Raw genomic sequence first — 61,122 nt, forward strand, 5'->3', positions numbered from 1 at the left:
CCTACATACCTACCTTCAGCAACTGGTGCACAAGGACACACAGGTCCTACTGCACACTTCCTCCCTTCTCCTGATTTACAGCCATTCAGGTAGTAATCTACCTCCTTGTTTTTGCTTCCAAAATGAATAACTTCACATTTATCCAAATTATACTGCATCTGCCATTGATTTTGCCTACTCACCCAACCAGTCCAGATCATGCTGAAACATCTCTACACCTTTGTCACAGTTCACCCTCCCACCCAACTTCATATCATTTGCAAACTTTTGAGATGTTACATTTTGTTTCCTCATCCAAATCATTTTGTGAATAGCTGGGGGCTAGTACCGATCCCTGTGGCATGCCACTGGTTACTGCCTGCCAATTTAAAAAGGACCCATTAATTCCTATTCTGTTTCTTTTCTACCAACCAATTTTCTGCCAATCTCAATACACTTCCCCTAATCTCATGTGGGACTTTGTCAAATGCTTTCTGGAAGTCCAAATATACCACATCGACTGGCTTCCCCTTGTCATCTCTTACAAGGATGTTGCCAGCATTGGAGGGTTTGAGCTATAAGAAGAGGTCGAATAAGCTCTGGCTTTTTCCCTGGAGTGTCAGAGGCTGAGGGGTGACCTTTATAGTGGCAGCTAGACAGGATATTGAAGGGGGAGTTTGGTCCAGTTGCCTTTATCGAACAGTGCACTGAGCATAGGACTTGGAATGTCATGTTGCAGCTGTGCAGGACATTGGTTAGGCCACTTCTGGACTAGTATGCTCAATTCTGGCCTTTCTGCAATAGGAAAGATGTGGAACTTGAAAGCGTTCAGAAAAAAAATTGCAAAGGTGTCATCAGGGTTGGCAAGTTTGAGCTGTAGGGAGAGGCTGAATTGACAGGCTATTCTCCCTGAAGTATTGAAGGCTGAGGGGTAACATTAGAGGTTTATAAAATCATGAGGGGCATAGAGTGAATAGCCAGTGTTTTTCCCAGGATAGGACAATCCAAAACAAGAGAATGTAGGTTTAACTGGGAGAAGAATGGTCCCTTTTAAATCCAAGAGGTAACTTGAGAGGTTGGTGCTTCCATGGAACGAGCTGCCAGAGGAGGTGGTGGAGGTAAGTACAATCCAACATTTTAAAAGGCACCTCAATGGATACATGATTGGAAAGGCTTAGAGGGATTTGGGCTAAATGCTGGCAAATGGGACTAGGATTAGGATATCTGGTCAGTGTGGATGAATTAGGCCACAGGATCTGTTTCCATGCTGTATGACAATAAGTCGTACCCCAATTAGGAAAAGCTTAATTGTAATTTTTTATCTGCTTTTTTAAAATCCATACTTTGTTCACTGCATTGATAAAATGCTAATTTTGAAAGGCATAGAGTCAGAGTGAGATGTACAGCACAGAAACAGACCCTTCGGTCCAACTCGTCCATGCCGACCAAATATCCCAACCCAGTCTAGTCCCACCAACAATACCTGGCCCATATCCCTCCAAACCCTTCCTATTCATATACCAGCTCATTCCATACCCGTACCACCCTGTGTGAAAAAGTTTCCCGTTAGGGGTGTCTCATATCTTTCCCCTCTCGCCCTAAACCTATGCCCTCTAGTTCTGGACTCCCCCACCCCAGGGAAAAGACTTTGTCTATTTATCATATCCATGCCCCTCATGATTTTATAAACCTCCGTAAAAACACCCCTCGGCCTCTGACGCTCCAGGGAAAACAGCACTAGCCTATTCAACTTCCACGGTGGCACAGTGGTTAGCACTGCTGCCTCACAGCGCCAGAGACCTGGGTTCAATTCCCGCCTCATGCGACTGACTGTGTGGAGTTTGCACGTTCTCCCCGTGTCTGCGTGGGTTTCCTCCGGGTGCTCCGGTTTCCTCCCACAAGTCACAAAGATGTGCAGGTCAGGTGAATTGGCCATGCTAAATTGCCCGTAGTGTTAGGTAAGGGGTAAATGTAGGGGTATGGGTGGGTTACGCTTCGGCGGGTCGGTGTGGACTTGTTGGGCCGAAGGGCCCGTTTCCACAATGTAATGTAATCTAATCAATTAATATAAAATGATTGATTTGTATACAATATGGTGATACAGTAAATTTGCCTTCAAAATACTAATCAAATATTCTACTAGAAGGGAGGAACAATTTCAAAACTCAATCTGGAGTGTTTTACAGCAATTAGCATCTCCTTGTGTATGATTTTTGACCTGTATTAATTATATTGTTTCCTATTCTTTAGACATACCTGTGTTTCCAACCATCACTGCCACTGTGACATTTCAGGAATTCCGATATGACGGGTTTAACGACTCTATCTTCAATATTCCGAGTGACTATACTGAAGACCCCAGCCGGTTCCCTGAACTTTGATTTGACTGCTTGTTATTGTGGGACTAAAGAAAATGTTGGGTGCTGTGTACTCTGATTTTAATCCATCCAGGAAATTGATTTCGTTCTTCCTTTGGTGATACAAAGGTATCATTTGGAGAAACTCTGGAACATTCCTAAGTGGAAGAACGGAAAGTCTTGCAGAAATAGACGATACAGCATTTCTTTGATTTGGAAAAATCCCTTTATTAAATTCCTGACCTTCAGTTTGAAATGTTCTCTTTGCAAAATCATCCATTTAAAACTTTAACCTTTTCATGGAAGTGTATATACATTATATCAATGATTAAACAATTTGGTTGCTTTAAAAAAAAAAGGCATTTTGCTGTAATTCACCTACAAGTAATTGGCTAAATGAGAAGACAAAGTATCAGTATGCATACCAATTAAAGACTAAAAAAAGCCAAATTGCCTCAATTTTTTTTCTAGGATTGGTATGCTTTTACTATTTTGATATTTATTTGTACCCCTATTTTTGGGTACTAATTCAATGTCTTAATATTTAAAAAAAACCACTATTTTATTAATGCTACATTTAGTTTTACAAGTGTTGGCAAAAAGAGAAGCTAGGTTCCAAAAGAGTAACCTACAGAGTGCAGGATGTAACATTTATTATTTTGACACTCTGGTGGTTCAGAATGGTAAAAGTTAGTGTTCTGCAGTTTCAAGTTGAGTTGAATCTTGTTTTAATTAGCATTACATGATTCTAAAAGGGAAGTATTGGCTTTTGAAATTAATTGAAAAATTATTGTATAAACATTGTGCGTACACAAGCAAGGTTTCAAAGTGGTAATATTCATCTGGGATATTAGAAATATTCCATTGCTTCAACTGGAATTGCATGGAACTTCCAGTAAAGACTTTGAGATTTGTTTGGCTGTAGTGTAGTACTGAATTGTTTAGCCAAGGCTGAGTTCACTTCCTCTTTGGGTGAGAAGACAGGTGACCAAAAATGGTTAATCAGTCTTGTTGAATACAATAATGATTCCCCACTTTTTCCATATGAAGAGATTTTTTTTCATTGTGTCAAGAAAAAAAGCTAGGCTGTGGTTGATGCAAAACTGTCACTCAGAATTCATAATCTACACAGTGAGTATTTTTTGTACAAAAGCTTTTAAAAGAAACTAATATAATACTCCCAAAAATAATTGGAATTCTGTTCATTGAAGCACCAGCATTTTGGTGAACAGAATTGTTCCAATTTAATTAATGCATTGTATATAATCCCACAAATAAGTTTTCCTTAAAAAAAAAAATCCTACTTCTTTTTAATGCTTGTATAACCATGTTTAAAGTCAAAGTAGGACTATCCAAGTGAGAACTGTCTGAAGGCTACCTCACTCGTGGAACAGAGTAATGTGCTCTCAACCAGAGTCACATGACACTTCTTTCTTGTAACTGATTTATCATCTTGCTTGTGACTGGTGATTTTGTAAGGTTTGCAATTCCTTTCAAGTCTTAGACATCACTGGTTAAGTGTGAGAAGTTTTAACCTTTTGAAGATTGTATGAAATTAACATTTCACAAGTTATTCAAATCTTTCCTCTAAGCTAACAAAAATGGAAGCATGAAGAAATGAATAGGGATGTAATGATATGAAAGTGTTAAATTGGATAATTAGTTTTAAAAGAACATGTATCTTATAAATGTATCAATATCTTGTGGTATTGGTATAATGAAAGACTAGCGCTAAGTTGTTTACCAAATGTGCTTTGTACAAATAAATATAGTTCAAAACTCTGCGCATTTGTGCTTGCTTTCTTTACATTGTTTTTAGGAATTTTATAAAAACTGAAAAATTTAGCATAAAATTGGTAACCTTTGTTACTATGAAAGACTTCAAATTATTCAGTTATGATTTCATTTTGATTGTGATTTTCATTTAAGTCAAATTGTATTTTCCTATTTGTATTTACCATTAAAAATAATATAATTAGATTTGCTTGTTGCTTTTTTTCTTGATTTTAAAGTAATTTGCATGTATGTTGCGAACAAGTATTGGTGGTTTGATCTCATTTGTATCTGTAATTGGTCTTACTCTAATTTATCCTCCTTGGCCATCTTACTGTAGAAAGACATTGAGTAAATGACATCTTCACCAGTGAAAAAGACAGTATAAAATCATCTGAAGAACAGTCACTGATCCAAAACGTGAATTAATTTCTCGCAACAGATACTGCCTGGCCTGAGTTTTTCCAGCAATTTTTAATTTTATTTCTGATTTCCAGCATCTGTAGCTAAATCATCATTTGACTAATCAAGTGCATCAGTTTGCAGACCCCCCCCAAATCTGTTTTGCTCCTTGAAATGGATCATTTACGTGTTACCTGGTGAAGATCCGGTATGTGATGGGGGGACGGTGTTGGATCTTATTTCCCAAGAAGGACTTGAGTTGTGGAGTAGTGTCAGGTAATCTTTATTGCAGCTTTATTTTCAGTGCAACTTCTAGAACAGTAAAGTGCACACTGTTTAGGAATATCATTAACCTATACAGTTTTAACTGAATGCACAAAACATCCACCCCCAATGTATTTCCTGTTATTTCCCAGACTCTATGTCCCTGTAATGACATGGGGATAGCTTTCACTGTCTGAAACTGGTTTGCTCTTATAGTTTTTATTTAAATCTTTTTCCTCTAAGGCTTTCAGTGATCAGTGAATCCATAACTTCAGAATCTATATCTATGATTATCTGATGAATCTTAACTAAAACTGTTAGTGTTGTAACAGTTAAATAATTTGAGATTCCCTAATTAAGAGACTTGTGTAAACAACTGCAGCTGCACATGATCTGGAGAAAGGTATAGGTGATCTGATTAGCAAGTTTGCAGATGACACTAAGATTGGTGGAGTAGCAGATAGTGAAGGAGACTGTCCAAATGCAGCAGAATTTCGAGAGATGACAGATTGAGTTCAATCCAGGCAAATGCATTTTGGAAGATCCAATTCAAGAGTGAACTATATGGTAAATGGAAAAGCTCTGGTGAAAATTGATGTACAGAGAGGTCTGGATGTTCAGGTCCATTGCACCCTGAAAGTGGCAATGCAGGTCGATAGTCAAGAAGGCAATGCTTTACTTTATCGGACAGGGTTGGCAGGTCATTGTATAAGATTTTGGTTTGGCCACATTTGGAATACTGCGTACAGTTTTGGTCACATTATCTAAAGGATGTGGATGCTTTGGAGAGGGTGCAGAGGAGGTTCACCAGGATGTTGCCTGGTATAGAGGGTGCTAGCTGTGAAGAGGAGTTGAATAAATTAGGATTATTTCATTAGAAAGACTGAGGTTGAGGGGTGAACCGGACTAAGGTCTACAAAATCGTGAGCGGTATAGACGAGATGGATAGCCAGATGCTTTTTCCCCAGAGTGGGGGATTCAATTATTAGGAGTCACGAGTTCAAGATGAGAGGGGAAATGTTTTTAAGGGAGATGTGTGGGAGTTCTTAACACAGAGGGTGGTGGGTGCCTGGAACATGTTGCCAGTGGAGATGGTAGAGGCAGGCACACTAGTGTCATTTAAGATGTATCGAGACAAATACATGAATGGGGAGGGAGCAGAGGGATACAGTTCCTTAGAAAATAGGCAACAGGTTTAGATAGAGGACCTAGATTGGTGCAGGCTTTGGAGGGTCAAAGGGTCTGTTCCTGTGCTGTATTGTTCTTTTTCACCAAATCCAAAATTATCTGTTCTCTAGTGGGCTCTACCTCAAGCTGTTCCAAATAAAATCTCATTGGAATAAAATTTGTGGAATACCTGAGATCTGCTGAAAAAAGATTTTTTTTCCCAGTCCACCTGCATACTGAAGCCCCCCCCATGATTAGTGTCTTAATGCCTCTCTTACATGGCTTTTCTACCTCCTGATTTTTCTTTTCTGCTCCATATCCTAATTACTAGGAGGCCTGTAGATAACTACCATCAGGGTCGTCTTTTTCCTTTGCGGTTCCTCGACTCCAGCCAAATATTCTAAACCTTCCAACTGTATATCACTTCCTATCAATTTAGTTTCATTTCTTACTAACAAGGAAACCACAATCATCCTGCCCATCTTCCTGTCCTTCCAAAAGGATACATGTCCTATTGAATGTTTAGTTCTTAGCCCTGATTTCATTGTAGCCACATGTGACTACCTACAATGTTATACCTCAATTTCAATCTGCACTATAAGCTCATTTACATTAATGCATATACTGTATGAAATTAGTCCTGCAATTTCACACTATGCTCCCCCCCCCCCCCCCCCCTGTCATCAGTGTCCCCTTCAGCTGTGCCTGAAGTTAGGGTAGAGAGTACGGAAAGGGTCTGGAAACTTTAACCTCTACTGAGCCTGACCACCCTCTTCCCAAACCAGGCATTACTCCTGAGATTTTTTTAAACTGCTTTTAAATTTAGGGGACATAGGTAGTTGGAGGCTAAGATGAAACTCTTTCCCACTTCCTTCCTATATTGTTGGGCCATGAAAACTGGAGCTTCCCCCTCCCACTTGTTCTTCGACAGCACACTGAGGTATTCTAACCTCTGGCTAGCAGAGAGGCAACACAGCCTTTGGGACTCTTGATCATGACCACAAAGATGTCTATTCCTCTAACTACACTATCCCTGTTTGCAATTACGTTACTCCTTTCTCTGCACCTTTTGAATAGCTTCCTGTTTTGCGTGCTATGAGCATGTTGCTCATCCTACCTGTAGCCTCCATTCTCATCCATATATAGTAAGAACTTCAAACCTGTCAGACCTTGACCTTGTGTAAGGATCCTTCAGCGCTACCTCTTGGATCATCTACCTGCCTTGCTGCGGGTCACATTCTCCTGTCTCTGATTGCTCATCAAATAATAGTGGAAATATTGTCCATCAAAATCTGCAACTTCTTGGTATGACATGTCAATCCATCGTGTTTTATGGAAGTGCTAACTAACCCTGGTTCAAATTGTAGTGTAGAAGAGAGTGCTAGTATCAGTACCATCCTCTGATAACAAAGCCTAACACATTTGTACAAAAGACATGAAAATGTTGCAAATATTTTTAGTATTGAGATGCCAATGTTGGCTAATTCAGTGATATCTAAAGGGACTGGATGCAGCAAAGGCTATAAGTGCGAACATTCTGGCTGTAGTACTGACGATTTATCCAAGATGTGTTTTTTTTAAAAAGATTAGATTATCTACAGTGTGGAAACAGGACATGTGGCCTAACAAGGTAAAAACAATGACTGCAGATGCTGGAAACCAGATTCTGGATCAATGGTGCTGGAAGAGCACAGCAGTTCAGGCAGCATCCGAGGAGCTTCAGCAAAATCGATGTTTCGGGCAAAAGCCCTTCATCAGGAATAAAAGCCTGATGAAGGGCTTTTGCCCGAAACGTCGATTTTGCTGAAGCTCCTCGGATGCTGCCTGAACTGCTGTGCTCTTCCAGCACCATTGATCCAGAATGTGGCCTAACAAGTCCACACTGACTTTCCGAAGAGTAACCCACCCAGACCCATTTTCCTCTGCCCATGTTGTTAGATGTATTAGTCACTATTTATCTTTGGATTGTGGGAGGAGACTAGAGCACCTGACATGAGAATGTGCAAGCTCCACACATTAAATATCTAACAGTTATTCAATAACGTCAAAAATTGTTCAGGTATCTGGTGTCAGCAAATACAGGTTAAATCCAATTTAGCCAGTTACCATCCCTATCGTTCTACATTTTAATGTTAGCAATGATTTGAAAGTGTCGAAGGTGCTAAGGCGCAATGCTTATTCAGCAACACTCTGCTTGCAGGTCTCCCAAAAGAAACACTGAATAATCAGATTGAAAACAACTTCCCTCCTACAAGACTTTAACTGAACCTCGGGTATGAACCAGAGAGAGTTGGGTATGTTCAAGAGTCTTTGTGTCAATGGTTGCTGCTTCTCCTCCATCAGACACCCCCAGTACTGAACCTAACAGAGACGTGCACATCGCCCCCAGTCCTGGGCTTTTCCCTGTTCCGCCCGTTTCCGGGACCCCATCGCTTTCCTCCTTCACGAGCCACTTCCGCTCGAACGCAAGTAAATGCACATGCGCACACTTAAACGGCGCAGTGGGCATGCGCTGGTGTCAGCAAACGCAGCCTTTTGAATCAACAGGCAGTTGAGAGGTCAGTCTTTCTCCAGAACCTCCTTAGCTCTGGGCTACAAAGGAAAAGTGTCTAGTCTGTTACATAAAAAACATACATCCATGAGTAAAACTATTATTTCATCAAAATAGTGAATCAGAAGTTAAAGTTCAGAACAACAATCAGAATAGATTTGGCTTAAAAGTTGCAATCATTAACAGAAATTGGAGCCTTCTATCCAGGATTGGATGAAACGAAACAAGCCAAAAATATGACCAGAAGTGCATAAAATTTGACAAAAGTCCAAACCAGCTTAAATAAACAGATTGGAAGCCAAAAGGCAAAAACCCGAATAGCAAAAACAAATTGTAAAACAAAACAAATGACCGGAATAGAACTTTCTAACCTCTAAGCCAGAACAGGATTCTATTAGTTTTAAAATAGTGATGGAAAATGATCGACCAGATCTCAAAGTTGCAGTTCTAAATTGGAGGAAGGGTAATTTTGATGGTATTTGGCAAGAACTTTCAAAAGCTGATTGGGGGTAGACGTTCACAGGTAAAGGGATGGCTGGAAAGTGGGAAACCTTCTGAAATGAGATAATGAGAATCCAGAGAAAGTATATTCCTGTTAGGGTGAAAGGAAAGGCTGGTAGGTGTAAGGAATGCTGAATGACTAAAGAAATTGAGGGTTTGGTTAAGAAGGAAGCATATGTCAAAGATTGAATGAATCCTTAGAAGAGTATGAAGGCAGTAGGAGTATACTTAAGAGGAAAATCAGGAGGCAAAAAGGGGACATGAGATAGCTTTGGCAAGTAAGGTTAAGGATAATCCAAAGGGTTTTTACAAATACATAAAGGCCAAAAGGGTAACGAGGGAGCAAATTGGGTCCCTCAAAGATCAGCAGGGTGGCCTTTGTGTGGAGCCGCAGGAGATGGGGGAAGATACTAAACAAGCATTTTGCATCAGTGTTTACCGTTGAGAAGGACATGGAAGATATAGAATGTGGGGAAATAAATGGTGACATCTTGAAAAATGTCCATATTACAGAGGAGGAAGTGCTGGATGTGTGGAATGCATAAAGGTGGATAAATCCTCAGAACCTGATCAGGTGTACTCTTGAACTCTGTGGGAAGCTAGGCAAGTGATTGCTGGGTCCCTTGCCAAGATATTTATATCATTGATAGTTACAGGTGAGGTGCCAGAAGACTGGAAGTTGGCTAATGTGGTACCATTATTTAAGAAAGGTAGTAAAGACAAGCCAGGGAACTATAGACCAGTGAGCCTGACATCAGTGGTGGGCAAGTTGTTGGACAGGATTTACACATATTTGAAAAGGCAAAGATTGATTAGAGAAAGTCAACATGGCTTTGTGCGTGGGAAGTCATGTCTCACAAACTTGATTGGGTTTTTTTGAAAAGGTAACAAAGAGGATTGATGAGGGCAGAGCAGTGGATGTGATCTATATGGACTTCAGTAAGGCGTTCTACAAGGTACCCCATGGGAAACTGGTTAGCAAGGTTAGACCTTACGGAATACAGGGAGAGCAAGCCATTTGGATACAGAACTGGCGTGAAGGTAGAAGACATAGGGTGGTGGATGAGGGTTGTTTTTCAGACTGGAGGCCTGTGACTAGTGGTGTATCACAAGGATCGGTGCTGGGTCCACTACTTTTCGTCATTTATATAAGTGATTTGGATATGAACATAGGAGGTGTAGTTAGTAAGTTTGCACATGACATCAAAATTGTAGGTATAGTGGACAGTGAAGAAGGTTACCTCAGATTACAATGGGATCTTGATCAGATGGGCCAATGGGCTGAGAAGTGGCAGATGGAGTTTAATTTAGGTAAATGCGAGGTGCTGCATTTTGGAAAAGCAAATCAGACCAGGACTTATATACTTAATGGTAAGGTCCTAGGGAGTGTTGCTGAACAAAGAGACCTTGGAGTGCAGGTTCATAGCTGCTTGAAAGTAGAGACGCAGATAGGATAGTGAAGGCGGCATTTGGAATGCTTTCCTTTATTGGCAAAAGCATTGGAGTACTGGAGTTGGGAGGTCATGTTGCAGCTTTACAAGATGTTAGTTGGACCATTTTTGGAATATTGCGTGCAATTCTGGTCTCCTTGTTGTGATTTTGTTCGCCGAGCTGGGAATTTGTGTTGTAGACGTTTCGTCCCCTGTCTAGGTGACATCCTCAGTGCTTGGGAGCCTCCTGTGAAGCGCTTCTGTGTTGTTTCCTCCGGCATTTATAGTGGTTTGTCTCTGCCGCTTCCGGTTGTCTGTTCCAGCTGTCCGCTGCAGTGGCCGGTTTATTGGGTCCAGGTCGGTGTTTGTTGATAGAATCTGTGGATGAGTGCCATGCCTCTAGGAATTCCCTGGCTGTTCTCTGTTTGGCTTGTCCTATAATAGTAGTGTTGTCCCAGTCGAACTCATGTTGCCTGTCATCTGCGTGTGTGGCTACTAAGGATAGCTGGTCGTGTCGTTTCGTGGCTAGTTGGTGTTCATGGATACGGATCGTTAGCTGTCTTCCTTTTTGTCCTATGTAGTGTTTTGTGCAGTCCTTGCATGGGATTTTGTATACTACTTTGGTTTTGCTCATGCTAGGTATCAGGTCCTTTTGTCCTGGTGAGTTGTTGTCTGAGCGTGGCTGTTGGTTTGTGTGCTGTTATGAGTCCTAGTGGTCGCAGTAGTCTGGCTGTCAGTTCAGGAATGTTCTTGATGTATGGTAACGTGGCTAGTCCTTTTGGTTGTGGCATGTCCTCATTCCGTTGTCTTTCCCTTAGGCATCTGTTGATGAAATTGCGGGGGTATCCGTTTTTGGCGAATACATTGTAGAGGTGTTCTTTTTCCCCTTTTTGCAGTTCTGGTATCCTGCAGTGTATTGTGGCCCTTTTGAACAGTGTCTTGCTGCAACTTGTTTTGTGTGATGGGGTGGTTGCTTTCGCAGTTCAGGACTTGGTCTGTGTGCGTGGCTTTCCTGTATACCTTTGTGGTGAATTCTCCATTCGGTGTTCTCACAAACTTCGAATTCTGGTCTCCTTCCTATCGGAAGGATGTTGTGAAATTTGAATGGGTTCAGAAAAGATGTACAAGGATGTTGCCAGGGTTGGAAGACTTGAGCTATAGGGAAAAGCTGAATAGGCTGGGGATGTTTTCCCTCGAGCATCGAAGGCTGAGGTTTATAAAATCATGAGGGGCATTGGATAGGATAAATAGACAAAGTATTTTCCCTGGGCTGGACAGTCCAGAACTAGAGGGCATAGGTTTAGGGTGAGAGGGGAAAGATATAAAAGGGATGTAAGGGGTATTTCTCCTCGGCTTCTCTTAGTTCCTGGGTGCTGCAGTGTGCTGGGGCCTGTTTAAATAATGTCCTGATGATGCAGCTCCATTTGTGGGTGTTGGGGTGATTGCTCTTATGGTTGAGTAGCTGATCAGTGTGTGTGGCTTTCCTGTAAACGCTGGTCTGCAGTTCTCCATTGGCTTTCTGTTCTACTGTGACATCCAAGAAGGGGTGTCTGTTGTTCTCTTCCTCTTTGATGAACTTCATACCAGTGAGAATGTGTGTGTGTTTGGGGTTTCTTTTAGTTTGTTGTGTTTCACGATGACATCCACATAGTGGACTCACAACTTCATCTGGATCATGGAAAGGGCTGTTCATTCTAACCTCTGGATAACTGTTTCTGCTACAAGTCCTGATACTGGTGATCCCATAGGTTTCCTGTTGACTTGTTTATGTATTTTGTCGTTGAAGATAAGTGGGTTGTGAGGCACAATGTTCTTCATTATAGAAAAGTACAAAAAAAACTTCCCTCTACATTCCTCCGCATTTTGTACAATAGCCTACTGTGGGGAACCTTATCGAACACCTTGCTGAAATCCATATACACCACATCAACCGGTTTACTCTCATCTACCTATTTGGTCACCTTCTCAAAGAACTCAATATGGTTTGTGAGGCACGACCTACCCTTCACAAAACCGTGCTGACTATCCCTAATCAAATTATTCTTTTCGAGATGATTATAAATCCTATCTCTTATAACCTTTTCCAACACTTTACCAACAACTGAAGTAAGGCTCACTGGTCTATAATTACCAGGGTTGTCTCGACTCCCCTTCTTGAACAGGGGAACCACATTTGCTATCCTCCAGTCTTCTGGCACTATTCCTGTAGACAATGACAATTTAAAGATCGATTCCAAAGGCTCGGCAATCTCCTCCCTGGCTTCCCAGAGGATCCTAGGATAAATCCCATCCGGCCCAGGGGACTTATCTATTTTCAGACTCTGCAGGATTTCTAATACCTCTTCCTTGTGAACATCAATCCCACCTAGTCTGGTAGCCTGTATCTCAGTATTCTCCTCGACAACATTGTCGTTTTCTAGTGTGAATACTGTCGAAAAATATTCATTTAGTGCTTCCCCAGGACAGAGAGAGAGAAAGAGGACAGAGAGAGAGAAAGAGGACAATCCAAAGTGAATCCTTTCACATGAATTTGTCTGAAGATCAGAGCGGAATGTGTGATCAGCTGCTCCATCACAACTTTGTGTCAATTGACCTTCCCTCGAGCGAGCTAAATTTTCACTGAGGGGCCAGCTACCAAATACTCTTTGCATTAAAGAAGCTAGTCATTTAACACTCTTGACATTTTCCAATCTCAACTTAACCACTGGTGAACATCGTAAACATATTATGTTTTCCATGTTGGTTTGATCAATTAACTCATTGAGACTTGCTCGTGTCCCTCTGAAAAGAGCCTTACCTCTTGCTTTTAATGAACTGCTTTAATGAGTTGTTAATCACATTTATGTCATCCAATTAACTGTATACTTACACAGCATAATTCCATGGCGATCACAAATTCAATTGATCTGTATCACATAACTCTGTCTTAAAGAAAAGTTCAGCTTTTTTAGAGGCACTATGACGTTCAGTCCCTTACGAGGTTGAGCTAGAAATCAGTGCAGGAGGCTATATTGCCCAACTAGAAGCACAAGGTATTTCCAGTGCAAAAATGTAAAACTATTCAAACAGTACTGCAAATCTAAACCATACAAATGTAGAAGGTAAAACATTTCTTTGAAAACCAGACTATAAGACAGAAAAGTGCAAATTAAGAAATAAATGTGTGTATAAATTTCCTAGCTGAAATAAAGGATCAAGAACAAGTTTAATTACTTTCGAAGTTAAAGGATTGGAAACAGAGTTCAAATTTGACATTAGCACAAGCGCTAGTTCTCGATGGCCCTTTGGAATGGCTCAAAACTTTAGATAGCTAGCCATCAATAACTAAATTACAATGTCCAGGTGTCACAGATCTTCCAGTGCAAGATCAGATACCTATCATGCTTCGCCAGAATAGGGAGAAAAAAACAATGAACAAGACTCTCCACATTTTGTGCTATCAAAGTACACTTTACTGACCAGAAATACATATACATAGCTACAACTTCAGAACAAAACATCTCGCAGCAAGGTAATGGGACAGCATTCCAAAAGAATTCCCACAGCTCTTTTAGGAGTATGATTGAAACAATATAATATCCATGCTTAAGCCAAAGTGCTAAACCAATATGTCAATATAATCCCAGAAGGATGCCATACCCATTGATAGAGAAGGTAAGAGGGACTAAATAGAATGTTACATATAGGATCATATCACCCAACACTGAGCCAATTAGTCAGTGTTCAGGGCTCGTGATGGTTCCAAGCAAATTGATTCATGCAGGCTCTTAAAGTTTGGAGGGAAATCCATCCTATGACCTCAGGAGATACTAGCTTGGCAAAACTTGTCAATAGCATCTTCCTTCTCAAGCTTGGCACTAATAGTGGGTTTTGAGCAATCCCCTTGACCAGGTTCAGGCTGTTAAAAAGCTTTATTAAATCTTTCAGGCTGTCCTGTTTTGACTGTCTTGCCTTCAGCATCTCATCAGCTTTTGAAATATTCCAGTGGAACATATCAAACATTCTTGAAGAGGAGAAAGGAGTAATTTATGTGACATATATATCCATGGCACTGCCAGACAGCAGCATGACCACAGAATCTGTGAAATTCTGAAAGCCTTACAGAAAGCATAAGGAACAATCTGTACCAGAGAGAGATACACTCTCACAGTTGAGCATGTGTCAGATGGTAAATGAAAGGAATTTTGCAGAATCCTGAGTAAAACTACAGTCACTCTTCAGTATAAGAAATCTTATCTGTTATACAGCAAGCCACAAATTACCTGAAGAAACATTAAATAGAATTCAAAAGTAGAAATCCAAACATTCTCCTCTCTCGATTTGCAAAATCCCAAAGTCAAATTCAGTTATTTGCTTGCCATCTTTTATCTTGCAAGTCCCATATCAATTACACATCAGACAAACGCTGATCACTTTTTCCTATGACATCACCTATGTCTCCTGCTTCCTCACCCCAACCCTGTCTGAATTGAATTAGCTTTGTCATGTGTACTCAAATGAATACAGTGAAAAGTTACTAAGTCACCACTTACAGCATCATCTTAGGTACAAAGGTACAATCCTTCATTATAGAATAGAGAAATGAAGAAAAAAGTTAGATTACAGCTATAACCACAGAGCCAAAAAACAAGTTAAAAAGACAAATGTCAGTTTGTTCAAGGGCTCTCAGCAGACCAATGGAGGGGGCCTCCACATGCCCTGACCACTGGCTACTGCCGCATACCGCACTAGGCCTCTGGTGTCCCTGTAGCGGGCTACCGACTGCCATCTTTGCTTTAAGGTTGCAAGTCAGAGACCAGGAGAAGGGAGGAAAAGAGGTACAAAAAAAAGAAAAAGAGCGGACAGAGCAGATGAGCTCAGGCTGCAGCATCCCACTTTGCCACTTATCTCCGTCAGTACCTGTTCACAGAAGGAAATAATCCTCCAATTCAGTTACAAATGCACTTTCAAAATCACAACAGTCTAATCTTTAGCTCTCCATTTATATTTCTACAGTTGATTTGCTCAACTGACTGTCCTCATCACATACGATGTCCAAGTATCCAAAAGAACTATTATTCTCTAAACTTGGCCATTACCCAGTTCAGTACTTCCCTCCCTTAAGTCCAACAGGCAGTCTTGAATAGCTATGCTGGACAATTGATTTAAGCATCTGCTGACAGATCTGGCTAATGCAGTTAAAACACGATTGTGTTCTAATCTAATCTGCTGAAACTGCTCACTATTTCAGCATTTTTGGCTGAGGGGTGCTTGAAGGAATTCCAAAGTCACTTGCAGTTACTTCTACTAAAAATAACCAACCTTCCACCAACTAATCTGTAACCACTAGAGTATCATTGTGAAGCCACACTAGAACAAGCACAGGCATACGTAAGACTAAGGAAATGTGCAAGGGTGATTGTTATATGCAATATTCAATGGCTAGTCCTCCTGGAAAGAAAATTTAATGTTTTAATTGAATGGACAGACTCCCTTAAAGATAAAGTCATCATAGTCCTACCAGACCGTGGAGCTGCTCTCTCAGATTACTGGTGGTGGTTTAACTTGAGGTCACCAGACCAGAGGCAAAGGGTAAAGATTGAGGCAAGTCCTTCTTGCTAATCTCAACCATCACAGGACAGAGGACATCAAACCTAAAGATGTCATAAATATCTTTAGATCTAGCCTGGAAGATATCCGATGTGAAGTTCATTATTGGTCACGTTCATAGTCATTATCCAGGCTGTAGCACATGGCAGATTTCAGTAATAACATACTTACTGAAATGCTGGTATTGCACATATTTTCCTCACTCATGTGCAACACTGGGCAGAGATTGCCTTCTGCTGAGCGCTCATCTTTCCTCTCCCCCCACACCCCCCCTCCCCCCAACAACCTACCTTCTTCCACAAGTTTGCCATACTGTGCATATCCTCTGTTCATTCCCTTAGCTAAGTGGATTATGCATTCAGCTTTGAGAGTTTAAGAGAAGGTATTTTGCTGGCATATAATAATGTCACTAGACTAGTAGTAATGCTGGGTACAAGTTTAAATGGTGAAACTCAAAACTAATAAATGTTGAAAAGCTCACTAATTGTGATCTGTCAATTGTCATCTGGTTCAATAACGGCCTTTAGGGAAGGAAATTTGCCATTCTTACCTGGTTTGGCCTACATGTGACTCCAGACACAGTAATATGATTAACTCTGAACTGCCCTCTGGGCAATAAATGCAGGCCTATCCAATGTAATCCACGATGCAAGAACACACAAAGCTGTCATGCTCACTGATAATGGCTTCCAGAACAACTTGACCCAAAAATGTGCAACTATAAATCCAATTTGTCTCTCAACATGCAGCAAACAAGACCCAATTTTAGAATACTAAACGATACTTGATCATGTTAATAAAACACAAAAGCTCACTTGATTTGCACAGTAATTAGACATTAGAAAGGATGTTGAGCTTAGCTTTTTTGGTAACGGTTGATGCAAATTAGTTGAAATTTAGTATTAGTGGTATTGAGACAGAATTCACAAAGGGGACAGATTAAATGTCAATGGCACTTGAAAATATTGAGCTTTTTCTTTCACTTAAAAGTATGAAATTGCATCCTCCCAGACACCCAAGGTGTTATGGTGGACATGGATATGTTTCTGTAGAGAGAAGAGATTAGGATAAGATGACACAGGTAGGGTTAAAAAAGTCAAATTTGTTGGATGTGATGGCTTTCCCATTTCTTTAGATAGGCACATTCCTGTGAAGGCAAGCCCAAAACAGGTGGTTTCTTTTATACTAGCGGGAAAGAAAGAACTGGGAGTGGTTCTCAAATTTACAAGAAATTTGTCATATTTAGTATGGATTCCCAAACGTAGGTCAGGTTGTTTTCAAACTTGAAAGAAATTTTCTTACAACTTTGAATATTCTCTACTGCTTCACCACATAAAAATCAAGACTTTACAGAAAATATTGTCAGTTTTCCTGTCAATTATCTAATGACTTGTGTAAATATATGGCTTACTTGTAAACATATGGTTGGCTGCCACTGTAAATAGACTCGACATTCAGAAGCCTTTGGGGATGCTCCGTTCCAAAACAAGGATGCACTGTTTCACGCGCCGGAGGCGTGCAGGGAGGTCACGTGGTCCTCCATTTCGCGGGCAAAACAGGGTCGAGTGGTCCTCTGTTGCAAAACAAGGTCACGTGGTACTTCGTTTCGCGCGCAAAACAAGGTCATGTGGGGTCGAACATCCGGGAACGCAAGGAGGCGGAGAATGGAGTCAGATCAACAACCAATCAGAAGATAATCCCACCTCGGTGATTGCATGATGTTTTTTATTATATAAAAAGATTGGGACAGGGACAAGTGTGTGGATTTTTTCTGAACTGACACACTGTATAGTTTGTCAGGGACAGAAAGGTCTAGACCCAGAGCTCTGTATGCTTTATCCACTTACTGCTAAAATAAACTTAAAGTGTGAGACCGAGTATCTTCTCCTATTGCTTCATTTAAAGAACACGCAGGATTTGGCTCACACATAAAAGTAAGTTAGTAGATTGAGTCAAAGTCCGACAATTGGTGACCCCGACGTGATGAAGCCGGAGAAGTGACGGAAATGAGAGAAAAATAGAAACAACAGACAACTGACGTTTGATGACAACAACAAGCGGCGCCACATATAAAAAAAAGGTGAGCAGACGCCTGTTTATATCGAAGTTCTGCAATTGGAAATACTAAATTGATTGTTGTCATTATACTGCAAGTGTCCTAGTAAGAGTAAGTGGATAAAGTATTGATTACAGTACGTACAGGTTTAAAGTCCCTTGGGGTTAGAGTCCCCATAAAAGCAACAAAGTACAGTACGTACAGGTTTAAAGTCCCTTGGGGTTAGAGTCCCCATAAAAGCAACAAGGTACGTAAGTGTGAGGAGGTTTAAAGTCCCTTGAGCAGGATTTCATAAAAGCAACGCTCACAAATGGAGGTGTATGATTGATGTGTTGTATGTTTTAAAACTTATATTGGGGAATGTACGGAGGGTGGCAGAAAAGACAGTAGTGTTTTGAAGTAAGGGACGCTGCTTTCTCAGCGAGAGAGTTGGCAGTGGGAATCTAACGGTAACAGCGACACTGCTGATAAATCTCGCTGAAAGGGTCAGTTGCTCGGGTGTACTCTATACAAACTGACTGGCCACCGGAGTTGTCTCTGATTGGGTTAGTTGTGCAGTTATATTACATCCAAACCAATTGACTGCTAGGCGGGATGATTAAAATAAAAATACGTAAGATGAAAGGGGAATTTGATAAAGAGTGTGAGGAATACGGAGGATGTTCTTTTGACTTAATATTATCCGTAAAACAGCAGTGGGCTAAAGCCAGAATTCAGTTAGTTAGTGGGGTTGTGAAGGATAAACAAAAACAATGATGGAGAAATATGATAAGATTTGGGACGAATTACAACAGGGCAAAGTCCCTAAAGATGAGGAGAGGGAGAAATTGTCACCGTTTTTAGGAAAAGCAGAAGAAACAAGCTAAATTAGAAGTTGAAGAGCACATGAAGGGAAAGAAAGGGTCACTATTAGTTAGAAGAAAGTGGACAAAAGAAGGTGAGGAGAGAGAGGAGGATTTATCTGCATAATATGACGTTAGCCTGTATGGCAGTAGAAACATTACAAAAGAGGGTGGGTGGTTACCTCTGAACCAAATCTGGCGAAGGAGATAGAAAAGCCACAACCATCCGCGTCATTATATCCTAAATTGCCTGGGGTACAATCACCGCCCCCATATCCTGTAACACAAATGCCACTCATGGATGTGCAAGTAGGAACAAGAGAGTACGAAGCAGTAAAAGAGAGACTTGCACAGCAGTAGAAGAAAGCATCAGAAAGGTAAAAAACTAACACTAGAAGCTGCACAGAGAGTGAAAGAAGCGGAGGAGGCAAGCAGGGTGATAATGACACACAGCAGAAACAAAGAACAGCCGAAACAAGGGAGACATTCATTATTGGAAGAGCCAGATGCTCACTCGACACCCTATAGTGTTGAGGGCGAAAGGAAGGGAAGATTACATAATTCAGGTCAGTTATTAGATGACGGGTTCTCAGACAGAAGAAGGAGAGATTTGAGGGAACAATGACATAGAGACAAATTGGATGGGGGGGAATCTGAAAACAGTACAGATATTGAGGATGCAGAATCCCTGGCAGAGGATGACCCACACACCTACCCCATCACTTTGAAAGGCTCACTCACAATGCATGCTGAACATGGCCCTCCAATGCAGCCCCTAATTGAACCACGTTACAGCCTGCGTCCCAGAGATACATTACGACAGCCCGTATAGTATCAGCACCATCAAATGCCATTAATTTACAGAGGCTCTTATTTGGGGGATGTTTATCAGCCCTTCACATTTACTGATATGAACTGCATCCTGGATAAAATCCCCCCACCCAGGGAGAGAGGTGGGCCTTGGATGACTAAATTTTGCCAATATACACTAGGGTACAAGTTAGCTATGGGCGATTGGAGAGCGTTGCTGGGCAAGCAATTGAATATGTGGGAAATACAGCAGATTGAAGCGTCTGCGGGGACCACTTTACTACCTGATTCAGAACCGTTTGTCCCGCATGCCACCTGTGTGGGTAGGGCAATGAGGGATAGATTTCCGATTCCACCGGGAGCGATGCACTCACTCACCTTCACAATGAAGGAGGGTGAGGATATGCCTGCCTTTTTGGCTAGGTGTAAGGGCATGTGGACAGATACTGCGGGGAGCCATCCAGGGTCAGGTCAGCTACAGACCACGTTATTTAGGAATGCCGTTATGGCAGGGATGCCTAAGGAAGTAAAAGAGGCAATGGAGAGTAATCCTGATATCCCAGGTTGTTCTACAGAACAGTAGGAGAAACACTTGACACACCACATGAAGCGTTACAGAACGAAACAGGATGAAGATAAACAGAGCAACTAGTCAGCTCAAGTGCAGATGCTAAAGTTACAGCTCGATGAGGCTAGAAGGAAGGCTAATGATACAAAGAAGGCCTCCCAAAAGACGACTAATCAGATGGTTCAGCGACTGTCGCCACAAAACATCCTGCCCAGTCTGGACCCAACACCTGATGGGATGCCTCCCTACTCCCAATATGGGGGCAAGCCTATAGGTGCTTCAGGAGGAATGCGTGGTAGAGGGAGGGGCCGCGGAGCACCAAGAGGTCAGCCACCCAACACCTGTTTTGAATGCGGCCAGCCCGGGCATTGGAAACGGAATTGTCCCTTGCTGTGGGGACCCCAAGTAGGGCAGGGATGGATCCGAGCACAGTATGTCCGCTCAAGTCAGCCTCCTTTTCAACAGGCTGCTCAGCCTTCCCAAGCCCCAAATATAGCTGCAGCCCCGGTGCAAGGACAGTACCCCCAGACTATGCCGGAAGGGTAGGGGTACGAATATTGACGGGGCCCGAGAATCCAGGGGCATGTGGGGTTGGCAGACCCCGATATGCAAATGAGGGTAATGGACAAGAATCTGTCTTTTTTGGTTGACACTGGTGCAAGATTTTCTACCATCACTTGTGATATACCTCGGTCAAATATGTCATCCTCCAGCGTCCAGTTAGTAGGGTTCTCGGGCAAACCAGAAAATCTGCCTTTGACATCGCCACTGATCACATCAGTGGCCGGACAGACCTTTCGTCACCGGTATATTTCATCACCTTCATGCCCTATGAATCTGATGGGTCGTGACTTGCTGGTGACATGTGGGGTCTCAGTCCTGTGCGGACTAGACGGGCTGGTAGTGACCTTTTCAAATGGCCATTCTGTCAACTGTTCTATGACAATGATTCACTCTGGATCCCAAATGATGCTATCACTGGACACATCACCAATGGCAGAGGGCAGATATATACTGGGGACTCCTCGAACCTGAAAATAGGCAGAACAACGGTATACAGTCTTTATACAGCCAATGGCGACCCTGGGTTCAGATGCTGCATCCCTATGCTCCTCCTGCTGATCCCCTTCACGTTACCCTGTATTATGATCGAGATGATAATGACATCTATCAGCATGTATTCTATCAGCATTTAGAAGGGACTCAATGGGATATTTCCTCAAGTTGTATTCTGATCGGGAAAAGAAGGTGTGGCGGGTGTTGTTGAACTGACTGCAGAACAGTTGGAATGGTATGAGATGTCTGAAGAAGCTATACCTTATCTCACATTGGCCGTGCATGCTAAATATCAGGCCAAGGACCTGGGACCTATGTCCAAACATTTAATGGCGCTAACTGATTAGGTTTGGACTCAGCTACCCGGTTTACAATATTCACCATCAGAGGAAGTCTACCGAATTATGTACAGGACAACTGACAAGGTACTGCTGGAACATAGGCAGATTGAAAGGTTTCATTGTAGAGAGAAAACAGACCATCCACAGGCTGCAGCGATGCTTGACGCTCTACCTGATACCTTGTGGTCAGCAGGTTCAACGGACGTTGGTCATTGCAAACACGTCACACCAATCACGTTCGATTTAATTGACTACACTCCAATTTGGCAGAGACAATATTTACACAAACCAGAGGCTGAAGCCGGCATTGCTGACACAATTGAAGGACTGTTAGCATCAGGGGTGCTAGAACCCTCCCGGTCAGCCTGGAACACTCCTATCTTACCTGTAGAGAAGCAGAATACAGGTAAATATCAGATGGCGCATGATCTTAGACGGATTAATAGCGTCGTTTCTACTCCAACAGTTCCAAACCCCTACACTGCGATTTCTGTGCTGACCCCTGACCATAAGTGGTTCTCGTGCATTGATCTGGCCAACGCGTTCTTCTGTTTGCCCTTAGCTGATCATTTGAGGGACATTTTTTCGTTCACCTATAAAGGCCAACAACTACGCTATACAAGGGTCCCTCAAGGATTTATTTTGTCGCCGGGGTTGTTTAATCAGATACTGAAACAGCAGCTGCAGGACATGTCACTCCCAAAGGGGGTGACATTGATCCAGTATGTGGATGACATTCTTTTGGCGGCACACGACCATGTTTCTTGTCTGGAAGCCACAAAGACGTTGCTGCTTCACCTGTATGAAGTTGGTTTCAAAGTCTCACGGGCTAAATTGCAATGCTGCAGACAAACTGTGTCTTTTTTAGGTAGAGTGATTTCTGCTAAGGGAACAGGTCTCTCTCCGTCGCATAGATCTTCCATTCTGCATCATGCCAAACCGATCACTGTAAAGGACATGCTCTCCTTTCTTGGGTTGGCAGGATATAGTAGACAATTCGTTGCATCATATGGGGAGCTTACTTTCCCTCTCAGAGCCATGGTTAATGAACAAGGCATGAGAAATTTGTCGGCCCATTTGCAGTGGACCACGGAAGCAGACGAAAGTTTCATTTCTCAAACAGGCCCTAACGCTGGCTGCTGATTTAGCGGTCCCAGACTACAAAGAGCCATTCTTCCTCGATATTTCTGAAAGATTACACACAGTAAATGGTGTTCTTTTTCAGAAAAAAGGGGGAGGCAGGCAGGTGCTGATGTATGTAAGTGTTACCCTTGACCCAATAGAGGACAAACACCCGCCATGTACAAGACATGCAGCAGGGGTAGCAAAAATTCTCCAAAAGGTAGCACATATAGTCATGGGCCATTCACTAACGGTACTGACGACACATAGTATAGTGGCCTATGTCAACTCAACAGCCTTTACAATGACGTCACTGCGGCAGACCAGGTTAGAAAAAATCCTAAATGCACTACATATAACTTTTACACATGAAGGAATTAACATGGCTGACAATATGGGAGAAGGAGAGCTTGTGTGAGGAAAGGATACAGAGAGACGTCAAAGTTAGGGCAGACTTACAGGCAATTCCACTAGTACACCCAGAAGAAGTGCTGTTCACAGATGGTTGCTGTTACAGACATCCAACAGAAGGACTTAAAGCAGCCTATGCAGTGATGCGACAGACAAGTGAGGGATTTGAGGAAGTGTTGACAGGAAAAGTGACAGGTAAAGAATCAGCTCAGTTGGCTGAACTACAGGCAATGATTGCTGCGTTAGAACGGTCAGAGGGAAAACGAGTTAATATATATACACCAACTCTGCATATGTGGTAGGGGCTATACAGGTAGAACTCAGTCAATGGATTAGGGCAGGATTCTTAACAGCAGCGAAAATCCCAATTAAACATGAAAAAGATATGAAAAGATTAGCGGAGGCCCGAATGAAACCTGCAGAAGTGGCGGTGGTCAAGTGTAGAGGACATGATAAAGCAGATACAGTAGTAGCGAAGGGCAATCAGGAAGCCGACTTAGCAGCAAAGAAAGCAGCAGGGTATACAGCACAGTATATAATGATGCAAACAGAGAGAACAGTGTATGACCAGCTGCCTGCCTGTGATGCAAATGTGTTAATCAAAGAGCAGCAGAAAGCCTCTCCTCATGAACTGACAGTTTGGAGAGAGAGAGGGGCCACACAGTCAGAAGGGATTTGGAGGTCACCGGACGGTAGACCAGTCCTCCCCCAGGTTTGATAGCTTCCATGCTCCAGAAAGCTCACGGGTTGACACATTGTGGAAAAACACAGATACAGAGGTATCTGACACATTGGTGGCATCCGTTCTTGCCAGCAATGATTGAAAATTATATCAGGGAATGTAGAACGTGTACAGAATACAATGTGAGACCAACAGTGAAACCACACGAGGGAAAATTCCCTCTCCCAAGAATGCCAGGTCAGGAAATAGTGATCGACTACACTGACATGATAGAGAGAGTAAACGGATACCGGTACCTTTTGGTAGCAGTGGATGCACACACTGGTTGGTCAGAAGCGATACCTGCTAAAAAGGAAGACGCAAAAACAGTGATCAAATTCTTGATAAACCAATACATTCCAATGCATGGGTTTCCAAAGAGAGTCAGGTCAGATAATGGCACACATTTCAAGAACAAAGACCTGCAAGAAGTTGAAGCAGCTTTAGGACTGAAACATGCGTTTGGAACTGTGTATCATCCTCAGTCACAGGGTAAAGTTGAAAGATTGAATCAGTCCATAAAAGGGAAAATAGGAAAAGTATGTGCCCAAACAAAGTTAAGTTGGGTGGAGGCCCTACCCTTAGCTTTACTGTCCATTAGAAGTTCAGTAAACTCCATCACAGGATTTACCCCGTACGAGCTTACAACAGGGCAGCAATTCCCGGGACCGGGAGCCGGACTACAGATCTTAGAGGGAGGGGAAGCCTCCCTAAGTTACAAACCTTACTATGACCAACTAACAGCTTTGGTGTCAGCTTTCTCCAAACAGGTTGGATCGGAAAAGGGAGCCTTACAGAGCCAGCCGCCATCTACCACGGATTGGGTCCTGTTGAAAGTGATCAAACGGAAATGGTCGGAGCAAAGGTGGACAGGACCTTATAAGGTTGTGGAGAGGACATCTCATGCTGTCAGACTACAGGGGAAAGGCGAAAGCTGGTACCATTGGAGCCAATGTGCAGCTACGGAACCGCCAACGAGAACTCTAGAACAAATAAGAACAGAAAAAGAGTAAAAGGGTTTTACACTTTTGCCTCTTGCAGGAAGAGGATTCTGAAAAAAAGGGGAGAGATTCTCCAGGTCTCTAAGGAAGGGCTTTTCTGGAGAGCAGAAGTGAACACGGGATCGGAACATAAAAAGAATTTATTTAAAATATATAGGCAGGTGGTATGTTTATCTTTGTAAGAAGCCCACATTACCCTCACCTGTGGGGGTTGGGAGTTTTTGCTATTCTTTTATGTATAAGTGTTATGTCGCTGTTAATAGGGGTATTAACCACGAGGGACAAACACACAGACGAGGGAGACAGTCCCAGGCGCAAAAGAGCAATAGGGCAAGGGGTGGACAAATGTTTAAGGGAGGCGGGGAGCCAGGTACACATCAGACATGATAAAAGCTATGGTATAACATACCAGTTTGACTTATGCGAAGTAATTGACTGTGGCCACAATCCAGGAAGCTGAGGGGGTATGATGTATACCTTTGCGTGCATACCAATTACTATAGATGGTGCCCGACGTGGCATCATGTATTAAGATGGACTGGGGCAAGATGGACGCCCAAGAAGTCGCCATCCTCGGATAATAGATGGAAGGCTCGAGACCATGTGAGCCTCACTAGGGGGCAACTTGATCATTCCTCAGAGATGAAAAATCCACTTTTGTTAACCCTGACAGGATTCACCATTAGCCCTGGTCCCGAAGAAGTACGGAAGCACTGCGAAATCCATGATAACAGCTTTTACTTTGTAATAGGTGTAGATCAATCAGGAAAGGATACCATGGGACTAGTGAAGGTAACCTTGGTAGATCCTCCTACCTACCAGCCAAAAACCGGAAACACAAGCGTGGAGTTAGAACAAAGTTCAGGAGTTGTGGTGATAGATTCCAATAACATTACGAGAGATGACATTATTAGACTAGCTACCGGATATAGTGATAGGAACACGTGGCTGGACTGGATGACAGCTACCGCAACCTCAATGAATATGAGTAATTGCGTCGCGTGTTCCTCGGCTAGGCCAACCCTATCTACTACCCCAGCCCCATTGTTCCCTAATGTAGACCCAGCAGGATTTCACTGCATGATAGCCCTCACCATCCAGGCGGACCCTCCGAACTGTACTACCTTAAGTGTTATTTTCCCGCCTGTAAAAGATTTCCACGTTACCTCCAGTGTTTAGCCCAAGGGTCAACGATTACACTTGTTTCACTTGGAGATCTAATACAATCTTGGGAGACATCCCCGCTGACTGGTGTCGGGACACGATTGATGTAAGCAGCTGGCAGAATACTAGCCAATGGTTTGGGCCAGAGCTAATTTTTTTTGGTACTGTGGAGATAGAACACTATATGTTAGTCTACCTCCAGATTAGTCTGGAACTTAATGGTCCGGCTAGGGGTACCGTTATTCCTCTTAGGAGAACGACAAAAGGGAATAAATCCGCATGTACGAACACGTAGGGATTTATTTGATGTCACTTCTGGATCAACCACTTACATAGATGCAATAGGTGTTCCCTGTGGCGTACCTGATGAATATAAATTGGTATACCAGATAGCAGCAGGATTTGAGAATCTTCCACTTATCAGTGCTGTATTCCCAGTCACGTCGAATAAAAACGTTGACAGAATGAATTATGTACATTACAATGTACTCAGGCTAGCCAATAGAACTAGAGATGCGGTGGCGGGACTCTCTGAACAATTGGCAGTGACCTCATTGATGACAGTACAAAATAGAATGGCCTTAGATATTAGATTACTTACAGTGTGGAAACAGGCCCTTCGGCCCAACAAGTCCACACCGCCCTGCCGAAGCGCAACCCACCCATACTCCTACTTACCTAACACTGCGGGCAATTTAGCATGGCCAATTCACCTGACCTGCACATCTTTGGACTGTGGGAGGAAACCAGAGCACCTGGAGGAAACCCACGCAGACAAGGGGAGAATGTGCAAACTCCAGTCAGTCGCCTGAGGCGGGAATTGAACCCGGGTCTCTGGCGCTGAGGGGCAGAAGTGCTAACCACTGTGCCACCGTGCCGCCCACTATGTTTGGAGATCAATGTTGTACATTTATCCCCAACAATACGGCACCTGATGGTTCGGTAACCAGAGCCTTGGAAGGACTAAGAATCTTGTCTGAAGAAATGCATGAACATTCGGGTATTCACAACCCTCTAGGAGGACTGTTCGACTCATGGTTTGGGAAATGGAAAGGATTAATTGTGTCTGTGTTTCTGTCCCTCGTGGGTATGATCATTGTCTTAGTGTTGTGTGGATGTTGTTGTATGCCCTGCATTAGATCTTTGTTGAACCGAGTAATCATTACAGCTATTGAAGGGAAGGCTCCTCCGCCCTACTAGATGTCACAGATGGAGATGGAAACCATAGCTCTGGCAAGAAAGGACGACTATGCATCGGAGACCGAAAATGATGTATAAAATTGGTTTGTTGGTCTCATTTTCATGAGACCAAAAGGGGGACTTGTAAATATATGGCTTACTTGTAAATAAATGGTTGGCTGCCACTGTAAATAGACTCGACATTCGGAAGCCTTTGGGGATGCTCCGTTATTCGCGCGCGCAGAACAAGGTCACGTGGTGTTTCGCTCCGTTCCAAAACAAGGTCACGTGATGCACTGTTTCACGCGCCGGAGGCGTGCAGGGAGGTCACGTGATGCACTGTTTCACACGCCAGAGGCGTGCAAGGTGGTCACGTGGTCCTTCGCTTCGCAGGCAAAACGGGGTCACGTGGTCCTTCATTTCGCGCGCAAAACAAGGTCATGTGGGGTCGAACATCCGGGAACGCAAGGAGGCGGAGAATGGAGTCAGATCAACAACCAATCAGAAGATAATCCCACCTCGGTGATTGCATGATGTTTTTTATTATATAAAAAGATTGGGACAGGGACAAGTGTGTGGATTTTTTCTGAACTGACACACTGTATAGTTTGTCAGGGACAGAAAGGTCTAGACCCAGAGCTCTGTATGCTTTATCCACTTACTGCTAAAATACATTTAAAGTGAGAGACCGAATATCTTCTCCTAATGCTTCATTTAAAGAACATGCAGGACTTGGCTCACACATAGAAGTTAGTAAGTAGATTGAGTCAAAGTCCAACACTTGCAAAGGAAAGATTATGTCAGGATAGACTCAAGTACCCAAAAAGTTGGTGAACATTAATAACTAGAATTTTAAATTAAGATTGTACTTATTAGGCAATACATAAAGGCCACCAGTTAAAAAAATATCAAATTATGATGGCATGCTGAAAGCATATAATTAGCAGACAAACAGTTTGCGGTCTTGCACACCTTTGGGACAAATTATGCAGTTTGAAATAACTGAACAAAAAAAAAATCAGAAAATAAGTTTCTAAAAAAACTGCAAGATGGTTATCATTCTGACATGGTTTAAGAAATCTTTTAGCATTAATTTTCACATAAAGCAGTTTAATAAGAGTAATAAACTTCCTCCAATACTGTGGGCTCTTTAGACAACCTTTTGTGGGATACCTTGTTTACGTCTTCTGGGAAGTCCAAATACAACACATCTACTGGTTCCCTGCTCAACCTCACCATCCCAGAATCAGCCTACTGAACATTCTCTGAATATTTTCCAAAGCCAATACAAGTCCAATGTAATCAAAACTGCCTCCAATATTCTAGGCATGGTCTTGCCAATGCCCTGCACAGTTACTGCAAACTTCCCCTACTTCTGCCATTTCCTGGTCCCCTATTTCCCCAGCCTCTTTTTAAAGGGCCCTTAGCCCCCCTCCCTTTTTTTCTAAAACATCTTCCAGGTGTGTTCATTAAGCTTAATGGCTTCCACACAACTAGTCTACACAGGGAATATATTAAGGGCAAATGCTATTTTACCTTGGGTTGCACAATTAAAATCTGACTTTAAAAGAATCAAACAACATAGTATTTTAACAAATTTGATAGAGAATTAGGAATAAGTTTAAAATGGAGTATAATCTATTAACTCCTGGAATATATATGCTTGAAGCTGAAAGTTGATTTTATGGACTCAAGATTAAGAATACTATCTTCGACTTTTTTTGTTAATCCCTTTATTGTACTGGATATGGTCAAACCAAAATATTTAAGTTTAGGGTGGGCTCTGAAAGAAACTAGCTGCAATACAAAGAGTAGCAAGCAGGTGATTTGAAAGTGAAGCAGGTATCTACCATCCCAATCTAAGCATCAACATTTGTTGGCAAACTTACAACTTGAATCCTGACTAATAACTAAACTAGAGGTTCACTGTAAAGATTAGGGCGGATGATGGCTCAGCAGTGAGCACTGCTGCCTCACAGCACTAGGATTCCAGGTTCGATTCCAGCCTCGGATGACTGTTTGTGTGGAGTTTGCACATTCTCCCTGTGGCTGCGTGGGTTTCCTCCAGGTGCTCCGGTTTCCTCCCACAGTCCAAAGATGTGCAGGTCAGGTGAATTGACCATGCTAAATTGCCCATTGTGTTAGCTGCATTAGTCAGAGGGAAGTGAGTCTGGGTGGGTTACTCTTCGGAATGTGGACTGGTTGGGCAGAAGGGCCTGTTTCCACACTGTAGGGAATCTAATATATTGTCTGCTCACACCTGGAAGTGAACAGATCTGAATTTGGCCAGTGATAATACCTTCCAAATGGCACTGGACTGTACCATTACTATTAGTTGACACCTCCAGAAGATGCTGAAAATAAGTAAATATCAACATTGGAAATGCTTCTGGAGAGGCGTTGGTCAGACTAGGATTGTGTTCCTGCACCTCTGAAATAAACAAAATGGGGAAAGAAACTTCATTAAAATTATATTACCTTTATTTATAGCCATTTTAAATATGAAAATTGCAGTCCACTTTCACAGCAGATCCACAATTATTCTCCATCATGTATTACATCCAAATTAAAGTTTTTACAAAACATTGAACACCATCCTGAAGACCTGACTATAGAAGCTCCAATCAAAATAATGAGCAGAATCTGAACTAGGCTTTAAAATAGCTTTTATTATCAAAGCTCACATGTAAAACAGAAATTGTTTTCATAAACTGTACAAGACCATGGCACATACTGCAGCCAAAATTGCTAATCTGACAGACTTGTCAGTATCAAGATAAAGAAAACTATTTTCCTCACAAGACCTTGCACATGAACTCCAGTTTGTGCAGATGCTCACTATTTTGAAAATAGTGTGCAAAACACAAATGATAAATTGAAGAGCAGGAAATATCAAAGTATGTTATTTATTAGAGCTACATACAAAAGCAGACAAAGCCACTTAAAACTAAGAAAGCCAAATAAACAGTGAACTACATAAACTCAAAATCTACAGTCACAAGGCTCATAGGATATGTAACTATCTACATCAGTATTGGTTGAGTTTCTTTGAACAAATATTACACATTACTGAGGTTCCTACTCTTTTCAAAGGAGATCCCTGCATATATTTCAGAAAAAGCTTCTTACTGGCACACCAATCTGATGCTATTAGAAGTGCAGTTTCACTTCTTGAACCAAGTCATCTGCACACCTCTTCCACAAACTGTGTCGAACAAGGCAGGTGCCAAAGTCACCACTTTCTAACCGTAGAAAATATTATAGAAGGGCGACACTTCAATTCTGACAGAAAGCACTGCTAAAAATAATCACTTCACATTAGGAATATAAATCAGCTTTCACTAAGTTTATTCACTCATGTCCATATCTTCTTCATGGTGATCATCGCCATTGACCTTTGACTCTTTAACAACATCAGTACTTTCCTTGTCACTTGGCTGTGCAACCTCTTTCAGTTTTGGAGACACTGCAGATTCAGAAACTCTCTGCTCTTCTTTTCTTTCTTTTTCACTGTCATACCCTTGCTCCTCTTCATCATAATCTCTTGTAACCTGCATAAAAGTAAGAGATTTTGAAAACCATTCTTCAATTCCATAAAAGCAATCCAAATAAAATCATGTAGTAGTAGTCAAACTCTCATACTACAGAAAAGGAATGATTCAATACAGTAGACGTTTAGAGATTATACCAATTCTAATATTCTTTACACTTTCAGATTTACCTTCACATCTCCTTTTTCACTCTCCACTTTTTTTTCCCTCTCCTTCTCCCGCTCTTTGTCTTTGCTCTTCTTCTTTTTGCTGGATGATCTCTCCCTTTCCTCTACTTCTCTGCTTCTGTCTCTGTCTTTATCCTTCTTCTTTTCTTTTTTGTGCCTATAAAATAAGTTGGTCAAAAAATTTCAAATAGCTTGAAGATTTATCTTTGATTTGAGAAGAACTGTTTAAAGAGATGGGGTTTGTTGGTGATGGTGGTCGGAAGGGCTGGGGGCAGAAGAGGAGTGGGAGGAGGAGAAATACAAGGAGAAGGGACGAAGGGGTTCCTTCATCTAAGAAATAACCTTAACATTGGATAAAAATGTTAGCCTGGGTCTCAAACGGAAGTGTGGCAACAATCCTGAACCATCTGCGATGCCAGTTTGAAACTTATCTATGTTACAAAATAATTTAAAATTTGGATTTGAGTTAATAGCATGTGGGAAAAAGGAATTTAATAGTCAAGATTAAGTATTTCTATAGCCATGGTGATTTCTTTAAAAAGAGCACAAGTGTGTTTCTGGGTTGCAAGAGGGTTTTGTCATAATTGCAAACTTTATAATGGAACAAAGTAATGTAGTGCATTAAGTTGTCAATTTAGAAAGCACTAGAATTTTTTTTATTAGGGGAGATATTGTAGGTTTGAATAGACTTTTGGGTTCAGTTATGCTTTGGAAAAATCTTGAGTGAAGCTGGATATGTAAAACAGCTACACCTGATGCAAGATGATGGTTTAGAATTGTTAGGAAATAGTGTAAAGCAGTGTAGTTTGATAGCTCCAGACTAGAAGTGTTTGAATACAACCCTGAGAGAATTATTTGAAACTGCAAAAATCTAAACTCTTTAAAAACTCCAGGAAGAGCCCATCAGATTCTCAATACTGGGAACTAAAATCAGTTAAATTACAGCCAACAGATTTGAAAGAGAACGGACTTCTCTCTATTGAGTGTATTGTAAAGGTCTGGTTTTGAGATCAATGGGTTCACATTTTACCATGTTTCAGAATCTTTGAAATGTGGGCATGCAATGCTGAAGATCTGTTAAGTTTTAATTATTAAAACCAAACAAAACTGTCAAACCAAATTTCAGTCTAGGATCAGACCTGTCCAGTCCATCAGTGGCACTGTAGAGAGTCCTGTGAAAAAGTAGCTGCATTTTACTTAAAACCTGACCTGCAGTGTGAATGGCTTGCTGTTAATTTTGACAACTCTGAGGGATGCAGTCACAACAATTTTCAAACATAATGGGACCACAATAAGAAAACAAATTGGAAAACAGTGAGCCAACTAAATAACAATGCTGCCACTGTGCCAAACTGTAATAGCAGATTGTCAGATCAGCATCAGATAAAACTGATAAAATGTGTTGCTGGGAAGTTGTCCACAATGTTAAGAAGTACAAACTCCCATCAAGTTGAAAAATATTTACAAACCCTATTCAGATGTGATTCATCAACAGTATTTGTCTCATTTACCTTCTAGGGGATGGTGACCGTGACAGTTTACGTTTGGGTGATCGCGACTTCTTTGGGGACCTTGAAATCGTCCTACTTCTTCTACGCCTTCGTTCTCTTTCTCGGTCTCTGTCTCTGTCTCTGTCAGGGAACATTTTAATTACAGCATTCTATTACTCTTATATAATCATCCTATACTCAGAGTTCTCAGTGTTGGCAAAATTAACCATTTGCATAGTCCATTTTTTCTCAATTACATTTAAAAACTTCAAGGTTTACAATTATTTCTAATAGCAAAACTTGTTTCAAAAACTGCAAATCATTGTATCAAAAAAATTAAAATCTTGACAATTGGAGGAAATTTTAAAAAGATAGGAGGAAAAGAGACAGTTCTAACTACACAACTGGATAGGCAACCTCGTAGATTACCCACGTGACTCTACACCCACAGCAAAGTTGCTGATTTTTAAATACTCTCTGAAAATGCACAGTAAGGTATTTAGTAATAATAGTTAGAAAATCTAAAAAAACTGAATGGACCATCTTGCAGAATACCAAGTATCCCCTGCCCTCAACTCCATGATGATCATCATTTGGAGGATGCAGCATATACAGTGGTTGATGGATTTTATGTGCACCACCAAGTGGCTCAGCAACAGCACTACTGATCAAACTGGTGAAATTATAAAGGACTCTGCTCCAAGACTGGGCCTACGCAGGTGGTGAAGGAACCAGAGAAAGACAGTTGACCTGATACTCAGCAATCTGCCTGCTGCAAATGATTCTGTCCATGACAGTAATCAGTAAGAGTGATGACTACACAGTCCTTGTGGAGTCCAACTCCCACCTTCACATTGAAAATACTCTCCACTGGGTTGTGTGGCACTATCACCATGCTAAATAGACTACAATCAAATCTAGCAAGTCAAGAGTGGGCATCCATGAGATGCTGTGGGACAGGAGCAGAAGAATCATACATCAATCTGCAACCTCATGACCTCGCATATGCCCAACTGTACCATTACCATCAAGACAGGGTATAAACCTGATCCAAAGAAGAGGGAATGTCAAGAGCACTACCAGGCACACCTAAAAATGAATAATATTGAAGGTACAAAACAGGATTCTTGCATGCCAAACACCAAGTGATGCACAGAGCTCAGCAACTTCACAACCAACAAATCAGATCAAAGCTCTGGATGTGGCAGGACTGCAGTCATGAATGGATGGTGAACATGTGAACTGACAAGATTAGGAGGCACCATAATATTTCTATCCTCAATGACAGGGGACCCCAGCACATCAATGCAATAGACTGTAGCATTTGCAACAATCTTCATCCAGAAATGCCAAGTGCATGATCCATCTCCGCCTTCTCCACAGGTCCCCAGCATCACAAATGCAAGTCTTCAATCAATTAAATTCACTCCAAATGAGAGAGAGAGCTGAAGGCACTGCATATTGTAAAGGCTGCAGGTATTGATGACATTCTAGCAATACTACTGAGACAAATGCTCCAGAACCTGCCACATCCCTTGTGAAGTTGTTCCCAGTATAGCTACAATATTGGCTTCTACCTTACTATGAAGAAAATGACGCAGGTATGACCAGTACACAAGTAGCAAAATAAATTCAACCTGGCCGATTACCACCTCATTAGTCTGCACCTCAACATCAGTAAAGTGATAGAAGGTATCATCAACTGTGTGATCAAGCAGCTCTTGCTTAGCAATAAACCATTACCTCTGGTGCCCAATTTGGATTCCACGAAGGCCGCTCGGTTCAAACAAACAGAGTCAAATTCCAAAAGGTAAGAGTCAATGCCGTTGACCCCCAGACTGCATTTAACAGTGTAGCAATGAAGAGCCCTAACAATAAATCAGTAATTGGCAATCAGAAGGAAAGGTCTCTGGTGGTTGAGTCAGACCCAACACAAAGGAAAACAGTTGTGATTATTGTATGTCAGCCATCTCTGTTCCTGGACACCTTTGCCAGATTGCCTCAACTTTGTGTCCTCAGTCCAACCAAATTTGGCTGCTTCAATAACTTGCCCTCCATCATAAGGTCAGAAGTGGAATATTTGCTGATAATTGCACAATGTTGAGCACCATTTGCAACTCCTCAGATATTGTGGCAGTCCATCTTCAAATGCAGCTAAACTTAGAAAATATCCAGGTTTGGGCTGAAAAGTGGCAAATAACATTTGTTCTCCACAAATGGCAAGCAATGACTATCTCCAGTGAGAGAATTTAACCATCATCTGTTGACATTCAATTGCGTCACCATGGCTGAATCCCCATGATCAGAAACTTAACTGGACTCGCCATATAAACACAGTGGCCACAGAAGGTCAGAGACAACCTCCTGACTGTCCACCATCTAGAAGCAGCACGTCAGGAATGTGATGGAATGGTCCCCAATTATCTAGTTGAGTACAGCTCCAACAACACAAGCTTTATATCATCCTGGACAAAGCAACTTGCTTAATGGCATCACATCCACAACCTCTGCCACCAATGCTCAGTTGCAGCAGTTGTACCACCTACAAGATGCACTGTGGAAACCCACTAAGATTTCCTCAACAGCACCTTCCATTTCTGCCTGGAAGAACAAGGGCCAAACATACATGGGAACACTATAACCTGCAAGTCACCCTCCAAGCCACTCACCATTCTGAGCTGGAAAGATAACACTCTTCCTTTTAGTATTGCTGTGACAAAATCTTGGAACTCTCTCTCTCACAGCATTGTGGGTCTTCCTATAGAGACTGCAACAGTTCAACTACACCTTTCAAAAGCAACTAGGAATGAACAATAAATGTTGGCCACCCAGTGATACCAAATTCCACGAATGAACGAAAGAAGTGTTATCGGAAAAGATGACACTTCCTTCAACAGACAAAAATTGGAATTTAATTTTTGTTTCCACCTGGAAAACAGACCTTGACCCACCAAACACCACACTGCTATCTCAAATGTTCAATGCCAATGAGCAACACAAGGTAGTGGCCCTTATTTTCTGCCTGAAGTTCTAAAACATTCTTCATTGTACAGTATAGAACGTCACAACCCTCTTGTCTCTTGGTTCCAATTAAAGAATGCTGCGTGGATCAGAAACTCCCAATGTAGAGAAAGAAATACACCCCTCGTGACAACCTGCTTACATCTTATTTTTAAAACATAACCTTTTGGTTAAGTGCCCCACTTGAATGCATACCTGCTAGGACTTCGAGACCGCCTGGCTGTGCTATAACTTTTAGGAGGTGTTTTTGATCTCTTTTTCTCTTCCTTCTTTTTCTCTCTACAGGGAAAACAAAGTGATGTTTAAAAATGGCTATACAAAAGTTCATTTAAAATCCACATTAAAAACAGATATAAATACCAAGAGCAAATCAAAAAAAAAAATCAAATCTGCAACAAACCTCGATTTGGATATGCTTCTAGACCGCCTTCTTTCTCTTGAGCGTGATCTTCTTCTTCTTGGACTTCGTGATCGTCGTCTGCTCCTAGACTTTGAATGTGAACGCCTTCTAGATCTGCTCCTGGAGCGCCTATTAAAAACAGGTGCTGTGTAAAGTACTCAACAAAAATAAACCTATTATCTAACAATACAATTTGTGCTTAAAGAACAGATCTAGACAAATAGCTGGAAACAAAAAAAAGTGCTCAAAACAAATTTAAGAACAGCTGTATTTAAGGTTTATTCATGCAGTTCCAATGTAAATCTCAAACTGGCATTAAATGGAATACTACAATGTGAAGGATCTAAGTATAGTGTCATTTTTGATAAAACAATGACAGCATAAAGTACAAGCTAGGAAAAGAAATGGAATTCTGTTAAAAAAATAGAGAAGTCAAACTGAAAACACGTTTAGTTATCTGGGTGTCCTTGTGCATGAATCAAATGTTAGTATGTAGATAGAGCAAGTTAATAGAATACTATTAACCTTTACAGAGGACAGTGAACAAGAGGTTTCGGTTCAGTTATACTGGTTATGGTAACTCAGTTAAGGAAGAATGCAGATGTGTTAGAAACAATTCTGAGGATGTCTATCAGATTAATAGCTGTAAAGGGCAGGTTGTGGAAAGGTTGCACAGGCTAGATTTGTGTCTGGAGTTTAGAAGCATAAGAAACAGTTTGACAAACAAACAGTTAAGATCCTAAAGGGTCCTGACAGGGTAGATGTGGACATGATGCTTCTTATGGCAAAATCTAGAACCGGGGTCCCTGTTTTTAAAAATAAGTGACAACTCATTTAAAACAGAAATGATGTGAAACTTTTTCTCAGAAACACAGGAGTCGTTTCCTGAAAATGCAGTGGAAGCAGAGTTTCAGTTTTTAAATAATCTTAAAAGGCAGAAGCGGAGAGTTCTTGGTAAGCAAGGTCGTGAAACGTGTTCAGGGTAGGAGGAAGTATAGCTTTAGGGTTACAATCAGATTGACCATGATCTTATTAAATGCAAAGTAGACTTGAAAGACTGAATAGCTTATTCTGGCTCATTGTCAGTTTGACAATGAGTTCTATCATCTCAGGCCTGGGGTATCACTTCAGGTGTACCTAGAACCAAACACCTTCAGCTTCTTCAATGACGTCTACTCCTTCATGAAGCCAAAAGCTGGGATGTTCACTGATGACTGCACAATGTTCAACACAATGTTGCGACTCCTCAGCAAATAAATGTACCATATATACTTGAGTAATAGTCAACATCATGTAAAAGTCGATCCCCTATTTTTGGCCTAAAAAAATTAAGGAATTATCCACATATCTCGTATAAAAGTTGATCCTAGTTCTTGACAGATAACAGATGCATGAGTGAGTGAGCAGGCCATCCCGCTCCAGGTATTCCAGTCCGCCAGCCATCATGCTCTGCTCTGGGTTTTCAGAATTACCATAATTCATTGTGTTTTTGTTCTTTATTCGTTTAGATCAATTGAGCTTCTGCTAATGATAAAATATGAATTTTAACAGGCATGAAATTCCACCCCTCAGAGTAGCATCCATGTAATAGTCGACCCCATAAGTTTAACTTTAAAAAGTAGACAGAAAGATTTGACTATTACTCAAGTATATACAGCCCATATCCAGTAGCAAGACCTGGACTACATCCACTTTGGTGCTGGTAAGGAGCAAAGTAACATTTGACGATCTGAAAACAAGAATGAATGTCATGGGGAGATAGATTCTACGTCATTATCATTGCTGAATCCTCTGCCAACATAATCTTTGCGATTACCATTAGGTAGAAACTGAACTGAATCAACCATATTGGATAAGGCTGCTTTCCTTGGAGCAGAGAAGATTCGAGGTGGATATGGTAGGGTGTAAAAGTTTAATGGATAGAGATAGAATGTGTAGGAGACGGGTCAAAAACCAGGATCACAAATTTAAGCGAAGTGATAGAAGGTCACATGGAAAGTTGAAGAAAATCTTTTTTCACCCAAGGATGGCGGAAATCTGAAACATAGGGCCTGAAAAGCATGGTTGACTCAGAAGCTCTCATGACCTTTAAACAGTATTTATTCACTTAATGCATCAAATGGTTTCCATCTGTGCTGTAAACATCAGGGTCTATACCTTAGGGTATGCTAACAGTTTAGAGGTTAGGAGTTCTGACATAACTTACCTCCCACCCCCACTGCTCCTTCAACAACAAATGATTTACCTACTTTACAACGACTGCAGCAGTTCAAGGCAGCAGCCAACAATCAGTTAGAAATAGCCAGTAAATTGAGGCATAGTCAAGAATACCTGTATCTACAACGAGAAATTCTATTTTTATACTGCACATAAAGAGCTTTTTGTGTTCTTTCAGACTCTGTTACCAATCACTTTAAATCCGCATCTTCTGGTTACTGACCCTTCTTTTACTGGAACCAAGATGCTAGTGATTACAGAGATTAATAATAGTCTCACTAATATTCTATCTTCATTTTGAGGGATTTCATTCTTGAATCAAGATGACATCTCAATTCTCCACTGTCATTCTGACTTAGGAGTGTCTATACACTCCTGGTAATTTAATCTAGTGTTCCAGATCACACTACAACACCAATTTCCTTATAAGAGTCAGATCACAGCAATTCACTGTACTCCCCAATTCACAGAGGCTCTTTCTCTTCAGTTTCTTTGGCAAGAGTTAGCTTTTCATGGATTCCACCCAATCACTCAGGAAATTTGCCATTTCCCCAACTTCCTGATTTTCTTTATTCTTTCATGTAATGTGGATGTCTCTGGTAAGGTCAAATATTTGCAGCCCACCACCAATTGCCCTGAGGCTAATTAAGAGTCAACCACATTGCTGTGCGTCTGGAGTCAGGTGTAGGCCACACCAGGGGAGGATCAGCTTTCTTAAAAATGACCTGAGTGAACCAGTTGGATCTTAACAACAAAAAGACATCACAGTCAGTATTTTAATTATATTTAATAGCCTCCTCTTATTTCTACATTTTATTAATTGAATTTAAATTCCACTAGCTGCCACAATGGGGTTTGAATAATGGTACCCAGGACACCAAGCTCGACTTTTGAATCATGCATAGGAAATGTCAAAGTGCACTATTTATTTGTGAAAAGAACTACATTGTAATATAGAATAACCAAGGCAATGCTGTAAAGGAAAACTTGCCAGTCAAGAAAGTAACATTTTAGAGGATGTTTTCAGAGCTTGGGTGGGCAAAGTGCGGCAAGTCACAAGATAGTATAGGTGAAAGGATACACGAAGATGGAATTTGTAAAACTAATAAAAATAATTGGACAAACATACTTTTGTACTCTGGGATTAAAAAATAATTCTTTTGCCCCAATAAGACAAAACTTGGACTAAAAAGCTACTTTGCTTAGTTCCAAATTACTGAAAGTCAAGCATATTTCTAACTTTTCACATCAGTAAGGAATGGAATATTACTGTTGCATTTTCATAGGTCTGGAATCTATAACATTTAAGTATATGGACAACAAATCAAATTACATTAGATTTGATTTGGCACAATATATTAAATCACTCACTCAAATTATTACCCTTCTTAATGAAAACAGCAACTCTTTCCTTATTCTCACCTATGCCTTGACCGGGAACGAGAACGCCGCCTACGTGAGCGAGACCTTGATCGAGAATGTTTCCTTTTGTCCTCCTTTTTGTCTGAAATACAAAAGCCAAAATAATTGGCAGGCAAAAGGAACTAAATATACATGAGTCAATTTCAAGTGTGTTGAAACAGTTGGGTCTACCCTTAAAAAAAACACTTTTTCAGACTGAGTTGCACAAAAGAAAACGAGGACTGAAGACATTAAGCCACCCTCATCAACTCAAAAAACAAACATTTAAAGAGGGCCTCAGCTGTCAAAACTCAAATGTACATTCTGTGGCCACCATTACTGCCTCAGAACGTTCAACCCCAAAATCTTATCCCAAGACCTCAGCAGTCTCAACCTACAGTTTACGACTTGCTGGCCAAGGCCAATATAGAAGTGACTTAGCAAAGCAAGTGTCAAGATACTAAATATATGCCGCTTATGTGGAGGTGCCGGACTGGGGTGGACAAGTTCAGAAGTCACACAATATCAGATTATAGTCCAACAGGTTTATTTGTAATCACAAGCTTTTGGAACACTACTCCATCAAGTGAACGAAGGAGCAGTATTCCAAAAGTTTATGATTTCAAATAAACCTGCTGGACTATAACCTGATATCGTGAGACTTCTGTCCATGCCTCAGAGAATTACACATGGTGTTATGAAATAATGCGAAAGTTGTGTTCCTCTGCAATCTCACTGTATAGAAAATCACGCTATGAAAAACTGCTATAGAAAAATCGCCGTAACAATTCAGCAGAAATTTCGTATCATCCAAACAGCATTAGTCAATCGTGCAATTAGCCAATTCGCATTGACGAAACACGTGCTATACCAGAATGCATTGTATTGGAAAGTACATGCTTCCCTGACTAAACCAGTAATGGGTCCTTTATGTTTATTACTATACAGTAAAATGATGAGAACATTTATTGAAAAATATTACACAATTCACCCAAATCTTTGAATTTTACTCCATTATCAAATATTGCACCTTTTCAAAAAGTTGCGGTAACTACACTGAAGATTTTTATAACAAGCTATTTCTACCAATTAGCATAATACGTACAGTAATCCAACCATACAAAATTGAACACAAAGTATACTTCTGCTGCAACTTACTTGATGTCTAAACCCAATAAAAATATAAACAAACGAACATATTACCAGTTTCTATAGCAGCTGAGATCAATGACTGTGCTTCTTTAACTCTCTTCATCGCTTCTTCAATATCCTTTGAAGAGGTGTCAGATTTCAGAGCTGGACTCACAATGGTACCAGCAGCATGGTTTAACCTGAGAAAAACAAATGTATATGCAGTGCTGTTCATGCCAAAACCTTTCCTAGGAGTAAATTTAATCTGAATAATGCATGCAGTATTTTACTTAAAGGACGACAATGCCCATCATTAAATGGTGTAGTACCTTCCCCTAATTAACCAAGAAAAATTCTCCAGACAGCAATAGATCTGGAGCAGAACAGTTAATTATTGAGAGCGATATACTTCAGAAATGGTATCAGACTGGCCACCTCACACTCCTGCTAATAATCTTGGATAGTGGAGTCTGATAGGCAGACGTGGGTACTGCAGATGCTGGAGATTAGAATCAAGGTCAGAGTGGTGCTGGAAAAGCATGGCAGGCCAGGCAGCATAGAGGAACAGGAAAATCGACATTTTAGGCAAAAGCCCTTCACCAGGTGAAGTCAGATGGCAATCTAGCTGGACAAAGTACCCATCACTTATTCACTGCTTCAACTGTTGATAAACACAATCTTTTCCAAAAAAAACAAGCAACATGATCTTTGCTGAAACATACAAATTGCTCAACTCAATTCAGCCTCCATGTATAAAAATGCACACCACAAAAGTCAACAGTGCTGTTTTTACTCTCAGGCCCTAGGAAAGGGTTGAGGTCAAAGAGCGAGCAGGGATTTGCAAATACAGATGGTGATTGATTAATCCAATAAAATGTTTTGAATTAACAGAGAAGATTCATGAAGGAAATATAATGGATGTATCCTCAGTTTCAAGTTCAACTTTAAAAAACTGGCTTAAGTATAAGAAATCAATGTGCTTTGGTAAATGCTTATATTTCAGACTACAGTACTGTACACATTGGTTTGTTACTTAAGGATCAGTGCCAAAACCACTGCTTTTTAAATGTGTATTTTAATACTGGAAAAATAATAAGATTCACTGATATCACCATCACCTTCTTCTCTGGATCCCAATCTCCCACCAAACTGAGCAGGCACAGAACTAGGCACACGATTGACGCACTTAAATCTCATTCACTAGTACATGCATAAGCACTTCCCTAGAGCATACTGTGCATACTCCTCACTCAACAAATGCAGCCTTTTAGCTACAAGTTTAATTGGGGAAAAGGAGATCATTCTTCTTAAAGCAGACATTTAAGAGACATAAAAACTAATGATAAACGAAGAAAAACATTTCTACTGGTTGATCACAGCAAGGGTGGTTACATTAAGTATTTGGACACAGATTGTACTGGGAGGCTGAGAGGACAAATTTGTTTTGCATCTAAGTGGCAATGAGCTGCAGCTCTATGCTGACAAAAGGGATAAATGCTATTGGATGGGCATCTGAACAACACAAGCTTGAACGGTTACTTAACTACATTGGGTTAATGGGATTGACTAGATCGATCTGAATAGCAGCCACGAGCTGAATGGCTCCTTCTGCACCATATTGATGGCAACTTGATCATCAGATTGTGCAAACCAGGAATTAAGCCTGAAGTATTTTTTTTCCCTAGTTTAGAACTGCAACAGAATTTATTTCCTGGACCAAGTGGCAAAGTTAGACAGAAAATTACCCCACGTACCAATAAGTGAAAACCACAGAGCAGAGATCTGATACCTTCTCTCATTAGTTTAACTAATATGTAGAGAATTATTTTGATTAAAAAAAAATTCTGTAACTTACTTTGGATCAACTTGAGTGATGAGCTTTAATAGTTGATCTGCCGTAACCTAAAAACAAATATAAATATTAGTACAGAGTAAAATACTCTAGCTGTATTTGGAAACAAAAAAAAAGGGATAACTTTAACCACTGTAGAACTTGGATAAATTTCAGGCACGACAACTGCTAAATAGGGTACTCCCCAAATTGTAGTCCTTGTCACATTTCATATTAATCATTTATTCTGTCAATGGAATAGAATAGAAACTTTCTCCTCCGCACTTGCTCTGGAACATCCACATTTGATACGGGAGAAGCAGGACAATAGAATCAGTGGCTCAGAAATTTAATCAAGTTTCATTATTTCTCGAAAGGAAACCAAAAAACAGAAGAACAAAAAAAGGACTAGGCTGAAAGAATAAAAGCCTGAACATTTCAAACTTTTGCCACCTGTTGAAACAAACTGTGTGCAGAGTGCATGCTCTCCCTGTGTCTGTTTCTGCCGGGTGCTATGGTTTCCTTCCACAGCTCAAAGATGTACAGGCTAGGTGAATTAGCCATGGTAAACATTGGTGTCATGGGGATAGGGTGAGGCAGATGGGCCAAACGGCCTCTTTCTGCATTGTAGGGATTCTATAAATTTAATCGGTAAAGATGGCAATAAAAAGTAGTGCACCAGTGGAAAGCATTGCCAAATCCATTCTAATTAAAGCTTCATATGAGTAAGCTAGGAATAAACAAAAACACTGGAATATACAAGATATATACCTCATCATTAGCGCGTTTCAATATCTAATTGCACATGAACTTTCCCAGGTAGTAAAAACCACTCAGCAAGAGTATTTAAGGTTTGGTATAATTGCATAAGTTCTTGTTTTTATTTAAATACTTTTATTTACTGTGGTTTTAGAAGGATTTCAAGTCCAATAATTCTATCGTTGGTATGTTATTCATCAGGACCTAGAATCAACCTGTGGAAAATACCTGCAAAGACATTTATAGCCATACATGCAAAACACTGATGAAGCATGAACTTATATTTTAGCTTTAAACTTTTAAAAAAAAATTTTATAGAATGCAGCCATTGATGACATGCCCAGAATTTGTTCTCTAATCACTCTTGAAAAGGTGGTTTTCATTAAACCACTGCAGAGGTCTTATGGTACAGTGGCAGTATCTCTAACTTTAAGCCAGAAGGCCTGGGTTGACATCTCAACTGCTCTAGATTATAACATGTCTGAACTGACTGACTTAAAAAAAACAGTTCAGACTGATTTAACTAAACCTACAGTGCTGTTAGGAATCGACTATTGATCATCGTTCCCAACTCAGGAGAGGAACTTGCAGATATTGGTATTCCCAGACATCTGATGCCCTCATCTTTCTACATACGGTCAAAGAAGCCTTAGTGAGTTCCGGCAGTGTGTTTTGTAGTTGGCACATACTGCTGCCACAGTGCATTATTATGGAGAGAGGAATTAACATTTAAAGTGGTGAATGGCGTCAAACAGGCTGCTTTGTCCTGGATGGTATCAAGGTTCTGCAACATATTTGGAGGTCCAGGCAAGAGGAGACAATTCCATCACCATTCCGAACTTGTGCCTCATGGTTCTGGCCATGCTCTGGGGAGTTGGGAGATGTTCGCGCCACAAAACTTCCAGCTCTGATCTGCCCATTTAACCACTATTTCTGTGGCTGGCCCATTCCATTTTCGCCAATAGGCACCCCACTATCACCCTACATAGAGGAGCAAAAGACCATTCACTTGATTGAGCCTGCTTTACGATTCAATAAGGTATTGACAAAACTGATGGAGCCTTGACTTGATGTGTGTCAGTTATCCATAGCTCTCAACACATCTGTCAATCAAAAACCTGCCTAATAAGGCTTTAATGTATTCAATGACTTCTTCCTGATGAAAATTCTAAACACAAATGACTCAAGGAGAAAAGGCTCCTCAAGCCAGTTTTAACTAGGCCCTCCCATCCTAGACTTTCAGACCAGACAGAATATCCTCTCAGTATCAACGTTCAAGCACCTCACAATCTCAAGTTTCATGGACATCATCTCTATTCTTCTAAATTCCTAAGAGTTCAACCATAGGTTCAACCTTTCCTCACATGACAACCTGACATACAAGGGCACTGCAATGTTAATACTACTGAATGTCAAGGAGCCATGGTTGTATTGCCTTTCGTTGGTGATGATCAGTGCCTAACACTTGTGTGGTGCATATGTTAGGATTATTTGATCTGTTTGACTGCATTAAATGGTTAGATGCAACCTTCCTCCTGTGATGAATATAGGGCTACAGTGTGCTACAATGTGCTAAGACTGCTCAGCAAGAGTCACTAAATAGTGACAAGCAGTGGTAAGCTTCCAAACAGTAAATTCTACTGCTCTTGTACTGCTCTTCCTGTTACTCCAGATGAGTTAGTTGTACAACTCCACAAACCCCATATTTGCATGTGGCTGTGCAGATCAGTTGGGTGCAAAAGGCAGCCAAAGTGATTAAGACTTAACACCAGAGGATGTAAGCACAATAATGCACAAGAATGGCTTCTTCTTTGTCAACATTTGTCATTAACAGAAAACTGTCCTATATAAAACTATAATTACTGTACATATGGTACAAAGGCAAACCAGCTGCCAGTTACCATCTTATCTATTTAACCACACATACCTGTGAATTCAAGTTTGCTCCTGGCAGTCCAAGTGCAGCAAGAGTTGGATCCAAACCAGGATTCACATTCCCAAGAGTAGTAGCTAATGGAACATTGCTGAGCTGTTAAAAAGATAAAAGAAATTGCCTGAAAGTGCTTTTGCAGAATTAAACTGAAAATTGCCCTGAAAAGTGTTTGTTTGCTGTACTGCTTGATCACATTTAAAACACTTTGGAAGCCTAAATTATGGATTATAAAATACAGACATACGGTTTGGAGACCATTCATGTTACTTTATGAAAAGCTCGGTGATTAGAGATCAGAGATCAAGTTAAATTTGGTGCCCTGCAATAAGATTAAATTCAATTCAATTTCAACACACTCACCTCCCCAAAGTGTGTATCTGCATCTGAAGCAAAATACAAAACAGAAGACACCAATTTACAGTTTGGTGACAACGCAGGGCCCAAAACTAAATCTGTGACCTACATTTTGAGGTGCTAACTATGGCTTTTACTTTTCATTTAACTGAAAACAGCAAAGACTAAATTCTGCAAATACTCAGCATAACATGGACATCCAGAAGTTCCTTGGTTAATCTGACCCAAATTTCAGGCATTAAGATCTTCAGACAATGATGATGGATCTTTCTTTTTTGTGGTTCTGTTCGCCGAGCTGGGAATTTGTGTTGCAGACGTTTCGTCCCCTGCCTAGGTGACATCCTCAGTGCTTGGGAGCCTCCTGTGAAGCGCTTTTGTGATCTTTACTCCGGCATTTGTAGTACAGAGAACAGCCAGGGAATTCCTAGAGGCATGGCACTCATCCACAGATTCAAATCAATAAGCATATCGACCTGGACCCAATATACCGACCACTACAACGGACAGCTGGAACTGACAACTGGAAGCAACAGATTCAAACCACTGCAAATGCCGGAGGAAAGATCACAGAAGCGCTTCACAGGAGGCTCCCAAGCACTGAGGATGTCACCTAGACAGGGGACAAAACGTCTGCAACACAAATTCCCAGCTCGGCGAACAGAACCAAAACAATGAGCACCCAAGCTACAAATCTTCTCACAAACTTTGATCTTGCTTTTTTTTTGACTTCCTGGTTGCTGACAGCACTGCACCTGCAAATGGCCTCAACTTGGAACCAGATTTAAGATGCCATCAGAAGAACAAAACTACTTTACAGAAACTTCTAGATCTTTGTAAGCATCTTTTAAAAAAAATCAGCAGAAAGTATAGTTCCATTGTCACTAATAGCAAACTCTGGGGGCACTGTGGTTCATTCATGAGGCCAAGGGGTTTGTAGACAATACATTCCAGAACGTAGTCACCCCTCAGCTTAAGGAAGTGCAGGAGGAACTGGTGACGACTAAACAGGTAGCACGAGTTCCAAGTTCATCTCACTTTCAATCCACTTGTTGGCATTGCAGAACCAGGTCATAGCACTGGACCTGCACATATTGTATAAGGACATTATTGCTGAACAGTAACAGGATGAAGTTTTTGGGGGGGGTAACTTGAAAATGCTGTATGGGAGGTTTAAAATGAAATTGAAGGGAGATGGGATCCTGAATCTAAGGCTTTGTGTCTGTTGCCGCCATTTAAAACAGTGGTCAAGACGTTTACAAGTGGTCAAGACCTTTACTGTTGCCAAAAATTGAGTTAGTGGTAAATAGTGAGGAAGAAAACTATAAATTGCAGAAGTCTATCAACTGATTAGATAGGTGCACAACAGTGGCAAATGGAATTCAACCTGCAATGTAGTGTACTTAGGGAGGGCTAGCAAGGCCAGTGATTTTACTATGAATGATAGGAACATGGAAAGTACTGAAACTCAGCATGAGCTTAGTCTACAAATACATAGATTTCTGAAAGTAGCAGGGAAAGTCAATAAAATGGTTACATAAGACATATGGGATGCTTGCCTTTATTAGTTGAGGCACAGAATAAAAGGTGGTTTTGCTGGAATCATACAAAACATTGGTTAGGCCACAACTGAAGTACTGCATTCACAGTGTGTTGGTCATCATTATTAGATGGACGCTGTTACATCAAAGGATGGGCAAAGGAGATTCACCAGGATGCTGCTTGGATTAGATGGCCTGAGGTATAAGGAAAGATCAGACAGGCTGGAGTGGTTTTTTTTGGAGTAGCAAAAAAAATTGATAGGTTAGCAAGAAAGATTGAGAGACAGAGGGTGGAACTGAAGATACTTCCTCCATTAGTAGAGGGATCAATAATCAGATGACAAATTTATGATAGAAATAGAAGATTAAGAGGAGACTGGAGGAGAAATGCCTTCAGCCAGAGGGTAACATTTAAGTAGCATTTAGAATTTCACTTGTGTTGCCAAAGCCTCCAGGGATGTGGGCCAAGAAATGAAAACACAATTATGGAATTCAGATCTTTGCTGATTGGCACTGGCACAATGAGTTTATGACATTTGAAGTCTCAAACTGAATATCAGTACAGCTGCCATAACATTTGCTAACTTTGCTGTCTGCAGTAGACAACAGAATTAAGAAACAGCAGAGTCTGAGAGGCTATGTCAGATATAATTTGAAAAAGGATAATGCTTTTCTTGGGTGTGTATCAGGCATAAAGCGAGACAAGCAAAACAAATTTTCAAATCAAACTTTTTTATTATGCCCAAAATAAATGACGAGCACTTGATTGCATAATCAGCATTTAAACCAATGTCAAACAAATAAGATAATGTTTACTTTTTTAAAAACTGGTAATAGCTACAACTACAAAATAAAATTAGGCATTGGTGTGTGGTAGGGACTGTCTAAATTAAGAAAATAAATCAACTGAGCAAATAAGAGCCTAATAAAACAAAAATATTAATTGCTTCAGGATTTCAAGCACCATTCACAGTCATCAAGATTAGAAAAGTTGGAAATATGTACTAGATATTAAAGGTGCTTAAACAAGATTATTTTCACGCATATGAAATTGAAGAATTTACTTACTGATGTCAGAGGATTAGGTGTTGGTAAAAGTCCACCTCCAGGCAGCAGACCTGCCACTGCATTAGCTGGTGCCAATAGAGACAAAGCCTTAGACTCATCAGGAATGACTCCTGTAGAAAAATTCAGATCTGCATTAGAATAAGCCAACACAAGTTGAGACAATACACAAATACACCCAGCAAAACAAGGTCTCACTGTTTTCAGCACCTTAGCTTGTAGAAAGTACACTTATAATCTTGCTAAAATAGATTTTATGTTTTACTAATTACAACTGAAACCTTTTAAACTTTTAGAATGAAAAGCCATAGATGTAAAATTTGATTTTTTTTGCCCTGAATCTAAAAATCAGTATATACTATAGTAAAAAAATAAATAAATATCACAATACACACTACTTTTTTTTGTAACACTGCCAAGATATTATCACCTGTACTCGATTTTTTAGTCATGAACCAAACGTAAGCAAGCACAGTCGGTTCTCCAGGGGTTGTGCTCTCAACTTTTCAAAAGATGTTTTATGAACAAGCGACTCGTGTCGGCTGCTTCACTATAAAGCACACAGAAAAATCAAGATACACAAGACAAAAAAAAGTTTATGATTTAGGGACCAAAATCATGAAAAAGTTCACTATGACTTGTTTAGAACTTACCATTAGACAGGAGAATTTCATGAACAAGCTGAAACATACTGCTCATTATATATTAAAAGCTACTTTTTGTGTAAGTGAACCACTTTGTTTTCTGCAATGTTACTAGATATCAATTTGCCACTGTGCCCCAATGCCCCATAATCAAGTGACATTCTGTAAATATATATTCACACCTACTGCATTTCTATCCTTTACAGATAATAGTAATTATCAGCACTGCATGTATAAAGATACTGTGTAGCACCTCAGCAAGAAAACATACAACAAGTAAAGGACACTTAAGAGAAACTGGATTAGCTGCAGAAGGCAAAACTGTTGGGTGGTATTTTCAGCAGGGCCTGGTAAATAGGTCTGGCTGAACCAGGGAAAAGAACTGTAAAACACAACAACAAAAAAAGAAAAACCACTGTTAAACAAAGGCAATGGTTCCACTTTCTGTACTGAGCAGTGCTGATAAAATTAACAGAATGCACTTAGCATAGCGTTATCAGGGTGGTTTACATCACTGAGATGCTACCGACTGTCATAAATAAAGGATCGTCTTTTCAATGATTTATGAAAATTATTATGCAGTTCATATGTACCTTTTGCGTTTATACTCAGATGGAAGATGAATTTGACAGGAGGGAAAGAACAAAGAAAAAATAGGGAAAGGAAAACAGACAAAAGAATGAGACAACTGACAGCCATCATCTACCAGTAAACAAGATTTCCAACATGCTGTAAGTCCCTTTTCAAGCTGAGCAAGTTATTGCATGTAATACTTGCTTACCGTGTTTCTTGATTGTATTTTTGCTAATCCAGACCTTCATTACAGCAATCACAATCACAATCACACAAATTAAAACATGCAAATAAAAAGCTCTTCACAGGGCCCCAGAAAAGTAGATTTTGAAATCATATAGTCAGAGTCATACAGTATAGAAAAAGGCCCTTCGGCCCACCATGTCTACATGTATAATACTCCACATATTTAGTAAATTTTAGATACACAACTTATCACAAGTTGATTAAGTGACCCACTAACTCAACCAGAAATGTTTTCATCCAAGTAACTTGACTTGGTGTATCAAAACACACAAGTGGGGCATGGTACAAGGACAAAAACCTTATTCTTTTAGTGTAATAAACATGCCTAAAAATAAGAAACTACAACAGACTAACTCATCTGGAGCCCTGAGAGAATTCAATTTAAAAAAATGTCAGTGTAATAGAACGTGTGATTGCAGATACCATAAAGCAGGCCATTTTGGCTTACACAGCCTTGTGTTGCCATTCCAAGAGGATAATTTGAATTATAAATTGAGTTGTTACCAATCACTTTCTAGTCTCACACAAACCAAATGAATGGTGCCAAAATTACCTACTCTACAGTACGTAATCCCTTGCAAATAAAATTATTTTTCAGCCTGCCCTGTCTCAATTTGCTGAATTCTTGCCTTCATACAATCTAAATTGGATAACATCAAAGCCTAGAAATATAGAAACAGTGAAGAGAAAAGGTAGTTAACAAGAACAAATGATTACAACAGGACAACACATGGGGACTCTTATGCTTGCTGGCCTTTTGTAAATTGCCTAGAATCCCCTGTCGCTGCAGAGGACCCACTTTTTCAGTCATCAGGGAAGGGGCTCTGCAAATGCCTTCTCCACTATAAAAATCACACACACAGATAACAGAGAGAAGAATTTATTATTTTGGGTGATGCTCTGGTTTTATGAAACGATATGGTTATTAAAAAAGACACGTCCACCTTCATAAAAGCACATAAAAAGCTGGATGAACCAACTTTTTAAAACTTTATTCTCGGAAATCCCCCCCATTAACAACCCTTGGTGTACTGCATGATAAAGAAACAATTTGAGAATACTCATGTATATTTTGAGTTAAGAATTAGAATGCTTGTAACTTCACTTAATTTCATTTTAAAAGAAATTCTCATGCAGATGTATAGAAATATTTTCAGGATTGATAGTTTAACCACATCCAATGTATTGTTTACAACAGAATTTAATAGGCTGAATTATTAGAAACATTTGAAAAATATTAATGCTCCAGTGCATAATTCGTAAAACACCTCCAAAATGGACAATGGTCAGGAAATTATGATTAGTTTGAAATGATTAGTATTTGACATTACTTTGAGATGTGCTGTTTTCATGTAAACCCCTATTGTATAATTACTAATGGGCTCTTCACAAGAAACAATAATGTGGACTGTCACAGCTTTGGTCTAATAAATCGACCCAAGAGCCTCTTATCCTTCAAGTTAATAATACAAAACTTTGATGGCAAAAGCACTTTTATAATGCAATTCATCATTAAATGCAACCACCCTGTCCATAATCAACTCCTGTAATGTTTAATGATTCAGTCTAGATTCTGCAGTCATCGCTCTCTAAAAGGTATTCACTTAGATCAGTTAAATAAAAGTCAGGCAGTTCCATCATAAATTTCTCAAAATACACTGCAGCATTAACATTTTACATTTTGTTGTTAATGATGGCTGTATACCAAGGGTTAAAGGATCAATATCACTAATAACGCTTAGCATGCTGGTACATTGGAATTTACAGAAATGCTCTACTGGGTGTAAAAGGGTGAAAAACCCCCAAGCAATAAAACACAAACCTTCTGTATAAGGTACAACTATCAAAGCTCTGTCAATGAAGACCGTGTTTGTCAAATGCTGCGCCACTCCCACAGCGTCAGGTTCATGAAATTTTACGAAACACACACGAGACGTCACAGGTAATGGTGATTCACTGAAAGAACAAAAAACACAAATGAAGTGTCAGGATTAGACTGCCTTTCCTCTTTTTAGTAAGATGCAATGTCCAAAATGGACTTTAAAATCAGAAGATGAAGTTACTTAGAATAGACAGGGTATTACAGTCAATTTCACCACGGGTTCTATCAATGTACAGTGGGCACAAACTTACAAGAAGCAAACCAAATGAATGGTGCCAAAATTACCTACTCTACAGAAGCAATGGTGTTGTGGTAACATCAACAGACTAGTTAGTATTCCAAAACTTCAGATTAATGCTGTGGGGCAGTTGTTCTAATCCCATCATGGCATGTGACATTTGGATTCAACAACAATCTAGAATCAAGTGCTCGTCCAGTAATGACCATGCAATTGCTCTCAAAATTTTAAGATTCCAGATGGTCCTTTAGAAAAGGAAGGAAATTTGTAATCCTTACCTGGCCTGGCCTACATCTGACTCCAGCATTGTGGTTGATTATTTTAAACTGCCCTCTGAAATGGCCCTAACAAGCCATTCAATTCAAGGGAAAATTAGGGAGGCTGGTGATGCCAAATCCCATGAACTAATAATAAAAAAAATGAATATCCAGATTATTCTTGAAGAGACTTAACAAATAAAGCTTGTCTTAAGGCTTGGAAAGCAAATGTGACCGCAGAGTAAGAGTGGCCGGCCAATGGTTTCCTTCAAAACAGATCTGAATACACGAGCTAAGATTTATGCAGTGACAAAATGGAACCTCCATGTTGATCCAGGATCATTCCATCAGAGTTTCCTCTTACACATCTCCATTATGAAGGGTTGAAACCCATAGCTTGAGGCCACTAGTTTAGTACGAGCCATTTGAGGGAAAAAAAAAAGCAAAATTCTACAAAAACTCTACAGTTAAGAGGAGGTGGAATACTATGTAAGATCCTGTCTCACCCCCTTCCCAAGGCACAGTGCTGGAAAAAGCCATACTTAACATAATCAAAATTACTAATCAGCAAGGCAGATCGTAGTTCTGGATTGTAGCAAGGAAAAAAATCAATATTTTGATTCAAAGGACTGCTTTAGAAGCAAACTGAATCACTGATTTTGAATGCACTTTTTCAAGGATGTCACAATGCTGAATACTTTACACAGAATTTTAGAATTGTTTACTAAAGAGAAAATAAATCCATAACATATTTCTTAAAAAATTATCTAAGATCATGAACAAAAAGCATGGGTTAGGAAATAATTGCAGGGTGCTGGCCACTACAAAATGCTAACATCTATACTGCTCTGATATTCTAACAATCTTACCATCCACCTCAGTTGATAAGTGACCCTACCATGGGCTTTAAGTATTTAGAAACGATCAGCAATTTCAATAGTAAACCATTCCAGTTTTATGTGGTAATTGTAATTTAGCTACAAACAAAACTTGGCAATCTTAATTCTTCTCTGGGGGACAATGCTGCTCCTCATTGTGACAACCACTGTTTCACAGTATTACTTTCAATTTGCACAAGTCCAGCCAGAAAACCTTTAGATCACAATTAAAACATCAAGATAATAAAATCTAAACAGAACAACCAACGCAATTTATCAATACCCCTTTCAAAATAACAACCATTAAACTTTTTTCTAACCGTGTTTTTTTTTTGTGCTCCTTCTTTGTATTTTCATTCTTAGCCCTTTGCATTTTCCATTTCTTATTCCTTTAGCTTTTTCCAACACATACAAAGAAATTCATGCTTAATAATTAGTTTTTGCTGTTACGATATTATGACCAGAACTCAAGTTAGGTTCCAAATGGGCCACATCATGGTATTAGGCTACCATGTGGAGAGCAATAAATTGACTCCACTTCTACATACCATTCATCCCTTCGTTGGGTTAGAAGAATTCTGTCTCAATTTTCTTCCAGGCCTAATGAACTGGTTTTAAATGGAGCCAATTTAATGAGGCTTTCTTAAATCAACAGGTGAGTTTATTCATTAATATACGGGAAGAATTGATAATACAACAGATTTTCATAGATTAGAAACAGGCGATGCCAAAAGGATAAATATTTTTTAAAGAACATAAACAGATCAATCTCGGAATTGTTCATAAAGAACTGATGGTTGAACGTTGCAATGCAGATTACCGGTAGTGTTGACATGGGCAGTTGAAAAACCATTCTTAGTTCTGTTGTCTGTTTGAGGTTCCTTTTCCAAAAACTGGTTTGCAGCACTCAAGTGATGGGTTTCTTCCTTTACCTGCAACACAGTGTAACGAAGGGATAGCTCTTCGACTCTGACCTTCACAGCATGTCAATGCTCGAATCCAGGCAGGTGCACACAAAAGCCTTTGGTCCCACAAGTCCAAATCAGGAGAATTTAAACTATTTTTAAGAATCCTCTCCTTGTCAGTTTTACCCTCCAGGAACACACATTCTTCAAGAAGTGGCTTTTGCCGAGCAGGGGACACATTATCTCTTCTTGTAAAGTCTCTCCCTGTTTGACGTATCCCTGACAATTTTACGCGAGATATTCCAATGGTTTCACACACTATTTTGCCAAGTCTAAATTTAGCTCAAGTTTTTTTTGTAGCTGTCTTCCTTTTCAAAGCACATGCTGGAAAGATTTCCATAAATACTTAAAGGTTTTGATCTATTAAGGTTGTGTAATTGACGAATATTAATCAGTTAACCTAATACTAAGCTATTCTGTTTAATTGTAACCAGAAGAGACTACATCATATAACTAACTGCTGATCTGCAGCTGACAAATGAGGCCCTGTTGCTGTACTTTATTGGCTTAATTACAGGGTAGATTCACAAAGTTGTCAGGGTTGAATGAGCAAAGCTTCAGTACCATGCTATACTCCATAAAATCTCATTAAGTGTTCAATCTATAGACTCAGAGCAAAAATTTAGAAAAGCTGTGTGGTGTATAGAGCAACAGCTGACAGCAGTCAAGCCTTCAGCCTTTTATAGTTTTTAAACTTGCAGTGAAGCAAAAACTATACTAAGTATCCTTTGGCTCAAACCAGGTTCAAAGAAAATTTTGAGCAACTATTTTTGCAGGAGTGTAGTCCTTTACGACTTTCATTCCTTAAGACTGCATATTAACTGAATCAAAATAAAATACACACGATACCAGTTTATAGTCCAAAAGGTTTATTTGAAACCGGAAACTTTCAGAGCCCCGGCTCCTTCCTCAGGCATTTAGTAACTGAATGTGCAAACTGTATTTCACTCTCTCGGCATGAATACGCTTTACGCATTAATCCTCATACATACTTTGAATAGATTTTAAGTATTATCTACTTTGTAATTTCTGTAGTCGTCTTATGGTTGCAGGAAACATTGTTCTATTTTCTTATCTTTAACTGTCCCAAGTACCAAAGTGTTACTATACATAAAAGAAAAACTACTTATTTCCACGCCATAATGTGGGTCCCAGGTGACCAAACAGTCCAATGTTGGGTTTGCATACATGTACAGGGAGAGAGCAGGTGGCACTTTTGAGTCAGGTGGTTGGGATGCTCCAATTTGCACACATTCCTTTTGCTCGGCCTCCACACAGAGATGCTTTAATGGTTAGCATTTTGCAGATACTACTTCTCCAGTTTGGGCAAGTGATTCTGACGAGCCAGTGGGGACATTCTATTGTTTTCAGGGAGACTTTGACATGCCCTTGAATATTTTCCTTTGCCCTTCTGGTAACTGCCTACTGTGGCAAAGATCAGAATAAAGAGTTTGTTATGGAAGTCTCGTGTCAGACACACCGATAACAATGTAGCCTACCCAACCAGCTAATCAACAGTAACCAGTGTCTCAATGCCAGAGAGAAGGCACTAATATTGGAGCATCTATCTTGCCACTGGATTCGCGGGATATTGTGCAAGCATCGCCAAAAATATTTCACTAGAGGTTTTAGCTGCATATTACACATCTGAGATATTCAGTAGAACAGGTTAGTTTGCTGCCCTGTACACCATAAGCTTGAAGACTTTAACAGATCACAGGTGGACCAAAGTCTAGGAGACAGTGAAGAATTTCATGGCAATGCCTGCCCACATTGTGTTTTTGTTAGAAGCAATCTGCTTGTCAAACAGAAGTCCATCTTAATATGAGTTCTGTAAGACAACCTCACTTGACAAGGAGTCCAGAGTTCATTTGTTAGGCAATATTGACATGATACCTTTAACTTCAAATAGGTTAACATCAAAAACACATTACACCGCCGTGTTATTTTAGTTAAGTCAAAGTTTGACAATGTCACAAAGGAAAGCTATAGAGGTGGGTGGGGGGCAGGATAGAAAGAGAGAGAAAGCCAGGTGTGTGTCAACAGCACATAGAATAGTTCCCAGAAGTAATTGATGTTTTAGATAATAATTAGTTACAAGATAATGAACCATCAATAGATGACCACCATCCTCAAAAGCCAATCAAAACCAAGCCATGCTTTATTGGACACTGAGTGCAATATTATTGACCATGCACATGGGTTGGGGTTTGGAAAGAGTTAATAAGTATCAGCTTTCAATGAGCTAAGTCCATGCTGAGTTTTAAACTTGCAGAGATTTGCAAAAGACCAATGGCCTTTACACCGACACCAAACTGCCATTTAGTGAGTCATTCAATAGGTTACAGTATTACATTAATGCACGATTGTTTATACTGAAATATTAACGTAATTCTTCAAGTCTTAGGGACATCCCGAAGCATTCTGTATGAAGGGATTGCTTCTGAAATATAAATGTTGTGTTGTAAATGTATGATTAGCTCTTATAAGAGGATGAGATATGTTGTCAGATTAACGATTTCATACACAGGATATAGAAAAAAAGTACTGGGTTGAAGTACTTACACATTTAGAAAGAAGACCACAAGATAAATTGAAACTTAAGTAGCAGGCTATAATAACCTAAACAGTGTAGCTGGAAAACAAAGCAGCAATTTAAGAACGGGGCAGGTGGTGTTACTGCCCAAAGACTGTAAATATTCAAAAAGAAATTCAAACACCACCTTTTAACAAATAAAACTATGCCATAAGATTTCATTTAAAGACTAATTATATTGAACAAATTAAACAAAAATACAATTAAGTTAACAGTATAACTTATAACTATGTGTAGACAGGTCTGCATCTCCCTTGCCTCAAGGGTTCTTACAAGACAAATCAAAATTATTTTCTGCCATCAGGACCACATCCTTACCTCCAGGCTATTCTCAGAGGTAAAGTTTTCTTTTATTCTCTCAACCATGAAAGCCCAAGTCATCTTTTGGCTACTTGTTCAAGCTAATCAGTTTACTCTTGCAATAAGACAAGGAGGCCAATCATTAATTTTTGCACTAGCTTAAAACTAGACAAAATTCCAACTTCTGTTCCTCAAGATTCCAAGCAAGATTAAGCTTCACTCACCTGTCCACATGATAAATAATGTTCACTCTCCTTCAAGTGCAAGTGCACATCGTTTACTTTGGCCAACTTCTGAGCTGCAAACCATATTACCAGCTTAAAAACCTTTCCCTGTAAATATCCAGAAAAACCGAAAGCAGAATGCTTTCCAACCCTCCACCTAACCCCATGAAATAGTCTGCTTTGAGCTATTTCCAAATCCACCTTCGTATTAATTTGCCATCATTTAATTTTTTTGATCTGAAGTAGCGAGTGCATTTTACAAAACCCCTCAAAACTAATTTCCTTTACCTCACAATACATTAACATCTCATTGTATGTGGTCCCCCAGTTTAGTCCATCTGTTATTTTATAGCACACTCTCTTCTATTCTTTTGTAACCTTCTGAACTAGCATTTCTCTAGGTGTACTGGTGATGAAAGCCCAGCAATTTAATGATCTGTTTTTCTGGAGTGCAAGGGGAGAAGTCTATGCAACTGAAGGAAAGCAGAGAAAGAGACATTATTAAAAATAAAAGATGAAAAGACTAAAAACAAAACTTATCCAGGAAGGGAGAAAATAGTCGACAAACATGGGCAATTTATACCAGTTCCATTAATACTAGGAGGCCTGTTTATATTGCCAGAGAACTGTTTACACAAGTCATAAACTGTAATGTGCAGTTTTACATTGTAAGTGTTGATCATACTTGAATTATCAGTAGGATAGTGGACAGTTTGTGAACAGTATGCCACTTCTGCAATGGAATTATGTATAAACCATTTTCAGAAGAGATTAAATTCACAACCACTTATTTGACATTGAAAGCTCAGCCTTGAAAGCCTAATTCCATTTAAGCTTCCGCCCCTTGTATCAATATCAAAATCAAGACAGTGTAATATGAACATCCAAACTCAGAAGTCAATTCTCCACCATTCAACAAGAGCTTGGCTGGTCAATTTACTCCAAATCCCCATAATCTTTCACACCTTACTCATCTGAAATTTATCAACCTTTATCTTAAAAATATTCAAATACTCTGCTTCCAATACATTTTGAGGAAATGTTCTAAAGACTCATGACTGTGGGGGGGGAAAAAGATCTTTAAAAGGGCTACCTCTTATTTTTAAAAATTGACCATTAGTTCCAGATTCTCAGAAGAGGAAACATACTTTCCATAAACATCCTGCCAAGACCCTCCCCCAGGATTGTGTTCCAATCTTATCACTTACATAATCTCAGAACTATAAAATATCCTATTCTCCTTTCCAAATCAGACACTTCAGACTAAATATTAGCATTTTATCAGCATTGTGATATTTTATTCTTCCCTGCAGTGCTGTCCTCTGGACTTTGGTAAGTCATCTTTGTTCACAAAAAAACTTCCAGAAAACCATTATCCAGCAAGTAACTGTTAAACATAAAAAGCATTAGTTAATACGTTGGCTGATTTATAAGGTATACTTTTGATATCAAAAATTAGAAAATAGCTATGATAATTCAAGCCACTTCAAATTTAACCAAAATAATAATTGAAACTATAGGAACTACAAGACAGAATGGAGTGTAAAGAGCAGAATACTCCTGAAAAGGGTATACTGCCAGCGTAGCTCCAAGTAAATCTGGAAGCAAAAGTCCCCCTCTGACGTAACATGGGTCTGGATGGATTAACATGCTGTGGTTGTAAATACATTTCAGTGAAACCCCAGCAGCATCTTATATATAACGACCTCAAAATTCTTAAGTCAATCTGTACCCAAAGTTCTTCAGGTTTAAAGCACCCACGTACATCTTTAGCTAAAAAGACAAACAGAAGATACCTGAAAGATAATTAAGCAACGTAATTAAAATGTTACAGGCGACTCTTCACCCTCGCAATAATGCAGATTTAACAACCGAGGCTCACAGTCGAACGAGAGAAATATATACATTATAAATAAAGACTGTACAAGTACGACTAAGTTTCAAGCAAAATTTTTGAAAGAGGATAACAGCTTAATGTTCAGAACCTTTACACATGTACGTTCCTTTCAAATCATGTGAATTTTTTTTAAAAACACGATTAATTTTGTAATTCAGTCTGTTTTTCAGCCGAAATTACAAATTGGGTCAATGACTAACGGCTTTGTGAGAAAATGAAAATTTCATTGCATTTGTTTTGTCATACGCCCACTTTTGCTGCAATAGACCATTTACCTACCCACATTTAAGAAACACGAGGAGTAGGGCCTTACGACACTTGCGTCTGCTTTTGAACTGCTCTCGCTAATTTTTTCACTAAACGTGGCCAATTTTATTCAAAACACTGCTCAACCATTTAGGAGTTATTACAACTCGTAGCTGTGTCACTACATCGTACAACAATAACAATCGAAAACAATAATGATCGTCTGAGGGGGCGAGGGAAAGCTTTACATGGGCGGCCATTTTACCCGGGTGTGATAAAACCTCCACAGCTTTGGTACCTTCAAATAAACAACCTTTGCAACAAGAACTTTCACATTTTATTGTGTTTTGTTATAATTACTAGGGCGCCATCGATGTGAATCCTGATAAAAGCAGCTTCGAACATGTGGTGAGCGTAATGGGGATGGTGCGTATGAGATGGCAGCGAATCCAAATACCACACAATAGTGAAAATACTACTCCTTAACCGTTTACAACGAAATTTTAAAAAATAATCACGCAAGTATTATTTCGAGACGCACGCTCTTGAAACATGCGCCGTATAGGGAAATTCACTTTCACTCAAGGTTTAAAAAGCTCCGCATCAGATCTGGCGCGGGCTAGGCCACAGGCCTGTTTGGAAGTTTGGAGTTACTCACTCTGAAGGGAAGAGCCGCAACTCGTCGATTTTGCCCAGAAACCCGAACAGAGTTTTCATCTGCTCCGAGGTGGCGCTCGGCGAAACATTGGTCACTTGAATGACGTCTGTGGCCATTTCACGTTTTTTTTAACAAATGATTTTTCAAAAAAAAGTAATTATTTTCTCGATCCTACTTTTTCAACGACGTTTTCTTGAACCTAAGACATTAAAAATACAGAAGAAAATAAAGTATATATGACAATTTACAGATTAATTAATCGGCGTTAAAAACTCCCGGGTCTTCGTCCGAGACCTTCAATAACAACGGGCAGGCTCCGCGGTATCCCACAATCCAGCGCGACTCACCGCGCAAACGCAGTACTCTCTTTCTTTCCCCCTAACTGGGGGAGGTCAACTTCTATCTTTCTCCCTAAAAATCAGGCCAAACCGACTACCGTCATGGAGAAACATCTGCGCATTTATTACTCCAAAGAAATGGAAAATAAATAACATTACTACTTTGGAACATCATCTCGGGAAATGTTGACACTGCTTTCTCTCTACAGATGTTGCCGGACCTGCTAAGTTTCTGCAGCAATTTTTGTTTTCGGTTCAGATTTCGGGCGATTGCAGTTCTTTGTTTTATATTAACATTACCGTTATGCCTTTGCGGTTTTCCTGTTTATCTCCAAAAGCAGTCAAATTTCCCTGCTCTTAAGTGCCTATCATTTTCTATGAGTAAATTAATTGTCTCGGCGTTATACTTTTATTTTCCCACAACAAATGCTTGAAAAGATTTGAAATATATTCCCAGAGGATTTTAAGTGAAATATAAACAGAAACTGTTGGAAATATTAGGCAAGTCAGGCAGCATCTGTCGAGAAAAAAAGCAGAGTTAATGTTCAAATTAATATTTTGTCAAATAGGGACAAGTTTGAATGGACAGATAAGACAGTAATGTTCATGCCACACAAGTATTAAGCAATCCATAAAAGAAAGTTTAACCACCTCTCCAAAACATTCAAAGGCACTATGAACATCTGTGAATCACCCTTCTCCATGCAGAAACTTGAAACAGGCACCATATACGAAACATCAACTTTTCCACCTCCTGATGCTGCCTAGCTTACTGTGTTCTTCCTGCCTCCTCTTGTCTACCTTGGATTGCAGCATCTGCAGTTTTTTTGGTATCTAACCATATACACCATGCCACAAGACCAGATCAGATGCAGGGAATTCTGCAACAACTCAATCATCCCCTAACTCCACAAAGATCTTCCACTATTTACCAGGAATGTGATGCATTACTCCCCACTTGCCTCAATAAGTACAATTTCTTTAGTTTAAGATCTTCTAGCGTTCGCAAGTTTAGATCTCATGGAATACAGGGAGAAC

The 61,122-nt window shown here is 40.2% G+C and overlaps 2 protein-coding genes across 6 annotated transcripts in view; one reads left to right on the forward strand and one right to left on the reverse strand.

Moving 5' to 3' along the window:
* ankrd13c (ankyrin repeat domain 13C) overlaps window positions 1-4,118 on the forward strand; it is a 104,366-nt gene extending 100,248 nt beyond the window's left edge. The window contains exon 12 of the mRNA XM_043700104.1: window positions 2,230-4,118. Coding sequence (XP_043556039.1) covers window positions 2,230-2,360 — 131 coding nt within the window. The 3' untranslated portion in view covers window positions 2,361-4,118. The remainder of the gene's footprint in view (window positions 1-2,229) is intronic.
* Window positions 4,119-29,747: 25,629 nt separating this feature from the next.
* srsf11 (serine and arginine rich splicing factor 11) lies at window positions 29,748-60,089 on the reverse strand. 5 transcript variants are annotated; one of them, XM_043699335.1, is made up of 13 exons: window positions 60,041-60,089; window positions 59,747-59,945; window positions 51,428-51,561; window positions 48,146-48,255; window positions 45,180-45,281; window positions 42,518-42,564; window positions 40,735-40,862; window positions 39,553-39,634; window positions 35,914-36,042; window positions 35,709-35,792; window positions 32,514-32,633; window positions 31,006-31,159; window positions 29,748-30,835 (listed from the first exon to the last, which is right to left on the reverse strand). In XM_043699335.1, the coding sequence occupies exons 2-13, from the start codon at window positions 59,860-59,862 to the stop codon at window positions 30,632-30,634; spliced, it is 1,410 nt and encodes a 469-aa protein (XP_043555270.1). In that variant the 5' UTR covers window positions 59,863-59,945; window positions 60,041-60,089; the 3' UTR covers window positions 29,748-30,631. The 5 variants fall into 5 exon arrangements, with proteins under 5 accessions (XP_043555270.1, XP_043555269.1, XP_043555273.1 ...); XM_043699334.1 differs by having other exon boundaries at window positions 59,747-60,067; XM_043699338.1 differs by lacking the exons at window positions 59,747-59,945; window positions 60,041-60,089 and adding an exon at window positions 48,573-48,692.
* Window positions 60,090-61,122: the final 1,033 nt, after the last annotated feature.

Source organism: Chiloscyllium plagiosum, chromosome 11, assembly GCF_004010195.1.
Source record: "Chiloscyllium plagiosum isolate BGI_BamShark_2017 chromosome 11, ASM401019v2, whole genome shotgun sequence".
NCBI classification, from domain to species: Eukaryota; Metazoa; Chordata; class Chondrichthyes; order Orectolobiformes; family Hemiscylliidae; genus Chiloscyllium; species Chiloscyllium plagiosum.

What these genes read in the sequence shown, in the direction of transcription:
- srsf11 (XM_043699335.1), bottom strand. Translation starts at nt 59,862, where the DNA reads ATGGCCACAGACGTCATTCAAGTGACCAATGTTTCGCCGAGCGCCACC. An exon ending in AGTTGTACCTTATACAGAAG is followed by an intron (nt 48,256 to 51,427) that starts GTTTGTGTTTTA and finishes ATTTTTCTACAG; the next exon opens with GAGTCATTCCTGATGAGTCT. An exon ending in CGGTCACCATCCCCTAGAAG is followed by an intron (nt 31,160 to 32,513) that starts GTAAATGAGACA and finishes CTTATTTTATAG; the next exon opens with GCACAAAAAAGAAAAGAAGA.